This window comes from Lissotriton vulgaris, chromosome 4_1 (assembly GCF_964263255.1).
Source record: "Lissotriton vulgaris chromosome 4_1, aLisVul1.2, whole genome shotgun sequence".
In the NCBI taxonomy this organism is placed as follows: domain Eukaryota; kingdom Metazoa; phylum Chordata; class Amphibia; order Caudata; family Salamandridae; genus Lissotriton; species Lissotriton vulgaris.
Window position 1 is genome coordinate 544,985,097 of NC_141691.1, and position 72,089 is coordinate 545,057,185.

Consider the following 72,089-nt stretch of genomic DNA (forward strand, 5'->3'; position numbering starts at 1 on the left):
CGCACCCACTCTGAAACCCACTTAGACATTCACACACCCACCCAGAGACCTATTCAGACACATACTTACCCACTCAGAGTTATGCACCCACTCACAGACCCACTCAGACCACTCTAACACTTACTCACAGACCCACTAAGAGACTCATGTCCCGACTCATAGACCCATGCAGCCACTCACAGACCTACTCAGACATTCATTTACCCAGTGACAGGCCTACACAGACATGTATGCACCCACTTACAGACCTACTCAGACATTCACATACCCACTCAGAGACCCACTCAAGCACTCATACATCAACTAAAGACCCACTCAGAGACTCTTAAACCCACTCACAGATCCACTCATACATTCATGAACCCACTCACAGACCCACTCAAAAATTCATGCATCCACTCACTGACCCACTTAGACACTCATACACCCACTCACAGACCAACCTAAAGACTCATGCACCCACTCACATAGTCATTCAGACACTAATGCACCCAGTCAGATATACAGAATCACTCAGAGAGTTACACACCTACTCACAAACCCCACTCAGACACTCATGCACCCATTCACAGACTCATGCACCCACACACAGACTGATTCAGACTCTAATGCACCGAGGCCGGATGTATAGTATCACCTATAAAGTTTTGAATTTGACATGTGCTGGTGTCTATTAAATGTCTGATTTTATTTTATGTATTCATGATGTATTCGCAAACCTAAAAAACTCAAAAAATAATATATAAAGGAACTTTACTAGTGTTTGGGAAATAGGGGGGCTCTGAGAAGAGCCTTTGTGTTTATTGTGTGCAGAAGATCAGTACCCATAAAATAGGATGCGTTGTTTCAAATTGTTGAGGAACATGTTACCTTTCTCTGTGAAGTGAACTCAATCACTTATGGATAAACCCTCCATGTCAAGGCTCAAGTTGGTGTTCATTCCGCAGCACACATAGAAAGAGCAAATCACCATTACCTAATGATTGTTTTTGTACAGGAAGGTTTCCCTTCCTGCACAAAATCAAACATTAAATATTGGTTGTTGGACCCGGCCCTTTTTGGCAGGTTCACCCCGAAACGTTTTGCTTTTTCCTAGCCTATTTCTGTAACCTGGTGTTGGTGATTTTAGGCCTCTGCGCACTTTTTCACTGTGGTACAGTGTAAAGTGCGTGAGCTCTCTGTGTATGTGTGGTGAGTGACCTGCCCTCCCATAGGAATGCATGGGGAATATGTGTGACCATGGTAGTTCCTGATGTGTGGGGAGTGCAGGGTTGAGTTTGGTATGTGCAAACTCGTGAGAGTGAATGCTGCGCAATGATGTATGCAGCATGATTGTGTCAAGTGTGGAGGTGCCACTTCTAGACATGGGTGTGCGTGTGTAGTGAGTGTGCTGGCACGTGATTGGCTGGAACTGGCTGGTGAGCCTGGCTCCAAGAGTCTGGATGGGTCTGCCCGGTGGTGAGTGGAGAGATTAGCATGCTGATGTGAGGGGAGGGGTGCACCTGGGACCTGAATAGGGCTGGGCTTTCCCCACACAATACTGGCTCCGCCCCCTGTGGTGCGACTGATGGCCCTAGCCTGACTAGTGAATGGGAGGGGTGGCTGAGCTCATCAAGAGTGCTCCCAAACTAGCTGCGCCTGTTTTTGCCCCCACCCTGCACCTTTAGACAAAGGTTTGGACTGTATAAAAAGGGGATGTGTCCCCTTACACAATGTTCTTGTTTTTCCTAACTAGAATCTACCAGGGGCATGCTGCTGCTGGGGCCCAGGGGAAGGCTTGCCTCCCTGGGCCCTGCCCAGCCCCTGGATGGACTTGGATACTGGAGGACTTTCCTTTTTCTTTGGGAGCTGTTTGCTCCATATTTTTGGTGTCCAGGACTGCTGGGATCCTTTCCTTTCTAGAAGATTCCTTCTTTGGGGGTTTGTGAATACCATGCCCCAGTGCCTGGTGGCCACTTAACTTTTCAGATATGGGCAGAGCGCTGTCGTGTTCCCTGGGGGGGGGGAAGCGCTTCTGCCCTTTTGTGGCCCTCATTGCTGCATTTGCTTGCAGCAGCGCGAGTGCCCCCCTCGCCATTGTGGATGATTTCCAGGCAGGAGCCCTCCCTGCCTTATGCCCATATTTGTATTTAAATTATCCCGGCTGTTGCCCAGCTCATTTTTATATTTATAGTTCGGGGGGCCACCCCGAGTATGGCCGCTACTTCATTTACTTTTGATATCGAGGGAGCCCACCCCTCATTGCCGAAGGAATCGCCGCCCGGGAGGAACACCGGAAGCTGGAATCCGGTCCGCCGCCTGGTTGTGGTCGGGGCCAGTGTCGTCATTTCCGCTTCCTGAGCTGTGCGGGCAGAACTCCCATGGGGGGAGCGAAGGAGCCTGGCGGGGCCGGTGTCAGCAGGGCTCCCGTGTCTGGAGAGAGCCCTGCTGGTGCCCAAGAGAAGTGAAGCCCCGCGATATCCCTGGGAGGCCGCCAATGAGGAGATGCGGCCCCGGAAGTGGAAAAGCCGAGTGTGAGTAGGGCTCCCATGGTCGGGAGGGAGCCCCGCTAGAGGCCAAGTCCATGAGCAGCAGGAGCTCCTCAGATGCCGCCACCGCCCGCGCAGGAAAGAAGAGCGCTGGAGCTTTCAGGCTCCACAGCGAAGTCCCGGTCCCAGGGGAGGGACCCAGTGGACAGAGGAGAAGTGCCTCCCACGAGCCGGTGAGTAGAAGCTGGCTGGGAGGGAGGGACGTCGAGGCACCCTACCGGTGCCCCGACCCAGAGCAGCCCCGCTTCCACAGAGGGCTGCTCCAACATTTGGACCAAGTGTTCCCTTGGGCCCAGGGGGGCCCATACTTTGTTGTTTAGGGGGTGTGGTGTCGGGGCACGTTGTCGGTGCCCACCCCCCCATGCGCCCATGACAGTGCAGGGCGGTACAAAAGGGGGTGGTGATGGACGGAGCATCTGAATCAATCAAACACTCACACCCAGTCAAAAGATCTGGGTTTAATCCATCACTGTTCTTTAGCCCACTCTGCCACCCCAGTTCGGACATGGCTATATGCAAATAAATTTGACCCTGTGCCTCATGGGAACAGTCCAGCCCGAACTGCCAAGCCATGTCTTCCCTGGACCGGAAACAAGCTTCCGAGGACCAGTTTCTGGCATTCCAGCCGACTTCAGCCCGGCTTGCTTGAATCCAGTGGCAAAGTGAGCAAGGGACTCACGTCTGAGCATACACTGCCACACTTATGGCGGCCAAAAGCGGTACAAAAGGGGGTGGTGATGGACGGAGCATCTGACGCCCTGCTGGAGGCCAAGTCCATGAGGAGCAGGCGCTCCTCAGATGCCGCCACCGCCCGCACAGGAAAGAGGAGCGCTGGAGCCTCCAGGCTCCACGGCGAAGTCCCGGTCCCAGGGGAGGGACCGGGCGAAGAGAGGAGAAGTGCCTCCCACGAGCCGGTGAGTAGAAGCTGGCTGGGAGGGAGAAACGTCGAGGCACCCTACCGGTGCCCCGACCCAGATCAGCCCCGCTTCCACAGAGGGCTGCTCCAACATTTGGACCAAGTGTTCCCTCGGGCCCAGAGGGGCCCACACTTTGTTGTTTAGGGGGGGTGGTGTCGGGGCACGTTTTCGGTGCCCGCCCCCCCCCCATGCGCCCATGACTGTGCAGGGCCATTTCTTTTAGAGCAGCCCCGATGGCAGCCGGCCGCTCCAACGTCAGGACACATTTGTGTTTGAGAGCCCCAGTGGGGATTCCCACGGCCGGTGGTGCCGATGCCTGGTTGATTAGGGGCATATTTCATTTGTGGTGCATTTAGGGCGGCCCCGGATGGCAGTGGGTCGCCCCCCCAATGTTGTATAGAGCCTGTCGAGGCTCCCACGACCACGAGGGCATTATTGTTTAAAGAGCCTGTGTGGCTACAGCCTGCGCATATTTGTTCCAGAGCCTGTGTGGCTCCAACCCCTGCGGCACAGTTTGTCTAGGGCCAGTGAGAACCCATGCTGCAGTTTTCCTTCCCAGCTGCCCAGCAAATAGTGGGCAGCTGCACCGTTTAGGCGCCAATGGGGAGTGAGTCCTTGAGAGGGACAGAGGTGGCAGGCCTTCTACAGCTGTGCAGCCCTTAGTGCCAGCTGCAACGTTTAGGCCCTGTTGTTGCTCCCAGCTGCCCAGCAAGTAGTGGGCAGCTGCAATGTTTAGGCTTGCGCCGGTGGCGCAACCCTGACTGGCGCTGCATTGGCAGCACGCCCTGACATTCTGGACACAGGGCATTTGAGCCCCTTCTTGAGATGGCCAGTTGGCCAGAGGGCTGGTATGTGGGTAGGGCGCAAGGCCCTATTGTGATTTCTGCGCAATGTGATTTTACTATGTTTAGAATGGTAATTGCCTAATGTCATTTTTGCGCAATGTGATGTTACTATGATTATGAGGTTATTTTGACCTATGTGGGTTTCTGTCAGTGAGAGTTTACTTCACTGTGAGGTACGCCCCTAAATGTGATTTATTCTTAGGAGGCAGAGTCTAATATGTTTAGACTAATGAGGAGATTGCCTACTGTATTTTTACGGGTTAGGCCTAAATGTGCTTGCTGCGTAATGTGCTTTGCGTTTATGCTTGTGTTATACTTCTAAAGGTGTTCATGCTTAGAAGTTTGCTTTGCCTAGTATGTTATACTAGTGAGTTTGGGTCCATGCGTGATCTATGCCTATGGTTAGTAGTATTGCGTAGTGTGTACCTACCTGTTATCAGTAGTTACTGGTGGTGTTCTACAATTGACAGTTTGTGTTACAGTTATTCTAAGTGCTATTTCTGCCAAGTGTTGATTATGACAGTGGCCCATGTGGCCCTGTCCTGGTGTAAATAATCCCTTGTTAATATTGCCCGTGCCAGTTGGCACAATGTATATTGTGTGATTACTATCTGATGTGTTTTGACAAAACAAAAGTTATTTTTACATAACCTTGTGTGGAGATCCTTTTGTGGTGTGCCTTGGATGTTGTTGCTGTTGTGTGCATGCGCAAATGCTTTACACATTGCCTCCAGGATAGGCCTGTCTGCTCGTGCCAAGCTACCAAGGGGGTGAGCAGGGGTTATCTTGGTGTGTGACCCCCTTGCCATGACTAGAATGGGGGTTTCTGCCTGGCCTTGGCGTAAGCCTTAGCCAACCAGAAATCCCAGTTCTAACATTGGTGATTTGGTACATCTACGTGTGTTGTAGAATTCAGCACACATAGAAGTAGCATATTGCATTGATGCAATGTTTATATGAAGGAAGGGAAACCTTCCTGCACATAAACAATCATTACTCCAAAGCAGGCACCCTTACGCTATAGCTAACAAAGCCAGTTGCTCACACAGTTATATACCACAAAGCTCAGTAACACAGCCAATGAACAATCCATACAACCAATTACACGTACAGATAGAGACCCAAAGAGACGCTAAGACAACTAGTCATATTGTGACATAGTCACTTACACATCTAGTGACAGTCCCAGAGTGGGACTGATAACATCATTTAGATAAGTACTGCAGTTGTAATACTCCTAATCACCCATGCAGGCACATAGCCCCACAAATATGTGATGGGCCTTCTTCCGAGGAGCCACTGTGTGCAGTTTTCCGACTGGCTGAGTTGGCAGTTAAAACTACTTGCCAAACTTTAAACTTCTCTTGTACTAAATATAAGCCGTCCCTAAGGCAGGCTGTACATAGGGCATAGGGCATGGTGCTATGTACTTAAAAGGTAAAACAACGTTCATGGTGTGCAAGTACAAACCTGAGAACAGAAAAATGGGAAAATTAAATGTTTTACTATAATGTGATGTACTATTACAGCATAAACAATGTGTACTGTTTCTGGAATTTTGTAAATATAAAACTAGTATTTTCTTTTTCTTTTTCAACAGTGCTTGGAGTTGTCATCTATAGATGCTCCTCCATACTCGTTGCTCAACATGAATATTTCTAAGACGTACCTCTGGAGAGGGTTTTGTCGCATACAAAGCCCTTCACATGCCTTGCCACATCTTTCTTTTGCTTGAAGGAGATGGTGAAAAACTCCCATTCAATTGACTGCCACATTGTCACCCGATGCCATTTGATTAACAAATGACGGAAAGGCAACAAAAATGTATTTGGAAAAGAAAGAGAGCGGGTGCTCAAAAGAGAAAAGTTTGTTTTCTTCAATTTTTATTATTGTTTTTCCCAATTGTTCAAGGATGAAAGTTTATACACTACATTGATTATGATGTAGAAGTGCAAAAGCTGAGAAAGGGAAAAAATACTCTACTATAATGTATAATACTATTGCAGCATAAGAAATGTCAACTGTTTGGTTTATAGTATGAACCTATGCAATGCATAAACTAAACATTTATCATATAATTCTGCAAAAGTAATACACATTTTTATGTATGTTCTTTTCCTATCCTTAGGCAATAGAATCCGCCATTTGCAACATCCTACGAAGAAAGATACTCAAAGTGGGGGGCAATAGCGAACATTGCAGCACTCACCAAGCCGCAGCACCAGCCTTGAGGGTAACGGCTCCTGTGCCTCGCGTCCTCTTGTCCTCCCGAAGCCGTGAGGGCAACGGCTGAGGACTTCAACATCCAGGTGCCCCGGGGGTCAGGGCGCACCAGTGACACCAGCACAAGCGACCGGAGGCGTTTGAAAATAACCGAGCGCCGAGAGCATCTGGGGGCAATAGGGGACATTGCAGCACTCACCACGCCGCAGCACCAGCCGTGAGGGTAACGGCTCCTGTGCCTCGCGTCCTCTTGTCTTCCCGAAGCCGTGAGGGCAACGGCTGAGGACTTCAACATCCAGGTGCCCCGGGGGTCAGAGCGCACCAGTGACGCCAGCACAAGCGCCCAGAGGTGTTTGAAAAGAACGGAACACCTCTCGCCCCGCAAGTCGCGCACGGGAGCTGCCCGGGAGAAGCCCGGGACAAGGGCGGGGCAGTCTTGGCAGTCCGGGGCAGAACGAGGCCGGGCTGGGCTACAGACCTTGGTCTATAGACACTGACGTGGCCCCCTACCCCACACACAGTGAGACTTTGCAATATATTTGGTTTGTGTATAACCACTGTGCCTCTTTTAAAGATTTGTGCCACTAGGTGGCGGTTTAGTTTATATTGTGCAATTCATGAGAGCTATATATGGTCTTTTACATTCTTATTTGATTAGTCTTTAAACATGCCTAAACAAAATGCTCCACCTGCACCTGGCACCTTGGACAACTACTTAGTTAAGGTTGTCAACAAAATTAACAGTGAAAGGCGACAGTCGTTAGGATTGAGTAGTGATCCTTTACCCCCCGTTACGCATACTTCCCCTGTTTCACTGGCACTGGATGATAGTAGCAATCTCAATAACCTCGACCTATCTGTCAGGGAAATGCCTGAGCAGTCTACTTCTACCCAAGTTGAGTTGGATGATTCCATAGACACTATAGTACAGCATCCTCCGACCCCTGTGACCAGAGTGGTTAGAGCATGCAGGAAAGTCCAGACCAAACGCGGGGGTACCTGTGCCACTAGGAAAAAAGTATCTACCCCCTTAAAAATTTAGATAAGGAAGATGATGCCACAGTGGAAGATGGCACTGTAAAATTGGATGATGAACAACTTAATCACCTAGTTAGCATTATTGACTTAAAGATAAAGGGTATTATCAAACCTCTAGTGGCTAAACTTGATCGGATGTCTGCGGAGGTTAATAGATTAGGAGGACTTCTGAACAAGTATATGGATGAAGTAGGTAGCTTAACTGCTCCAACAAAGAATAGCAGTGATAACCATGATTCCCCTCCTGGGAGGGGTGCATGTGTTAGAGAGAATGTTGTACCGAATTCCCACCCTCCAGTCTACCAAGATAAACAGGTTGTAACAACAGCAGAAAGGAAAGAGGGATGGACTGAAGCAAGGCGAAGGCGCTCTACAACCTCCCCCCTGATTGTGCACCATATGTGGTAGTTTTAACTAATGTACCTCCTATTGAGAACGAGAGTCACCAGGAAACACATGAATCTTTAAAAAATAAAACAGTATCCTGGTTGCATAGACGATGTGGTTTCCCGACTGCATTCTCTGATCAAGTTTTAACTGCCAGAAGGGTTAACTGGATAGGGAACTCCAGGAAGAGGTGTAGAGGAGACTGTGTCATAGTAAATTTTAAATACCCACAACATGCTGCCACCGTACTTCTTAGAGCTGCCTCCTTACCGATCACTGACAATAACGTGTGTGCCCGCTCACTTGGTTTTTTCTATAGTCACCTTAACACTACCCCTCATGATAGTAAAAGAAGTAGACCCTATCCTTTCATTCATGGGCCATTTCCTGATATTACTACGTAAAATCGATTTCAAGCCTTAAATTCCTTGGATGTGAACGACTGACTTACACAGGTCGCCCAGCCCCAACCCCAGGAGACCATTAGTTCCCATGTGGATGTTATTGAAGATAATATTATGGCTCCTGAGCTATATATCACACTTGAGTCAAAACTGGTGGCGGATCCAAGTGTGTCTATAGAATGTGGGGACACAAGGAATAGAAACCTGAATGAAGGTGTGGGTCAAAATGACTGTCTGATGCTTGATAGTGTTGGTACTAGAGGTAAAGGTATTACGATTGTCAGTTGGAATGTGGCAGGAATAAAATCCAAGGGGAGGGACTTGGGGTGGTTACATTTCAATAATACTCACAACATTTTATGTTTCCAGGAAACATGGTGTAGGGATGAGGTCAGTTACGAGGGATTTGCTTCCTATAACTTACCGGCACTGGGTGAGGGACCAGGTAGAGTCAAAGGTGGCCTTCTAACATGTGTATCAATTCTTTGCCCAATTGTGGTAAAAAAGTATATACCTGTGGGCGACCTTGTGCAGATTCTTTGGCTTATTGAGGACAAAGACCATAACATCCTACTGATCAATTATTATAATAACATCTTTGATGGCACAAGTAGTAGTAGACTGAGCTGGTGCCATTGAAAATTTATGTTGGGAAGCGAATGTTGTATTTGATTTCACATGGGTAGGGGATTTTAATGTCACTTTATGCGAATGGTCATCTCTAAAGGCTTGTGGGATTACTAATAATGCCGGATGGGATGTCTTGCACTTCGGGCACAACAGCTATGGAGAGCATTGCATAAGCTCATGGGCTGTTATGACCTGGAAATATTGGAGTATAGCAAAGATGTAAATGGTCTAACCATCCCCACCTTTAAAAATTGGCATACTAGCTCGGTAATTGACCATCTGATTGTCTCCTCTAATATTATCTCTTGATGTGCTCCCCCTAGAATTGATGTAACACCATTAAGTGACCATAATTGCATCATTTTGGACACCACTTTTTGGGCAGGTAGCTCAGTCAAAGTAGGTACTACAATCACTAATGTAGAACCACACAGGACCAATGGTGTAAGGTTAAGATGGGTAGGAGAGAGGGCCCATGAATTAATCAGTTCCATTATTAAGGAGAGCCTGTTGGACATTGTTTTTATTTTGGAAAATAGATCTGATCAGGAGAAGGTTTTATCTTCTTTTAACGAAACTAACAAAGCTATTGATGCCAAGTTCACTGGACGTAGTAGCGAGCAGCGTAGGAATGGACCAGGTTGGTTCGATCATCACTGTACCGCCGCATTAACTGATCTTAAGCTGGCACTAGTAAAAAAGCCCAGGGACAATAATCCAATTATTAAACTGAGACTGGCATATAAATGTGTGCTCAAACAGAGGAAGAGCGAGCTGCAGGAACAGGCCTGGAATTCGCTCAATCAAGCAGCAGAGCAATCAAATAGTACCTTGTTTTGGGCCACGGTTAACTCTTCTTTCCTTAAGGACGAAAAGACACCTGAGCTAACCTCTAATGTCTCGAGTGATGGATGGATAGTCCACTTTTCTAATATTTTTTATAAAATAGAACTGTAGACAGTGAACCCAATAGGTGGGCTGTCTTGCCGCTGGATATTTCAGTTAGTGAGTTTTTAATGCAGCCTTGTGTACTGAGGCCCCTGCAACCTGGGGAGAATCGATTATAGTGCCAATTTATAAAAAGGGAAGTAGTTCTGATGTAAAAAATTATCGCCCCATTTCTCTTCTTGACTCTTCAGTCAAGATTATGAGCAGAGTCATGCTTGTTAGATTAGAGGAATGGGTTGAGCAGGATGGCATTCTGGCTGACAGCCAGTACGGATTTAGGAGGGGTCGGGGTACACTCGACCAGTGCATCAATCTTGAATTTCTGATCGGGAAATATACTGAAGCGAAACCTGGCTCCCTGTACCTCTGCTTTGCAGACCTAAGTAGTGCATTTGATATGGTAGACCATTCTATTTTATGGCCAACCTTGTTGAAGTTAGGAGCACCTGATGGCATAATTTTCTTTCTCGCAAGGCTGTACGAGAAATTGCATACTAGCGTGCGCTTTGGAACCCGAGGAGAATGCACCCCAAAATTCAGTGTTAAAAGAGGAATTAGGCAGGGCTGTGTTCTGGCCCCCCTCCTTTTTATATTATTTATTAATGGAATTTATGCTATTTTAAAAAAAGTTAATGCACACATTAAAGGTGCCCCGGTGCCGGTGTTATTATACGCCTATGACGCTGTTTTACTTTCTAGAACCCCTGTGAGATTACAGCGATTAATGGACAGTTTCTCTTCCTTTATCGAAGATAGAAAATTAGTAAATAATAAAGGGAAAACATACACAATGACCTGTGGGGCCAAAAGCTACATTTTAAATGCTTTTTTTATTGACAGTGAAAAGGTGCAACAGGTTGACAAATTCTGTTACCTAGATATTACCTTCTCTAAAGATAGGAAATGGACTAACAAATTTAATAATATTCGGAACAAAATGGCAAAGAATGCCCATGGTATCTATACATTTGCTGCGAAGGTTGGGGATCGCCGTACCAGGGATATGCTCAAGATTTATCAGGCTAGATGTGTCACCGTAGCATTGCATGGGGCGGGAGTATGGGGCCATAGTTGCGCCTATAATCTGCAGCTGGAGGAAAATTCATTCCTAAAAAAGCTCCTATTTTTGCCAACCTCCACTCCAATCGAATTGATCCATCAAGAATTAGCCACCAATTATTAAATTGATCTGTTATCCCTCAGGCCACTGATGATCTGGCGGTCTATTTGGCTCAAGGATGAGAAGTCTTTTAACAGATCCATTATCGAGGATTGCTTATTATTGGATAAATATCTTGAGATACCCTGGGTTAAATATGTTGTTGCCTGCTCCTCCGACATATTTAACTTGAACATTTTACTTGACCCCGGTGCAGCATCGAGGATACCTAAATCTGAAATGATAAGTATATTTTTGTTATATGCGGAAAGGAAGCGGGCATTTGCCACTGGATTAATGTCCACTGTCATGTTTTATAATCGATATAGTTCTGGGGAAGGTTTCCCTTTTTATTTACCCATGATGACTAGGCATTCACATAAATTTGTGCTAACCAGGCTCAGATTTGGTATGGCACATTATCTAGTGGCCCATCCAAATATTAAAAAACACCCGACTGGGCCATGTATGTGTTATGGCGTGTCTACTCAGAGCACTTTGCACTTTCTGCTGTTTTGTAAACTGTACACGAACTTTCGTATTACCTTCTTGAAAACTATGTTTGTTAAATATGGTGTATGAACAGTTAAACATGCTATGACCTTAATTTTTAACCTGCAATCTGCAGACGTCTGTTTTTATACTGCAATGTTTTTAAACATCAACTCAAGGAAAAGTATGTGTTTTTAATGAATTTCTGACTGTTAATTGTAAAATTATTTTTGGACCATTAATACTAATTGTACAACTTTTCTATGAACTACTGAATTTTTTTTTGTTGTGCTTTTATGGTCATCTACATGTACCGAATAAAGCTTCATGAATTGAATTGAATTGATACTCAAAGTGCTCTATACTAAAACAGAAAACAATCAAATCGAACAAGCTACTCAATAATGTCCTCTAATTTTTAATATTAAGAAATGTACCACACTTGGTGGGACCCATTACAAGCCCAAGCTAAAGGTAGCGAGTGCGGTTACCGTCATCTGAGCTATGAAAACATCAACCTCCTCAGAGTTGCTGATATTGTGCATCTTATTTCTGCACATGATTTTCAACATGGCTGGAAACGTCATCTGGACCTGGACACATTTACCTCACAGGTCATTTATCCTGATAGCCAACTCCCATTGCCTCTGAGCAGTTCTCTTTCCAATGTCCGACTTCACGACGTAGTTAAACTTCAGGGATCTCTCCTTCAAAGCGTGTCCCAGCACTAGCTCTTTAACAGCATAGGTGAGAACATTTTTAGAATTTTTCAAGGAGTCTTCCTATTGGGATTTAGATTAAAAGGGTAACTGTGGACTCTCTGAATTCCATTCTCAAGATCCAGGTCCGGCCTATGTTGCAATATCCCCTCTCTCAAAAGTTTGCAAAGAAAGCCTTTTAAATTAGCCTTTTTCTGTGCCTTCGGGAATACTCAGAACTCTCAAGTTATTGTGCCTAGATTGGATCTCAATTCATTCCAGGTCATCTTGAAAGGCTTTATTCTGGGATTTCAGAAACTCGATATCCTGAGAATTCTGAATCATCCCTGCTGATAAAACCCTGGCATCTCCTTTGAGGGTAGCCGTGCCTGGTGCTCTACTGTCCAGCGTTTCCTCTAGCACCAGACATTTTTCTTGGATACCCTTTTGATTGGTCTCTGATATTCTAAATTTCTTGAGAATGTTCTGCCTCACTTTCAGTAAAATATTTTCCACCTGGTTATCCACTCCCCCCCAACTTGGGGACTAGCTTTGCCCTGGCATATGGTTCCCTCTCTAGGATTCCATATGACATCTTGGGCCAGTCTTAGGAAACCCCTCTTGCCGTCAATGAAGCGCCTCCATGTAACGACATTGTCAAAAAATGGAGCCGCCTCATTGAAGACATTTTCCTCTCCCACTCACCCATATAAATATTAGCGACACTAGGAGCACAGGAAGCTCCCATGCTTGTTTATTTTATTTATTTGTATGCTTGTATAGCACCGGACTCGACCCCCTAAGGGGTAACTCCACGCTTGTGTTCATCTAGGGTGCCCAAAACATAGCCAGACGGTTCACAAAATTAGGATGTCAGGAACAAGCGTGTTTTAAGAGATTTCCTAAAGGCCTGAAGGTTGGTGTTTTGCCTCAGTCTGAGGGGGAGCATGTTCCAAAGGGCAGGACCCTTATATGACAGTGCTCGGCCTCCCTGTCTTGCCGTCCTAACATGAGGGATCTGAAGCTACAGTTGGTTACTAGAACGCAGAAGACGTCCAGGCTTGTAGAGGTTGAATTTTTCAGCCAGGTATTTAGGGCTTTTGTGTATTATACAACAGATTTTAAATTTGACCCGTTGCCGAATGGGCAGCCAGTGAAGTTTCTCAAGGAGGGGGCGTGAGGGTGACCTAGCAGGGGCATTAAGGACCAGTCTTGCCGCATTATTTTGAGCCACTTGTAGTCTGCTAAGCTGTTCCTCATTGGCAGATATAAAGAGGCCGTTACAATAGTCCAGCCTGCTGACCACTACGGTCTGGACAAGGGTTTTTCTGTAACTATCAGGCAAAAACAGGAACACCCGCCTCAAGAGTCCGATGACCCGAAAGCAGGACCCGGTTACCTGGTTTGCGTGCTCTTTCAACAACAGTGCCTGATCTAACCGCACCCCTAGATTCTTCACCACCTGCTTAGGACATGGGACCGGTCCTAAGTCCAGTGGCCACCATTCTGGTGACCACAGAAGGGGGGCCTCCCCAAAGAGCATGACCTCAGTTCTGCCTACATTACATTGAAGGCAATTAGAGGCCATCCAATCAGACACCGCTCTCATACCTTCGGCAAAGGATTGTTTAATTGCAGGTGTGAGGGTCTGGAATGGAAACAAAAGCTGAGTGTCGTCAGCATACGACACTGGGGTGAACCCATACGCTCTCACAATGTCTGCCAAGGAGGCCACATGCACAATAAAGAGTGTCGGGCTTAGACATGAGCCTTGTGGGACCCCCTTAGTGAGCTCCCTAGAGATGGAATAATGGGAGCCCAATCTGACACCTTGTGAGCGGCCCGAGAGAAAACTCAAGCCAGGACAGAGCCAAACCTCCTATCCCCACCTTCCTCAGACGACCAAGAAGAATATCATGTGATACCGTGTCAAAGGCAGCAGACAAGTTTAACAGTACCAGAATCATAGAGCCCCCTCTATCCTGTGCCATCCTGATGTTATCGGTCACGGAGAGGAGGGCTGATTCAGTGCTGTAGTTAGGTCTAAACCCTGATTGAGTATAGTCAAGACCTCCCGCTGCCTCGATGAAATTAGACAGATGGGTATTCACATGTTACTCGGTCATCTTGCTTAGATATGGCAAAAGAGAGATGGGGCGAAGGTTAGAAAGGTCTGTCCATGGCAAAGCTGCGTTCTTCCGGATGGGATTCACCACGGCTTTCTTCCATTCTCGGGGTACTTGTCCCTCCATGAGGGAGAGATTTATTACTGACTGAATCTCGGACCAGAGCCAATTACCTAGAGAGGCAACCATTTTAGCAGGTAGGACCCTGTTTTGATTTGACTAATCAGGGAAGGACATCAGAATGACTGACCTCCGGAAACACAATTAGCGCGCCACTATTAAATGTTAATGACAATGGGGGAGCAGTAGTAACATTACTCCTGATTATAGAGGCCTTTGTGATTTTCTCATAAATCAACTCTATTTTATTCTCAAAAAACAGAGAGATATCATCACAGAGAGATTGAGAAAAATCATCAGGGCTCTCACAGGCTACTGCTTTCACAAAGGTTTGTAGAATCTTATAGAGTTCTTTAGAGGAGTTGCCCGCTTCTGCCAACTGTGAGGTGAGACAGTTCTTCCTGGCCAACCCGATACTTCGATGATAGGTAGACAGAGCATCGGAGTATACTTTCTTGCTTTCCTCAGTATGGGTTTTCCCCATATTTTCTCAAGTTTCCTGCACCAATGTTTCTCCAATCTAAGTTGTTCAGTGTACCACTCCTCTTGTTTGGATGTGGGGTAATGTTTGTGTACTTTCAGAGGAGCCAATAATTCGACCACCTCTGAAAGAGCTTTGTTAAACTTAGATAAAGCAGACTCCACATTGTCTGCCCCTGAAATAATGGGTTTCTTCTATATCCTCTGTACTTCCTCCGCTGTCACTTTGTGCCATTGCCTGAGCCAAACGGCAGTAAGAGAGGACTTTTGGTTCGGCTTATCCAGGCCTAGAAGATAGAATTTGACCATAAAGTGGTCTGACCAGCTCACTTGGGTCGTGGGACGGCACCGAATTTTGAGGCAGTTGGAGAAGACTAAATCCAGGGTGTGTCCCCCAATATGCGTAGGGACATTATTCTGTATTTCAAGCCCTAATAAAGAAAGATCGGAAAACAAAGCCAATGTGTCAGGGTGAGTGGGGGTATCTACATGGATGTTGAAATCTCCCAAAAGAATAAAGTCTTCTTTAGCCTTAAAATGCAGAGCTAATAGTTCCGTAGGGAGAGTGTAAAGCCCGTACTGGGCCCAGAAGGGCGATAAACCAATGCTCCCTTCCAGTGAGCTTTCGACGCTGAACTGATCTTAAAGATCATAATTTCCATCAAGGAACAACTTCAAAGAAATCTTCAAACCCTCTTTATACACTATGGCAATGACGCCCCCAGTTTTAATCGGACAATCAAGTTTTAAGATCTTATACCCCACAGGGATCCCCAACGTGATGGCAGGAACCGTGTGCGGTTTGAGCCAGGTTTCCGTTAAAAAACAGATATCTGATATTGACAAGATCCCAGAATTCGAGATGATGTTTGGGCAGGGAGCGGATATTCAGGAGAAAGCTTTTTAGGCCATTAGGTACTAAAGTTTCCCCTGTGTTACTGCCAATAGAAGTGGTAGTATGGGAAGCCTGAAAGTGACAGTAGATACACGCAAAAGGGCCTTCAGGACATGGCCAAGAACCCCGAGCACAGCCTGCTAAAGGCACTGGCTGCAGGTCTTTTAGTGCTTGCGCTGTATACCTGATACCATGTTACTCACTGAAGTCCTTGCCCGTTAGAGTAGGGTCCATGGTCCCTGGTCCCGTCCTCTCGCTCTTCGGCATGTCTTCAGCTTACCTGTGCGCGAACGCTGCGCTTGAGAGGGGGCGAGGGCTAAATAGCCCTGGGAAATACAACCACTAGAGCGCCAACCGCTCCAGTGGTGGAGAGGAAGTGCTTGGCTCTCCCTGACTCGCCCTCCACGCAACGGTACTAGCTACCGCGTCAGACCAGGGCGGACAGAAGTGGTGATCGAGCCCAGGCTTCCCAGCTGCCTAGTGGATACCGTCCCCCCCCCCTTTCAGGTCAGGTAAAAGAAGAGAGTATTGCCCACAACACAAACACGGCTGAAATGCTTTCTATTGAGCAGATTGCAAAATGACTTTTAGATTGCCAGAATTAATTTTTTAAAATGCATCAATACATTGTTAACAAGTTTTTAAAATTATAGTTGAGCACAGCTTTTAAAACAAATCAGGCACCTTCGAAGAGCAAGCGGGTCAGGGAGACTCTGCCACAGTCACCCTACCGCCTTTGCTGGTACAATGATCCATTAAACTCAAAAAAGTTGTTAAATAAAACTATCCCCAGGCACTCCAGTGCAAATCCATCCGGTCTGTCTCCTGGGGTCCTAGAGAGAAGGTCAGCCACAGATTGCAACGCTTGACATCGAGGAATGTTGGTATAAAGTGCCTCAATGTCAAGCGTTACCAAGATCTCAGTCTGGGCATTAAACGGTATACCTTCCAATTTAGAGATAATGTCACCTGTGTCGCGGATGAAAGAAACATACGTCCGGGTGAGCGGGCACAGAAATTAATCCACATACTTCGATAAAGGCTCCGTGCTGGAGCCAATCGTCGATATGATAGGACGCATAGATGGATCAGTCACACACTTGTGTGTTTTCGGGAGCCCATATAGAGTAGGAGTAACCGGGCAGGATCTATTTAAAAAATTTAATTCCTGCTGACAGATATCACCTCTTTCTAAGGCTCTACCTGTAATATTTTCAATGGTTTGTTTAAGCTTCACGAGATCCCTCGGATATGCATTTTTATAGTGATACGTCACCGCCAACATCTTGTTCATTTTATCATCATACTCAGATTTATTCAAAACAGCAATTCTTCCGCCTTTGTCACAAGGTTTTACAATCACCTCTTTATTAGATCTAATACTTTGTAAGCATTCATTTTCTATAGTTGTCAGATTGCTCTGGATTTGTGGAGAGTTTTTTACCAGCCTAGTCACTTCCTTTAAAACAGTCTGCTCAAAGATGTGAACCTCAGGACCCACCATTTCTAATGTAGGGGTGAATTGCGACGGAGGTTTGCAGCTAGAACGATTCACTTCAACAGTGTCAGCGGGACTTTCCTGAAAAAACTTTTTTAGACGAACCTTTCTAAAAAAGGCGAATAAGTCCTGATAAAGTTTGAATACATTAGGGAGGGTGCTCGGGACACAGGACAAACCTCTGCTAAGCAGTGTACGTTCTTCCTTGTTCAACTGCGTGGATGACAGATTGGAAATTGGTAGGTCATCCTCCCTCTCTACCACACTCATGTCATCAATATTCAGTGCCAGTATTGGTTGTGTCTCGTTTTTACATAGGGCTGCTGATGTTGAGGGGCCACCTGCTGTGGCTCCCTCCTGTCTGGTTCCCAGCGTTTGTTCCTCTCACGAAACTGGCCTCTCGCTAAAAAAGGAGACGATTGCCCTCGATATGATTGATGTCCCATTGGTCTACCCCAAAAGGGCCGCCCATCGTACTGTAGATCATCATTATCCTGATCATCTCATTATCAGAGTTAGAGGAAAATGTGTCTGAAAAGTTAAACCCCCGTCTACGAAATCTATTGGAGTTAGCCTGTTGTCCTTGGTTATAGTTGGTATCTTGATAGAAGGTGGTCTGTAAATAAGGATATGCCTTTTCATGGGTGTACCACCTGATATCCTTTTTCAACTTATCTGTTTTCTTGTTGGTCAAGTACACCTCAAAATCCTTCATATCAGTATTAATACGCTCCAACCTAGCCTTAGCTTCATCAAGTGCTGTGGAGGTATTAAGTTTTTCTTCTAAGGACAAGATTTCCTTATTTAAAGCCTCCATCGTGTCCCTGGCTGTTTCAATAATTAACATCATTCAGTCCCTGGAGCAGCGGTTAGCAATAAGTTACCACCGCTCCAGGAACTTTCTGACCTCAATGAATAATGCCGGGACATTTCTAACTCGTAGGCCAGATGGAATAACCCCAGATCTTAGATATTGAAGCATGTAGTGTGCATGTGCCTCCCTACGCTTCATTTCTTTCTCATATTCAATTGATTGTTCCATTCCACATTATCACTCTGCTGCAATGGAACCACACTGTCACTAGTAAGGGCTCTACCCACCAATGCTGTGAAGTCTTCATCTGAGAACCCGAAGGTTTTTATTCCTTCCATGTTAATAAGTGCGACCCAAAAGAAGAAATACAGATAGTTAGACAGGAAAACCTGCAGTGAGAAAAGAAAATTATTCTTTTACAATTTATAAACAAAAAACACCAAGTGTTCTAACAAAACATACAAGTGTACCCCACAACCTCAACATACATGCGGTCCAACACAGTTGTCTCAAAGTGGTGTGCAATAGCTCAAACAGAATCCCACAGTTAGAAAAACCGCTATACAAATTGGATAGGAGTAGGGACCCCCTCTCAAATTTACCTTCAGGTCAAGGAGTAGAGGGGAAGAAACAGGAAGAAACAAAAAGAAACTGCCTCATGACCTATAAACACTTTGCTATTGGGTATAACCTCTAATATCACAGGCATACACGAACCACATTTCCATTTTTTTATTATTTATTTATTTATTGTATTTTGAAGTCTTTTTCTCATTTCTTAAATAATATTTTCTTTTTTAGATGTAAAAAAAGATTCAATATACATCACATACATTTCTTTAAATACATATGCAAACAATTCAGTTGTAAGTGCATCAAATACAAAAAACATATATCTTTAAAAAGCGAGACAATTCAAATGACCCAGGTAGAGAACCACGTACATACACACTCACTCACTCATCCTAAACATACATAACTCAAATACAACCAAAAAACATCCTGTTGTTTTGCATCTGTTGTCCAAAAAAATCAACCAAAGGTTGAATCTAAATAAAAGAATGGCCGACGCGTTTCCGTGGAAAAACAGCAATGGGGACCACCTTCATCAGGACCAGCCAGAGGCAATTCACCAGAGGATCTCAAAACCTGGAATTTGTGTCTGTAAAAATATATACAAAGAAGAATTTACAAGTATGCCCATGTTACTTTACAGTACCATTTGAAACAGCAACCGTGTGGACCAACCATTGAGGAAATCCATTTTATACACACTGTGCCACCTTATAACCCAAGAAAGCTTGTGTGTATACATAAAAAAATACTCAAAATCGAGAGCGGTAGAAAAAGAAAAAGAGGAATGGAGGGGTAGAGAAAGGGTCTATGGAAGACTTAAATGAGACCAGTTCTATCAATATCTACCTCTTATCTAACATGTAACATGTCAGACCACTAGTACAATCATTCTTCGTCGGTTTGCAACTCAGCTTAAAACTGGGGACAGTAGCCTCTCCAGTCTTTGCTTTGATGGTCAGAGACAACTATTCGAAACCGTCCTGCAATAATAAGGGTTCGTATTGCTAAACATGTATGGTAGCTATTAGAGATAACTTGGACATAAACAAAATCACAATCCAAATTACCTCAACAGTCTCCATCCCAGAAGAATAACAGTCATAAAATGTTCACAACTCCTATTGTTGTCACCTTGGGAAGATTCGACAGAGTAAACTGAAAAGAATGTAATGACAATACTGTTGTTTATGTCCTACCGATATTATACACTCTATATTGCAGTACTCAATGAAAAGACTCCTCCTTAATTACCTTGCTTATTCATGCAGAATGACCTTCATGTGTGCTATTCTCGCGTCACTTTGGGCAAAACCTGGTTTCCTTTTTTCCAAATAACGAATCTGTAGATGGGCAGAAAGATACAATTCTAGTCCTCCCTAAGTTGATTTCATAGTAAGGAGCCTAAATGCACGCCAGAAAGAAATCACTTACTTTATACTCTTTTTCATGAATCATATTGTTCTTGTGTTATGGCTCTTCAATTGCAACAACTCTGGTATAATTCAGTGCGCTGTCACCTGATAAAGTGCCTGTTAAGTAAGAAACATATCCTACATATTATAAACCATACCTTTTTTTAACCGTTTTATTAATATACCACTTGTTGTATCAAGTGCCAAATCCAAGGCACTTCGAATATATTTCTCATAGCCTGTCATTCCTTTAAATGACATTTGGTGGGGGCGTGGCCAAGATGGCGGGCTGAGAGAACGCACTTGCCGTGAGCTCCCGAGCCCCTGGAAACCCTGCACCGCTCTACACCGCTGATCTCCCCCAGATCGAGCGGAAAACGCACCCGGTGCTCCCCGTGGTGGTGTGGAGCAACCTGCGAGCCTTGGTTGGTCTGTCGCGGCGACGGTACAGCTGGAGAACCGGCCGAGGTAGTGGCCGCCGAGGGACTTGCCGAGAGGCCCGGGAGCCACAGAACTTGAGGACTTGGTGTTCCGACGTGGTGCTCCTGCAGCAAGGGCGGGCCGCCGGTCTGCACGCGATTCGGCGCCCGGGTGGGTGCCGGGATGGCTTTCATTGGCGGAGCGGAGCGGTGTTGATGGTGGAAGCGGAAGCGGAGTCGGCCTGCAGCAACTACGCAAGGTCGGGGATCGGGAGGGCCTGCACCACGTGGCCGCCCCGGGGCCCCTCCTCTGGCCGCTACGGAGCGCGGCCGGGCCTCCGGCGCACTTGACCGCCTTGGCGGCATCTGGGCCCGGCTGACACACGCCCTGCGAACGTACCCCCAGCTGTGCACCCTCGTGCCGACCCACCGGGGGAAATTATCACGATCCCCGGCCGTTGGCTCCCTGGCCCAGCACGGGCGGCCATTTTGAGAGGGTGCGGATCGGCCGCCCGGCCTCACACGAAGGCTTCTCGCTAGGAGTGCCCCCACGCCATCGGCTGTGTGACCGGCCGACCACTGCTGGTCCGTGGCCTCGGCCTGTGACACCTATTCACTGCGGCTGCGGACTCCAGTGATTCCCGCCTTTCCACGATGTCGAATGCCAGGGGGGAGAGGAGGGGCGATCGGACTTTGCCGGACATGCTGGGACGCGGCGCCCCGAGGCAGGACAGGACCCAGCCCGCCCGAGCCCCCCGACCAGCTCACGAGGCGCTGAAGGTGGCGAGCCCCCGGTGACTCGATCGTTCCTGGAGTCCCTGTTCAGCTCCTTAAGGGAGGACTTTCAGGCCTTGAAGCAAGAGGTGGCCAGGGAAGTCCGGGAAGTCCGGAGAGAGGTGGACTCCCTGGGAGAGCGAGTTAACACAGTAGAAGCGGCTGGCCATTCCAGGGATGAGGAGATCACCCATTTGCAACAGGAGGTCCTGCGGCTGCGGGACCAACAGATTGAACTACAGGCCCACGCCGAGGACCTTGAAAACCGGTCCAGGCGGAATAACATCAGGGTCCGGGGTGTTCCGTCCAACGAAGAAGGAGAAGACGCGGCCGCCTACTTGGGAGCCTTGTTCCGCGAGATCCTGGGAGAGTCTGAAGACTTCCAGATTCGGATCGACAGGGCGCACAGAGTTGGCCGACTCCGCAGAGCTTCGGCGCCTCCCCCGGACATTTTGGCCTTCTTACCGGACTTCCCCTTGAAGGAGCGGATTCTCCGTGAGGCGCGGCGGCAGCAGCCTTTCCGCTTCAGAGACCACCCGGTGGCTCTCTATCAGGATTTGTCCACGATCACGTTGCAGAAGCGGAAGACCTTTAAGATCGCCACGGACTTCCTAAGGGAGCATGACACGCAGTTCTCATGGGGGCACCCCTTCCGCCTGATTTTTCGGTGGAATGGAACACTGCACCAGCTCCGGTCCCTCCAGGATGTCTGCGGGGTACTAGGGATCACTGCATTGGACGCGGACACCCCGGCGCCTTGCTGCAGGCGGAGCAATCGAGACGGCTGGCAGCTGGTCGGGGAGAGGCGCTCCCCGCCGCCCGCGAGGCCTGACTCGCCCACGATTCAAGCAGAAATGTCTAACGCCATCCAGGAGGCCTCCAGGACTACGGCGAGTGGCGATGTGGCCTTGACGGCCTGAACTTGCTCCGGGGGGAGTCTGCAATAGCCTGTCTTCATCGCAGGTGCGGGGGTTCTGGGGGTGGGGGGTGGTGGGGGTGCTGGTGGTGGTGGCTGGACGTCCACTAGAACGATTTTCCACGGCCTTGTCCACTAAGGACCGGACTGGGACAATGACGCTTTTTGAACGGTTTGGGGAGAGGGGGGTGGGGAAGGGAGTTGGACGGGGAAGTTCGGGGTCTGGGGGTTCATTGGGGGGGAGGGGTTGGGGGGATTTGGAGGTTGGGGTGTGGGGTTCCGGGGGAGGGGGGTCCACACAGTTGGGGTGTTTTGGGGTTGGGGACTGTACTGTGCTGTGGGGTGGTTTGCTTTCTCTGTGCGATGGAGCCGCCTGCTGTGGCCTTTGAGATATAGCCGGTGGGCCTCGCCCGCCTTAATGTGCGTCTCTGGTATTACCCTCACTGATGGCGCTTAAAATTGTTACTTTGAATGTGAATGGGCTGAATAATCCGGTCAAGCGGCGGGCTGTACTGTCCCTACTAGAAGACTTACAGGCCGACATTTGCCTTCTGCAGGAGACCCACTTGCTGGCCAAGGATTGCCCCAGGCTACGGACCCCTAAGTTCCCCACGCAGCTCTTTTCTTCCTGTGCCTCCAAGACGGCGGGGGTGGCACTCTTGATATCACGGAGGTTCAAGGGGGAGGTTTTGCAAAAGGTAGCGGAACAGAAAGGGAGGCTCTTGGCGTACAGGATCAAGGCGGGGGGTTTAGTGTTTACTGTAGGCTCCATATATAGCCCCAATGACCATCAGGACCAGTTTCTACACAGGGCACTAGAAGATGTGGCGTCTACTCCTGACAGGCACATTGTCCTTGGGGGTAAGCATGGGCGGAAAATCCGTTTCGCTCGCGGATTTTGCGGATTTTCGGTAAATTCGCAATCCGCGAGATCCGCGAATCTCCCGCAAAATCCGCAAATCCGCGAGCAGCGGATTTTATGGCTTGCTCGCACTGTTCGCGTGAGTTCGCGGCTTGCCAGTACAACTTCGCACCCCGCGAGTAAGTGCTAAATTGCAGAAATACGATCCTAGCAAAACTGAAACTACTTACCAGGTTCAAAAGTTCAGGCTCATCATTAGTAGCCATTTCCTGTAGTGCTTCCTGAGGGGCCCCTCCAGAGTTCAGTTGCCAGTTGCAACTATTATGTGACCCTACTCTGAACCTCAGAATAGTTACACATATGCCACAAAGGTCCTGAATTACAGCTAAGGGAGACAAGCAGGAGCCAGGCTGGAAGTTAAAATCCATTAATCAGCCCCTAATTCATTATTGTCAGTTGGGGCAGGGCAGGTGTTGTAACTAATTTTGCAACAATGAAAGCACTTAGCAAGTGCAAAAGATCACTAATCAGGAAGCACTAAGGAAGCAGGTGCCAGCTAAAAAAATATTCTGTGACACATTAATCAGCCCCAAATTAATTCAGGTCACTTGAGGCAGGGAAGGTGTGCTTTGCTTTGCCGAAAATAATGTACACTGGACAACCAGAGGGTGTGGTGATGAAACAGAGGGTGGCATGGGTGGGCCAGAGGGTGGCATGAGTAGTCAGAGAGTGGCAGTGGTGACAGAGAGTGGCAGTGATGAAGAAGAGTGTCCCAAACAGGCTGGACACGTAGAAACAACAAGTTCGCAAAACTTGCGACCCGACAGGTAAGTTCGCAAATTGGGAAATTGTAAAAACCCTCGCGAACTGGCAGAAACACGCGCGAACACAAAAAAAAAAATCTGCAAATTCGCGGGAATTCGCGGATTTTGCGGATTGCGAGTTCGCAAATCCGCAAAATTCGCCCATGCTTACTTGGGGGGGACTTGAATGTGGTCTTTGACGCTTCTCTGGACAGGTCAGTGCAGAGGCGCCAACAATCGGGGGAGCTCTCGGGCTCGGTTCGTACCCGTTTGGGGGAGCTTGATATGCACGGCCTGTGGCGCCGTCTCCACCCCGCAACCCGCACATACTCCTATTTCTCCCACGCCCATAAGTCATACGCAAGGCTGGATCATCTTTTAGTGACGGGCCCGATGTTTGAACTAGCCTCGAGCGCCGACATAGGGGTCCAATCTCTCTCGGACCATGCACCTGTGGAGGGCACCTTCCAACTGCCTCCGGTGGCCCGCTCGAGAGGGGTCTGGCGTCTCAGGGACACTCTGCTGCATAGACAATCGGCGGTGAAACAGATCCGTGCATCTATTGCGGATTTCCAGCGCGTTAACGACAACGACAACGACGACACCACCCGCGCGACGCAATGGAGGCTGTGCTCCGCGGTGAATTTATCGCCATCTCCTCGGCAGAGAACAAAGATCGCCAGATCAAGAGGGACGAGCTTACCCGCCAGGTGCGGGAGCTGGAGCAGGTGCATTGTCGGACAGGTGCCCCTCGGGTCTGGAGGCAATTAAAGGCTGCCAGGAAACTCCTGTCCGCGCTTGACATGGACAGAGCGGAGTACGCAGTGCTTCGCTTAAAGCATAAATACTACACCGGTGGGAACAGGTGCGGCCGGCTTCTGGCGCATAAACTCAGGGTGCAGCATCAACAGCACCGGGTGAAGGAGTTAGTTGCCCCCGCAGGAGGGTCGGTCACGGAGGACGGGCGGATCGCGGAAGTTTTCCGCGGCTACTACGCTGATCTCTATGCCGGCGTTCCCCCCTCCGCGCGAGCCGAAGCAGATTATCTAGAGTCGGTGTCCCTCCCCTCACTGACACCGGATCAGGCCCAATATCTGGAGCGAGAGATTCGGATTGAGGAGGTGGTCACGGCGATCTCCCGGCTCAAAAACGGGAAGGCCCCAGGACCTGACGGTTTTATCCCTCTCTTCTATCAGACCTTTTGCCAGGAACTCGCACCACTTTTGACGCGCCTCTTCAACACGTTCTCGGAGCCGGGCGCTATCCCCCCGGAATTCCTTTAGGCTACGGTGTCGGTGATTCCGAAACCGGGCAAGGACCGGACTGCTTGCGGGTCCTACCGACCGATCTCACTTTTAAACACTTTTAAACACAGACCTGAAGATTTTCACCAGTATTCTGGCAGCACGTCTGGCGCTCCACCTCCCGGGCATGGTTGACCCGGATCAGGCCGGGTTTGTACCGGGCCGGCAGACTGTGGACAATACAAAGAGGGTGACCCATATCCTGGAGAAGGCCTCGCGGATTCCCGGGGAATGCATGCTCCTCTCCATTGACGCGGAAAAGGCGTTTGACAGAGTGCACTGGCCTTATCTGGAGAAGGTCTTGGGCAAATTTGGCATCGGCGAGAAGTTCAGACACCTGGTGTTCAACTGCTATCGGTTTCCATCTGCGGTAGTGAGGGTGAACGGGTGCAGCTCTCAGCACTTCCCAATAGAGCGAGGTACCAGACAAGGGTGCCCATTATCCCCTTTGCTTTTCGCTCTTTATATGGAGCCGTTCGCACAGAGAGTTCGCCAGAATCCCGATGTCATAGGTGTCCGAATGGGAGAGTTCCATTATGCTCTCAGTCTCTACGCGGACGATGTCATCTTGACACTCGACGATCCGCGGAGGTCACTACCTGCGTGTATCGCAGAAATGGACCTCTTTGCGACAGTGGCGGGATTCAAGGTAAACCTTGGGAAATCTGCGGCCCTTGACATCTCGCTGTCTAGCACCACCAGGGCTGACTTGCAGAGGCTCTTCCCTCTGAGCTGGTCCAGGGATCGGATACCGTATTTGGGGATCTTTCTGGCACCCTCTCTTCCCGCTATGGTCACGGCCAATTACACGGCTTTAAGTGCGAAGATCAAAGAGGAAGTGGCCCGCTGGGATAGGGGCACGTTGTCGTTACTGGGCAGAGTGGCCGCGGTGAAGATGAACCTCCTGCCACAAGTCTTGTACCTGTTTCGGGCGCTCCCGCTACAACCCCCCAAGGGGTGGCTAGCGCAGACTCAGTCTGCTAGCTCACGTTTTGTATGGCAGGGCCGCAGGCCTAGGATCAAGAGAACCATTGCCACACTGGCGCCGGAGTCTGGTGGCCTTGGGATACCGGACCTGCAGAAGTACTTTCAGGCTGCTCAATTGCGCTACTTGGTGGAGTGGAGCCGGTGGGAATCGGACAAACACTGGTTGTTTCAGGACCAGGCGGTGGCAGGCAGGACGCTACAGGAGGTACCTTTCCTGAGGAGGGCCCACCGCCCTCCCAACCTCTATGCTTCCTTCGTGACGCGGGTCCCGCTCCGTGTGTGGGACTCTGTGTCTGTCAGGCACGACCTCACCACTTTTCCCTCTCCCTTCACACCAATAGTTGGTAACCCGGACTTTAGCCCAGGTATGGAGCCGGGAGCCTATGAACGTTGGCGAGCGGCCCGCTGCTTTGCTTTATTTCATCTATACGGCCCGGAGGGTGTGGTTTCCTTCCAGGACTTGCAACGGGATTACGGCCTCCCCGAGACGGAACGCATGCGGTATATGCAAGCGCGCCACTGGGCGCTACAGCCGCAGGTGCGAGAGACTGCGGATCGGACGATCACGGCCTATGAGCATTGGCTAGTGACTCACTCATCAGACGCCAAGCTTATTTCTGACTTATACAAGATGTTGCAGCCTCCCCCCTTTCACATTTACAACCCAGGGAGGGAGCGGTGGGAGCGAGAACTTGGTCGGGTGCTGAGCCACACTGAATGGGACCACATCTCCTACCGGGCGCGTCACTCTGCCTATCACACCGGACTCACAGAGACTTTCACCAAAATCACAACTTACTGGTATCGCACCCCCGAGAAATTACATGACATGGACCGCTCGATACCCGGGACATGCTGGCGCAACTGCGGCCAGACTGGCACGCTTACCCACATACTATGGGACTGTCCCCTGCTGGCCCCTTATTGGGAGGAGGTCCTGGATGAGATTGATAAGTGCTTTGGGATAGAATTACCCCGCCTCCCCGCCTATGTCCTACTGGGCTTACCGAATGGTTTAATGTACCCTCTAAGGTCTAAGAGAGGTAGACAGACAGCGATAGCTCTGGGGTCGGCAGTACAGAACATACTCATACACTGGCGCACTACCACGCTTCCTACTGTTGTTGGCTGGCTGCATCGATTGTGGCATGTCCTGGGCATGGAGAAGTTGTCCCTAGTGGTGGCAGGAGACGTGGACACTTTTGAGGAGCTGTGGGCACCATTCCATACTTTGTTAAGATCAGAATTTAAAGAAATCACTTGCCCTAGGTATCTTAGACTGCTACGGCTGACGCCGCCGCCAGACCCGCCAGATTAAACTGACCATGTAAGCTGCTGAGGGAAGGAGGGGACGCCAAGCTGCCACAGTGAAAGAGAGAGGGATTGACGGCACAGTACAGGGGGTGGGGGGGGGGTTCGGGGGGTTGGCGGGGCAGTTGGTTGGGAGGGGGGAGGGGGGGACTTGTTCCCTTTTTTTTTTCTTTTTCTATTCTTTTTCCTTTGTTCCCGCCCACAGGTGCGCTGGCTGTGAGACTTTGGCACGAATGTGCCCACCGCACTGAAAGAACTGCCTTTAAGCATCTATTGTGTTATGCACGTTGACTTCGGGGAGCACCTGTGGTTATTTGTCTGTAATGTTGTTCCTTTTTCTTTGTCTACTGCAATAAAATACTTTAAACATAAATGACATTTGGTATATAGTCGCCGGCGCACTGAGGGAATACTGCCCGCATTCTCTAGGGTACAACGACTATAAATATTCGAAACCGCTTAGAAAATAATTAGCTCTTATCGAGGTCATAGTTCATAGCACCTCTTCCTCATTTAAGTATGAGGCATTTTCATAATCAACGGCAAGATACAACCTACAGCGGTAAATAACCAATACCAGTCTATACACTGTTTGTTTGCATAGCCCTTTAAGAGAGATACTCACCCCGAAATGGCCATAACCCATTTAGCTAAAAAATACTAAACAGCTGTCACATAGAAAAAACATTTTTAAGTCTACTTCCCTACATAGTCGACAGAGATACTACACATGACCCCATTCAATATTGCACAAACCACCACTAAGTCATATCCCACACCCGCTCTATCAGTTTATCAATTTCTTCTCCTCCATAAAAAAGAGCTACGCCAGATGACTTACCAAATTTTGGTGATCAGTATACATCCCAGAGCTCCGCCGAGCATTCTGACCGTAGTATTCAACCGCAGTAAAATCCTGTGAGAGGAAGCCGTTTTTAAATGCGAGCTGAAAACTGCTGTAATACATATCACCTGTGCAGCGAGCCCAACTGGCCTTCTCTAGTTCTTCCGGTTAGTTTTAACACAAACATAAGCAACGGACTCTCTAACCTGCCGACATCTTGAAAGGGTACATTCATATCCCTAAGGCAGAACCAACAGTAATTTTCCTGGCTCGCCGCACATCCTACAAAAGCATCAAAAACAGACTACAGATGCTACCGCCATCTTACACGTGTATTTCGATATTCACTGGGAAAGATTCATAACAATGTGGCCATCCATTCCAATAATAATTTAGCTTTACAAAGTGATGGCATACAACAGATTAGTCAATACCTCCTAAAAAGAGCAATGAGGGGACCATTAAACCCACTATCACAAATGGGACTACCGTCCGGCTATTGCCCACCAAAACAAAAACACTTTCCACCGTACCTACCAGGGCCACTTGATCACTTCGTTTTCAGATGATAATTTACACTTTTACAGATCGATGGTATATAACAAGATAGTCAATACCACCTAGAAAATACGAAGAATAGCGGGGGGCCTTTTGACGGCTGACCTTTATATATTTTTGCAGTGTCTGAAGATTGTGCCCTATTGGACATCAGTATGTCACTCTTTAAAGGAAGTGACTGGTCAACAGATCAAGGTATGCCCTTGTCTCATATTTTTTGGGCTGTTTCAAAAGTTTCTGTAAGATCAAATCCAGTAACAACTAAATTTGTTTTTTATGTGATCTTGTTGGCAAGGCGGGAGATATGCAGACTTTAGAAATCTGAAAGCCCCCCACTTTTTGCTGACTATCTCAGAAGCAATAACTATATGAGCCAGATGGATATTACTTGTGATTTTAAAAGTCTGGAGAAATTTTGGGTAATGTTTGTAGAATGGAGGCAACAGTAAGTGAGTCCGATGATTATGCTACATATGCTGGTGGTCCCTGCCCCCCGCCTCCAGTTTCAAGTTTCAATGGGAGGGAGAGGAAAGTAGAAACAGCAGTGATATTTGCATGGTTGTGCTCGTCTTCCCCTTCTTTTTCCATCTGAGGGATGAGAGTAACACCAGCAAGAAAGCTGGCGGTATGAGGACAACAACAAAAAAAAGTAAAACAAAAGAAATGGTTGCCAAACATAAGACTAAAGTAGCCATTCAAGAGCAAGGAATCTGTCTTAGCTTGAAACAACTGGTTTCAGCACCTAGTTTAAAGGGATACGTGGTGGGCACAAATAGTAAATTGTTTAATTTAGTGATTCAGGCTTCTATTAGTAAAGTCAACTGTGAGAAATTCTAACAGGTTTAATAGCTCAATTTGCATATTGAATAAAGATCAACACACTTCACACATAAAGTGGAGTTTGGTATTAAATGAATTTGTGACGGGGGCCTTGGCCAAGGATATAAATATCAATGGTATATAAAAATAACATACAGAGCTAAAAACTTTCCGTGGTTAAATCTAATCCAGATATACAATTCTAATAACTGTAGCTTCATCTGAACACAATATTGTTCCTGTAGAAAATTAGAATATCCATATATTGAGTGTAGGAAAATGGGTTATTGATTGAGGGGGTGAAAACCCTACTCAAGGAACAACCCTAATCCTTGTCAGAATTAACCGCAAAAGGCACACAATTAGCCTATGCTTAACTGTCTGGCAGCTTGGCATAAAAGCAGGCAGACTTGATTTAGAAGAACTAAGTAAAGTTCTAATGCAGCACACACACAATAATGAAGTTTTAACACAAGACAAGAAGAATCCCAAACCAACTTAGACAAATAGAGTTCATTTGAATAAATAGAATGACACCAAAATGACAATTGTCCAATTAGTAGCATCAGAGCTATGCAATTTATGAGTTTTAGGTAGATATAAATAACACTAGGCCCAGGCAGAGCTTGTGGAGTTCCTCTCTGTGGTAGCCCACTGAGTTACTGAAAATCTCTGCCAAATTTTATGGAGTTCTGTGAGCGGGTGGAGTTTGGCTCAGCCACCCCCTAGTAATGAAGTCGTCTTGGATGATGAGGGTTGTTGTGCGCCTAGAACTTCTCCTGTTACCACCAGTAAGTCCACCACAGCAGGATTGCTGAGAGATTAAGGAGGCCACGTCCCCTCTCTTAAGCACTCTACAAATACACCTCGTGAAACACTACACAGTGGGGAATTTAGTCCCCTTGGGTGCTGAGGGTCATTGGGGGCAAAGAACCCCTCCTGTTATCACCAGTGAGTCCAACACAGAAGGTTTGCTGAGAGATTGTCAGATGCCCCACCCCCTTCCTCCACCACTCTGCACTACTGGTTGTAGGATGAACTCCCCTCGGCTACTGAAGGTCTTTTGGGGCCAATAACCCCTATTGTTACCACTAGTAAGTCCCCACAGCGGGATAGCTGAGAGCTTGTTGGAGGTCCATGCTATTTTCTCAAATACTCTGCAGATGCACCTCCTGGCGCACTACTCATGGGGAGATTAGGTCCCCTTGGCTTTTGAGGGTCTTGGGGGGCAAGAACCTTCCTGTTACCATCAGTAAGTGTCACACAGTGGGATTGCTGAGGGCATTTTGGAGGCCCTGCCCCCTTTCTCCACAACTCTGTAAACCTCCTGGTGTACTACTGGTTGTGGGATACAGTCTAGGGGTGAGCTATCTGGTAATCTCCACTTTGATGGTGGTTGGCAGGGTTTTGGATTGGAGCATGGATTGACAGAACTCTGTGAACACTCCTGGTGGAGCAGAGTTTCCTGCCTTTTATATGGCATATAGGTACCCCAATAAAGGCTCAGGTAACATCACCCATATTCCCCTACATTACGTACATAATGGTTTTTGGGGACTGACATTTTACCTAGATATGACACTGCACACAGAACGTGGGATTTCCCAAATAGCAGCCTCATACATTATGCACAAGGATTTTTGGAACCTCAGCAGGACTTCAATCTCCTGCATAATAAGTATGTACAAAGTTAATTCCCGACGTCATCCTAAGTCTGACAGTGGCACAGCAAGGAAGAACCCCTGGGGAGACCTTTGGGTATATAAACATCACATCTTGCTGAGACAAACAGAGGAGATTAGAGCTTCCATGCGACACACTGATGCGAGACGCTGAAGCCCCTGCATGCAGATACTCTAGCTCGCAGTGGTCTGAAATGCCTGCGGGGTGTCCAACCTGAGACCAGGATGGGGTCCCACAGGATCTCACTTCAGGTAATGGGGTTTGACTTTATCCTGAGCACCTAAATACACCTAAATACATGCTTGGTACACTTAGGTATATCTAGTTAGGATAGCATATTAGGAGTACGCATTTTATTGTCATGTATTTTATAATTGCCTGTATTCATGGTTATAGCAAAATGGTAGAAATCTATCATCCTTTCACTTTCTTAGTGCTTCTAATCATTTATATCTGTTCCTGTCTAGTGGATATTTCAGCACACCTATTTTACAATAGAATAATGACTGCTCAATAAATACTTATTGAAAAAGTCCCTGCTGTTTATTCTGTGTATCTCTCTGAAACAAAGGGAGCACGAGTGACTGAACGAAAAGTAGTACACTGTTCCCACGGTCCTGAGAGATCATGGTTGTCATGTTCCATAGTTGCCAATCAATCAATCAATCACAGGCATTTATATAGCGCACTACTTACCCGGAGGGTCTCAAGGCGCCAAGAACTATTCTCTCTCTGGTAAGAGGAGTTTCTAGTGGCACTGTGAGCTAGCTGGTACCCAGGCCAACATACCCAATGGCGGTGTTTAGAATCAGTCTGACATGCATTCTACAGTGTATGCTGTCTAAACACGCAGATCCTGCGTACGTTTTATAGGAGCTACACGACATGGCCATGTTGGGGACGTTTTCAATAAGTATTTATTGAGCAGTCATTATCTGTTTTAAGTGGCTTGAAGGTGTATAAATAAGACACAGATGTGATGTTAATTTTAAATGCTTTATTGATATGGTAATGCTGAAAGTGGTTTTTGATCAATGTTAAAATGCTTTATTGATATTCAATTAAATTCTTAGTTTTATTCGATTTTAGTTTAAAATCATGAAAGCGTACAGTTAAAAACAATCATAAAAGCTTACGTACAGAAACACAAAATATCTACGAAATAAAAAATAAAAAATAAAAACATTTGTCCAAACTGTGGGCGTAAGTTCCTTAGTTCCATATGGCAAATCATAGTATTCCATACTTTTGGCCAATGTGCATTGGTACGGGGTGATTGAAGGCGGAAAGGCCACTGCCACTCAACACGCAGATGCTTCTACCCCTCGAGTAAATTGTCTTTTCATTTGGCCTTAGCCGAGGGATGAATGCCATGCTTGGATAAAAGTCGTGTTGGTCCCAGATGGATATAGGGCCGTCACCTTCTCGGGGATGCAAGGTTTAGAGGTAGGGAACAATTAGTCTACTTTTAAATCTTATTAGAACCAGGTCGCCGTCAATGTCTTTTTGTAGGGGACCTAACCAGCCCACCCTTCTAACAGTCATGATTGTACCATCAAGGTCTAGAGGCAAGGGTCTATTTTTAGTTAGCCAGTACGTGACTTTATTTAGTAGGTCTTGTTCCCATTCGATTTTTCCGTGTTTGAGTGCTGGGACTCCCGCAAGGACACACACGAAAGGTGCAGCCTCCGGGTTTAGCTGTATATGAGTTGTTTTATAAGGCTCTACTCTAGTAGCAGTGTATTTTGATAGACCAGGTTTGGAGTGGACTTTAGGGGCAATAGGGGATGGTGAGTTAGAGACTAGTGGATGAGTTTGATCATTACTGTTTTTTGCAGGTGGCATTGGCACTTCGGTTGTACCAAATGGATGGGAACAGTTAGGTGTCACAATTTTTTCAATTTGAGGTAAGTTGGCCTTGATACTTTTCTCTATTCCTAGCAGCCTATCCTCTAGAATGGTAATTTTTTCAATCAGCGGAGAAATGATTGATCTAACCATTTGTTCGATCTGAGACAGAAAAATCAAGTTGAAAGGAGGTACTGGGTGGTCTAATTTTCCCCCGGATGCAGGGGGGAATTAATTACGGTTGATGGAGGGCTAGAGCACAGTTTTTGTATTTTGGGTTGGTTTCCTATGGGATTAACCCCATCCCACTTCCTTTTACTGGATGAGAGCTGGGGAAGTACTATATTTTGCGTATTTGCTTTTTTGGGTAGTGAAGGGTGTTACAATGGGCTGACGATTGGAGTTGATATACTGGTTCTTTTTGCAGGACAAGGAGGGGGACTTTGATTTCATTTCTATCTTCTACAGTGGCATACCTAGTTTTGCAAAGAGAATTTAACTCGTCCAGCAGCGAGAGGTTTTGCGCTGTACCATTCGTTAGTTCGGGAGATCGCTTGGTGGGTGTGCTATCTGTAATCTGGCAAGATTCATTCATGTTAGCGGTGGGCGGAGGTGACCTACCATGATCTTGTGACCCAGGACGTGAGCCTCTCTGGCTGATAGGTTTCTTAGTAGCCCCCTTGCAAGTCATGATGGGGTTTGCTAATTTTAGAATATTGCAGGACAACAATACAATCAGTGGATATTTGAGAGTTTTCGGCTAGTGTCCAATAGGGATATCCCTTAACAAGTGTGTAGGAAGGGGTCAAAGACTCATTACCGCAGTGATGTAGAAAGGTCAAGGGAGGTGGCCCGTCCCGTCCTCCTCCGGGCTATGAGGGCCGTAGAGGGCCCGCCCTTTGCCTGGGCTTAGCCCCGGGCGCTGACCCGCGCGCGATCCCGCGACGTGGGGGCTGGACTGCTTTTAATGCGCCTCCTGGCGCGAGATGTCAGTGGGCGGCGTGTCGCGCTGCTATGGCGCCTGGGTAGTGTAGTTCATGGAGTCTGTTAGGGCCGGTATGCCCCCCCTCGCTCGGCGGCCGCAGATGAGGCTTGCGGCGGCTAAGGGGGGGTATGGAAAGAGGATGCCCCCCGATGGGAACAGCAGCAACAGAAGTATGCCTGAGGAAATCAAAATCTGCTTCTCAGGGGTCTCACTGATACGTAGTCCTTTAAAAGCAGCAAGAAGTTGACACAGAAATCGGGAATACCAAAAGACATTTTATTAAACTCACATGAGTTGAGGCTGCGTCACACAGAAGCCGTGGCAATTGAATGAGGCAGTCTGCAGAATACAGAAACCTGCGGCTTTTTATATGTTTTAGAATGACATAGTAAGCATAAATGCAAGAGGTAGTCCTGGCTCGTGCAAGCACACAAAAAATACCTAATATGGACATACAAGTTCTCTTTGTTCAACCAAGTGGGAGGAGCTAACAGTTTTCAGAACGTAGTAAACACATTCCTTTCTGAAACTAATCAGTAACAGCTGCAGACCCTACCGGGCATTTCTGAGCATGCGTTAAAGTGGAGGAGGCTAAAAATATCCTGTTACCGGGCAGACTTCAGGCGCAGCTAACAGGAAAGTAGGACAAAGCACATGGTGAGCACATGGCAGCACATGGCAGATAAGATGGCTGCCAGAAAGACAAAATGGCTTCTGCTAACGCTAACCCATTGCTGCTAATTTACGACATGCCCCCAAAGGTTTGTGATGTCCCCCGCTCCACCAGGGCTGGACTGCTTTTAATGCGCCTCCTGGCACGAGATGTCAGTGGGCGGCGTGTCGCGCCGCTATGGCGCCTGGGTAGTGTAGTTCCGGGAGTCTGTTAGGGCCAGTATGCCCCCCCTCGCTCGGCGGCCGCGGATAAGGCTTGCGGCGGCTGAGGGGGGTATGGAAAGAGGATGCCCCCTGCCGGGAACAGCAGCAACAGAAGTATGCCCCCAAAGGTTTGTGATGTCCCCCGCTCCACCGGGGCTGGACTGCTTTTAATGCACCTCCTAGCGCGAGATCTCAGTGGGCGTGTCGCGCCGCTATGGCGCCTGGGTAGTGTAGTTCCTGGAGTCTGTTAGGGCCGGTATGCCCCCCCTCGCTCGGCGGCCACGGATGAGCGTGCAGAACAAAAAAACTAACAAAGTGAAAAAAGACATCAAATCCTTTCACATTGAGTCAGCGTATCCTTATCATCAGAAAGATTTCTACCTGGAACGCGCATACTCCAACCCCCGCAACTCAAGACCCTGGGGTAGATTTAACCAACGCCAAACATTGGTAGGGTTCTCCGATTCCTCCGCTGACCTATCTGACAACTCAGACTCCAGTGACAACCCTGGTCCCTCTAACCGAAACCCCCCCCAAAACAGGAATAATTTTTTAGACAGGGAGGAGGAGATATCGGACTTTTGCTCAACAAAGAGGAACTGAAAATTATTCTCCTTTTTGATAGTATCCACAATGGCCTGAACCGCACCGAGGATTGGACCTCACTCTTGTGATTAATCACTCATAGACATGTACACTGATACAATACTGGAGGCTCTGGTTCCCTGCCTCCAGAACGGTATAATTATTGTCTGGGTCGTTGATATTTACAGGGTCGTTTCCGTCATCCTTTTGTTATCATGTTTATGTGTACTTGACTGTGTAACGTAATGCGCATGTATGCTCAGGCACTTCACTGATGCATTAATTTAATTCACCTTTAATCACCTTTAATTCCTTTAAATCACAATCACATTAGGCTCCCTTATCTCACGTCTGGTTGCCAGTAGGAATTATGCCAAGGACGAGCGCCCCTTTACCCTTGAGCACATCTCGGGTAATTTTTACCCCTCCAAGATGGCGGATTGATTCAACTTAATCCCCCTCCAATATGGCCGATTCAACTATATCCGCTGTATCTGCCCACTTCCCTTCGTTCCACGGCGCGATTGTGCACCGGGACGCTTCCATGTCGTTCTACTACGGACGAAGGTAAGCTTTGCTCTGCCGCCCGCTCCCTCTCATCCTACCGAGAGGTAGCCCAAGGCCCGCTAAGCTTTTGATTAATTTCGTCCCTTCAGGTACCGACTCAGCGTAATCCTTTGCTGAAGTTACGGGTAAGACTTTCTCTTCCTCGCGCCGAACGGTAACTCCATGGCGGCGCCATTAATTGTTATTCCCTTCAACCCTAGGTCCATCACTTAATTGGATTCCTACTAACGACCTCACTTTACACTCCGCAAGCGCTACCCCTCAACTACTTAGAAGTGACCATGTATTATTCCTTCTAGCGCTGCCACTCCGGTAAGTGTGTACGGTTTAAAGTGCACATAATGTACCCTCCCGGGGCGCCGGCTCTTCTCACTCCTACCCTTAATCACGCTAGGTCACCACAATATCCATGCTGCAGACCAAATGACACCTAGCATTTCATGATCTGCGTACAGTTGCTCGATCCTGTGATGGTTTAGGTCAATTCAAGACCCACGCAGCAATCTTCGAGATATCCAGTCTCCGGTTGTAGCTATTCTATGTTCGATGCACAGCTGCCCTAATTATTGTCTCAGGTAAGCACTGCCCCGTACTCAGGGTTTGTGCCTCTACAACCCCAATGGAATTTCCCCAAGAGTTACAATTACGCTGCCAAGCATACAGCTCTTGAGTGTGTCCTCTGACATTGCCATCCCCTTTTAGGTACAAGCGCCCTGATGTACCTCGGTTAATTGGCTGTGACCAAGCCCGCCCGAGCACCTTGGAATTACCGCGTCAAATTCACCGTCTTGATGTAATTATACTTGACCCTTAATTCTTAGGCCACCTTCACTCAAATGCCAATCCAGTAATTCACACCAATGGCTTGTTTTTCTGCACAGTGAGTCACAATCAATACGTACACCTTGTTCATCTCGCATGGTTTTTAGCACATTGCGCCGTGTATGCTCAGCACAGAGTGCTTGACACCCTCAACACGAGTATGAATTAGCAACACCTTAAGAGCATGGTATGAGTTTTTTAACTCTAGAGGTATTTTATGTGATACACAGTAATTAATTCCTTGTTATATGTTCCCTTTGTTCACGTTCTTGCAGGCTTTTTTCAGGCAAACAATGGTAGTCCTGATGATGATCCATTATCCATGAAAGGATCGAAACGCCGTCAACATGATTTGTGGGCTTAACACTAGTTCACTATTATGTGCATAATATGTTTTGTTCCCCACATATGTGAAGCAAGTGGATTACAGAGTCCCCTTCTAGCTCCATTTTTCGTTTACATGCCTGATGTATTTGTATATGTTTGTATTGTCCCTTAGTCTGTGTAAGCTTTGAGGATACAGGACTGTGTCCCACTGTTTTATTGCTCTTTTTCAACTGTTTAATTGAATTATTGAATAAATTTTGCAAGTGGCCTATAATTATTATACCCTTCTATCTTTGTGTCAAGGGCCATTGTTTTTCGTAAAATTGATACCCCAGGTCCTTGCCTACCTAGCGGGTTCCCTTGTTTTTTATAGTAGTATGTTGCGCAATCGCTGGATTGCTGGATTGCAGACATGCCCTTAGGGCATGTCTGTGTGCCACATTGCACACATGCCCGTTTTGGGGGTGCTAGAGGATGTCAAAGTGACACCCCCTGCACCCTTGCCAAAGTCGGTATTTACCGATTCGGTAAATACCGATTCGGTATTTGACTTGAATCCTATGGGCTTCAAAGGCCCATAGGATTCAATAGCAAATACCGATTCGGTATTTATCGAATCGGTAAATACCGAATTTGTAAGGAATCAGTAACGATTCCAGATGTTGGGACCTACATCCCATTTACCGATTTTGAAATACCGAATCGGTAGCATTCTGTATTTCAAAATCGGTAAATGGGATTTACCTACATCAGGCCCTATGTACCTTACTAATTGAGATCGAAGACATTGAGAAAAAAATAAAGGACGATACCTTAGTCCCTGATTCTAAGAAACTTTTGGATCAGATCCAGAAAACTGTTGATGAATTTTATAGGATCGAGCAGAACAAAAAAACTAACAAAGTGAAAAAAGACATCAAATCTTTTCACATTGAGTCAGCGTATCCTTATCTTCAGAAAGATTTCTACCTGGAACGCGCATACTCCAACCCCCGCAACTCAAGACCCTGGGGTAGATTTAACCAACGCCAAACATTGGTAGGGTTCTCCGATTCCTCCGCTGACCTATCTGACAACTCAGACTCCAGTGACAACCCTGGTCCCTCTAACCGAAACCCCCCCAAAACAGGAATAATTTTTTAGACAGGGGCCAATCCAACACCCCTGCCAGGGGACGAGGCAAACGGGTTCCTCGCTGGCACAACCCCCCGGGCGAACGTCAGACGAGACAAAAATTCTACAAATGGTAGAGTCTACAATGTCTGACTCACAAGCCATCCCCATATTCAATTTGTCTAAGCATAACCTTTCTTGTATTGAAACCTCATTGCTTAGCAAAGGCCTTTCCTTTGTACCTACCATCCGCACCAACTTCTTAGAGCTCCAAACGGAACTTTTAAGATTTTACCGCAAGGTACGCTTGGATGCATTTTTCCAACTCAATCCATCTCCCTTGGCTATATCCAATACCCCATTCAGGCCTCCTTCCACCTTTCTGCCTACAGCATCTATGGTGCCCCCAGAGGTAGTTACCTTTGAGAAACTAGTCAATAATGACCTTAACACCTTGAAAACTAAAAAAGATTTATTCCCTATAATTTACCTTTGGCAGAAAAGAAAGCCATCAACTCACTAAAAAACCTAGAAAACCTTGTCATCAAGAGTGCAGATAAGGGTGGAGGGATTGTCCTACAAAATAGGGATGAGTACACTCATGAAATCCTAAGACAATTGGCCAATACTGATCATTATATGAAACTCCCATCTAACCCCACGAAGGAGCTTCAAACTATCATTCTAAAAGTGACCACCGAAGCACTAGATCTTGGAATTATCAATCAGAAAGAGCACCAATTCCTCAACATCAAATCTCCACGTATGCCAGTTTTGTACACTTTACCCAAAATACATAAAAACACCACAGCGCCACCGGGTCGGCTAATTGTGTCCGGCTGCGGTTCAATTCTTGAACCTTTGGGCAAGTTTGTTAACTATTTCATCCAAGACTTTGTACCAAACACCCAATGTTATGTCAAAGATAGCATGGCCATGGTCAACTTTATAGAAGAATTACCCTTCAGCGCTGGCAACCAGCTACTGTGTACAATGGACGTAGAGTCCTTGTACACAAATATTCCCCAGACTGCTGCCCTTTTGGTCATCCGGGACATCTTAGATACCAGACCAAGACCACATCGTATGCCCACAGTATTTATACTCCAATTATTGGAAATTTGTTTAACTAAAAATTTCTTTTCCTTTGATCAACAATACTTCCAACAGGTCAAGGGGACTTCCATGGGGGCTGTTTTTGCCCCCAACCTGGCCATACTATTCATGGATCAAATAGAGTCCAATTCCATCTTAACAACTTCTAACCCCTTTTCATCAGACATTGTTATTTGGAAGTGTTATATTGACGACATCTTTTTAATTTGGAACAGTGATGTGGCCAACTTAAATCAGTTTATCCATTGGTTAAACAAAAATTGCTGTGGGCTCACATTTACCAGTACCATTGAACCAGAATCCATCCCCTTTCTGGACCTCAATATATACCACCTGGATGGCCATCTGTATACCAAATTACACCGTAAACCCACAGAGAGGAAGACACTTCTAGCTTACAACAGTAATCACCCTAGAGCCCTGAGAGATTCTCTACCTTACTCCCAGTTCCTCCGCATTAGAAGGAACTGCTATGCGAAGGAGGACGATTTTAGAGAAGCTGCTATTCTGTCTACCAAACTCAAACAAAGAGGGTACCCAAATAGACTGGTAAGAACATCCGTCAAACGTGCCTGGTACTGCCCCAGGGAAGCACTTCTATCTCCTAAAAATAAGGAATCCACCACAAGACTGACTTGTGTCACTACTTTTTCTCCTTCATCCAACGAGCTCAAAAAAAGCATACTGAAGCATTGGCCCACTCTTAATGCAGGCATCCTGCAATTTGATCGGCCATTATTTGCATATAAAAAGAGCTCTAACTTAAAAGATCATCTGGTTCGTGCAGCCCTTCCTAGCCCTCCAAATTTGAGCACAATTGATGCCTTATGGACTCAAACTCCGCTGGTAGGACATGCAAAATGTGGCTCATGCAATGTCTGCGAACTCACTATTGAGGGTAAATCCTTTGTGTTTAATACAGTCACTATTGAATGCAGAAATGTCACGAATTGTAACAGTACTGATGTTATTTATCTAATCCAATGTCCCTGCAAACTTGTATATATTGGCCAAACAAGGCAGAAAGTCAAGACAAGAATTGGTCAACATCGCAGCAGAATTCGATGTAAAACTCCTAACGCCCCCTTGGTGGACCATTTTTGTATAAAAGGACATTCAGACAATGAACTAAAATGGACTGTCCTGAAGAGTGTGAAACTGCCATCACGTGGAGGAGATATCGGACTTTTGCTCAACAAAGAGGAACTGAAAATAATTCTCCTTTTTGATAGTATCCACAATGGCCTGAACCGCACCGAGGATTGGACCTCACTCTTGTGATTAATCACTCATAGACATGTACACTGATACAATACTGGAGGCTCTGGTTCCCTGCCTCCAGAACGGTATAATTATTGTCTGGGTCGTTGATATTTACAGGGTTGTTTCCGTCATCCTTTTGTTATCATGTTTATGTGTACTTGACTGTGTAACGTAATGCGCATGTATGCTCAGGCACTTCACTGATGCATTAATTTAATTCACCTTTAATCACTTTAAATCACAATCACATTAGGCTCCCTTATCTCACATCTGGTTGCCAGTAGGAATTATGCCAAGGACGAGCGCCCCTTTACCCTTGAGCACATCTCGGGTAATTTTTACCCCTCCAAGATGGCGGATTGATTCGACTTAATCCCCCTCCAATATGGCCGATTCAACTATATCCGCTGTATCTGCCCACTTCCCTTCGTTCCACGGCGCGATTGTGCACCGGGACGCTTCCATGTCGTTCTACTACGGACGAAGGTAAGCTTTGCTCTGCCGCCCACTCCCTTTCATCCTACCGAGAGGTAGCCCAAGGCCCGCTAAGCTTTTGATTAATTTCGTCCCTTCAGGTACCGACTCAGCGTAATCCTTTGCTGAAGTTACGGGTAAGACTTTCTCTTCCTCGCGCCGAACGGTAACTCCATGGCGGTGCCAATAATTGTTATTCCCTTCAACCCTAGGTCCATCACTTAATTGGATTCCTACTAACGACCTCACTTTAAACTCCACAAGCGCTACCCCTCAACTACTTAGAAGTGACCATGTATTATTCCTTCTAGCGCTGCCACTCCGGTAAGTGTGTACGGTTTAAAGTGCACATAATGTACCCTCCCGGGGCGCCGGCTCTTCTCACTCCTACCCTTAATCACGCTAGGTCACCACAATATCCATGCTGCAGACCACAGGACGCCTAGCATTTCATGATCTGCGTACAGTTGCTCGATCCCGTGATGGTTTAGGTCAATTCAAGACCCACGCAGCAATCTTCGAGATATCCAGTCTCCGGTTGTAGCTATTCTATGTTCGATGCACAGCTGCCCTAATTATTGTCTCAGGTAAGCGCTGCCCCGTACTCAGGGTTTGTGCCTCTACAACCCCAATGGAATTTCCCCAAGAGTTACAATTACGCTGCCGAGCATACAGCTCTTGAGTGTGTCCTCTGACATTGCCATCCCCTTTTAGGTACAAGCGCCCTGACGTACCTCGGTTAATTGGCTGTGACCAAGCCCGCCCGAGCACCTTGGAATTACCGCGTCAAATTCACCTTCTTGATGTAATTATACTTGACCCTTAATTCTTAGGCCACCTTCACTCAAATGCCAATCCAGTAATTCACACCAATGGCATGTTTTTCTGCACAGTGAGTCACAATCAATACGTACACCTTGTTCATCTCGCATGGTTTTTAGCACATTGCGCCGTGTATGCTCAGCACAGAGTGCTTGACACCCTCAACACGATTATGAATTAGCAACACCTTAAGAGCATGGTATGAGTTTTTTAACTCTAGAGGTATTTTATGTGATACACAGTAATTAATTCCTTGTTATATGTTCCCTTTGTTCACGTTCTTGCAGGCTTTTTTCAGGCAAACAATGGTAGTCCTGATGATGATCCATTATGCATGAAAGGATCGAAACGCCATCGACATGATATGTGGGCTTAACACTAGTTCACTATTATGTGCATAATATGTTTTGTTCCCCACATATGTGAAGCAAGTGTATTACAGAGTCCCCTTCTTGCTCCATTTTTCGTTTACATGCCTGATGTATTTGTATATGTTTGTATTGTCCCTTAGTCTGTGTAAGCTTTGAGGATACAGGACTGTGTCCCACTGTTTTATTGCTCTTTTTCAACTGTTTAATTGAATTATTGAATAAATTTTGCAAGTCCGGCTGGACTTTTTTTGCTATTATAGCGCACATTGTGGCCTATAATTATTATACCCTTCTATCGTTGTGTCAAGGGCCATTATTCGTAAAACGGATGAGGCTTGCGGCAGCTGAGGGGGGGTATGGAAAGAGGATGCCCCCGCAGGGAACAGCAGCAAAAGAAGTGTGCCCCCAAAGGTTTTTGATTTCCCCCTTTATTGATTTTAATAAGTGCATTCACCTAGGCTATTGGTTACAATAAAATGATGGTAGCTTTAACATGTTGATTTTTTTTATGTGGTGCACCTGTGACAAGGCAAATAGGTGGGCCCTATATTACTGCTCTGATGTTTTCCTACAAAGCCTACTGGCTTGCCAGTATGGGTTGTCGTGCAGACCCTCAGCAAACCCAATAGAATTGTTTTATTTAAAATGACACTCCTGATATTGTTATGTTCTATCCAGTAATGGTTGGGGGATACAGTAATTTTGGTGATCATGAGGCTTTAGGGGTCAAATTCGATTTCAGAGTGTCACCAAGGTATTTGTAGTCTGCTTGAGATACACATTTGTAAATTAATGAGCAGTATTTAGCATTGTGTGTGTAATAAATCTACATTTCCATTTTTAGAGAAAAAGTACTGAATTCACAATCATTTATTGGGTGTTATTATTGCCTGCCAGTAAATGGTGATTACAAGCCTATACCACCTCCCATGAGAAGCCCTGAACTGCCCTGCTTTGCTATCCGGAGAGAACAAGGGCTACAATGGGTTGAATGGTTCTCGGTAAGGGGGAAACTGTAGCCCTATTACTTGCAAATCAGATCCTGCACAACTAATAACCCAATTTCTTACAGGTTGTCGTTAAGGATTTGTAATCAATTCTTAACTTGCATTTAGTTTTGAGTAATAAGAATTTCCTTACAGCACCTTTTAAATATCATAGTTTAATTACCCAGTGTTTGTTATTCTACCCTCTAAAAAACATCTTTGATATAGTGGTCTTGGACCCATGACAGTTCAAACAAATTGGCTACACAATCATTGTTAGACTGTTCAGCAAATAAGATCACTAGGGACTCGCACAAGCGTGCAATTAAAAATGGCCACCGCAATGTAAGCTCCTTCGTTTTTTCTCCCGTTTTTTGTTAAAAACGACAATTTGCCATCCAGAAATCGGCGCAAATGTGGTTGCTGTGCTAGTTATGCTGCCACTTACATGTTGAGGAGGTTTTGTGCCTTTTTGGTCAACGGAGGTGGTGTTTTCAGCTTCATGGTTCCTGCTCCCTGCTCTCCACAGAGGTACTGCCTGGATTGTCTGTCGGGGGGCGGAGTATACTTCAGGAAAGGGCCTGCCTTCGGCCTAGCCACACCCACATGTGTGGGGAGAGGGGACATCCCTGTCTAGTGCCCCTTTCAATATGAAAGGCTCTGACGTAAAGCCACCCACTCGCAACCTTGCCGACGCATCTGTATATAAAACCTGTATCCACCTCTTTAATACCGGAGGGAATCCCATTCTATGCAGTATATGTAACATGTATCTCCATTCTATAGAGTCGAACACTTTGGCCGCTTCGAGAAGAACCGCAGCTGCCGATAACTCCGGATTAAGGACATTAAACATAGAAAAAATAGTACCAAATGATGGGAGGTAGACCGCTCAGGGATAAACCCGGATTGATCTGGGAGCACAAGGAGGGGCATCAGCAGTTGAAGTTTTGGAGCTAGTATCTTTGCAAATATTTTAGCATCCAGATTGATTAATGATAGGGGACGATAAATACTACACCGGCGGGGACAGGTGCGGCTGGCTTCTGGCGCATAAACTCAGGGTGCAGCATCAACAGCACCGGGTGAAGGAGTTAGTTGTCCCCGCAGGAGGGTCGGTCACGGAGGACGGGCGGATCGCGGAAGTTTTCTGCGGCTACTACGCTGATCTCTATGCCGGAGTTCCCCCCTCCGCGCGAGCCGAAGCAGATTATCTAGAGTCGGTGTCACTCCCGTCACTGACACCGGATCAGGCCCAATATCTGGAGCGAGAGATTCGGATCGAGGAGGTGGTCACGGCGATCTCCCGGCTCAAAAACGGGAAGGCCCCAGGACCTGACGGTTTTATCCCTCTCTTCTATAAGACCTTTTGCCAGGAACTCGCACCACTTTTGATGCACCTCTTCAACACGTTCTCGGAGCCGGGCGCTATCCCCCCGGAATTCCTTCAGGCTACGGTGTCGGTGATTCCGAAACCGGGCAAGGATCGGACTGCTTGCGGGTCCTACCGACCGATCTCACTTTTAAACAGTATTCTGGCGGCACGTCTGGCGCTCCACCTCCCGGGCATGGTTGACCCGGATCAGGCCGGGTTTGTACCGGGCCGGCAGACTGTCGACAATACAAAGAGGGTGACCCATATCCTGGAGAAGGCCTCGCGGATTCCCGGGGAACGCTTGCTCCTCTCCATTGACGCGGAAAAGGCGTTTGACAGAGTGCACTGGCCTTATCTGGAGAAGGTCTTGGGCAAATTTGGCATCGGCGAGAAGTTCAGACACCTGGTGTTCAACTGCTATCGGTTTCCATCTGCGGTAGTGAGGGTAAACGAGTGCAGCTCTCAGCACTTCCCAATAGAGCGAGGTACCAGACAAGGGTGCCCATTATCCCCTTTGCTTTTTGCTCTTTATATGGAGCCGTTCGCACAGAGAGTTCACCAGAATCCCGATGTCATAGGTGTCCGAATGAGAGAGTTCCATCATGCTCTCAGTCTCTACGCGGACGATGTCATCTTGACACTCGACGATCCGCGGAGGTCACTACCTGTGTGCATCGCAGAACTGGACCTCTTTGCGACAGTGGCGGGATTCAAGGTAAACCTTGGGAAATCTGCGGCCCTTGACATCTCGCTATCTAGCACCACCGGGGCTGACTTGCAGAGGCTCTTCCCTCTGAGCTGGTCCAGGGATTGGATACCGTATTTGGGGATCTTTCTGGCACCCTCTCTTCCCGCTATGGTCACGGCCAATTACACAGCTTTAAGTGCGAAGATCAAAGAGGAACTGGCCCGCTGGGATAGGGGCACGTTGTCGTTACTGGGCAGAGTGGCCGCGGTGAAGATGACCCTCCTGCCACAAGTCTTGTACCTGTTTCGGGCGCTCCCGCAACAACCCCCCAAGGGGTGGCTAGCGCAGACTCAGTCTGCTATCTCACGTTTTGTATGGCAGGGCCACAGGCCTAGGATCAAGAGAACCATTGCCACACTGGCGCCGGAGTCTGGTGGCCTTGGGATACCGGACCTGCAGAAGTACTTTCAGGCTGCTCAATTGCGCTACTTGGTGGAGTGGAGCCGGTGGGAATCGGACAAACACTGGTTGTTTCAGGACCAGGCTGTGGCAGGCAGGACGCTACAGGAGGTACCCTTCCTGAGGAGGGCCCACCGCCCTCCCAACCTCTATGCTTCCTTCGTGACGCGGGTCCCGCTCCGTGTGTGGGACTCTGTGTCTGTCAGGCACGACCTCACCACTTTTCCCTCTCCCTTCACACCAATAGTTGGTAACCCGGACTTTAGCCCAGGTATAGAGCCGGGAGCCTATGAACGTTGGCGAGCGGCCCGCTGCATTGCTTTATTTCATCTATACAGCCCGGAGGGTGTGGTTTCCTTCCAGGACTTGCAACGGGATTACGGCCTCCCCGAGACGGAACGCATGCGGTATATGCAAGCGCGCCACTGGGCGCTACAGCCGCAGGTGCGAGAGACTGCGGATCGGACGATCACGGCCTATGAGCGTTGGCTAGTGACTCACTCATCAGACGCCAAGCTTATTTCTGACTTATACAAGATGTTGCAGCCTCCCCCCTTTCACATTTACAACCCAGGGAGGGAGCGGTGGGAGCGAGAACTTGGTCGGGTGCTGAGCCACACTGAATGGGACCACATCTCCTACCGGGCGCGTCACTCTGCCTATCACACCGGACTCACAGAGACTTTCACCAAAATCACAACTTACTGGTATTGCACCCCCGAGAAATTACATGACATGGACCGCTCGATACCCGGGACATGCTGGCGCAACTGCGGCCAGACTGGCACGCTTACCCACATACTATGGGACTGTCCCCTGCTGGCCCCTTATTGGGAGGAGGTCCTGGATGAGATTGATAAGTGCTTTGGGATAGAATTACCCCGCCTCCCCGCCTATGTCCTACTGGGCTTACCGAATGGTTTAATGTACCCTCTAAGGTCTAAGAGAGGTAGACAGACAGCGATAGCTCTGGGGTCGGCAGTACAGAACATACTCATACACTGGCGCACTACCACGCTTCCTACTGTTGTTGGCTGGCTGCATCGATTGTGGCATGTCCTGGGCATGGAGAAGTTGTCCCTAGTGGTGGCAGGAGACGTGGACACTTTTGAGGAGCTGTGGGCACCATTCCATACTTTGTTAAGATCAGAATTTAAAGAAATCACTTGCCCTAGGTATCTTAGACTGCTACGGCTGACGCCGCCGCCAGACCCGCCAGATTAAACTGACCATGTAAGCTGCTGAGGGAAGGAGGGGACGCCAAGCTGCCACAGTGAAAGAGCGAGGGATTGACGGAACAGTACAGGGGGTGGGGGGGGGTTCGGGGGGTTGGGGGGGCAGTTGGTTGGGAGGGGGGAGGGGGGAGTTGTTCCCTTTTTTTTTCTTTTTCTATTCTTTTTCCTTTGTTCCCGCCCACAGGTGCGCTGGCTGTGAGACTTTGGCACGAATGTGCCCACCGCACTGAAAGAACTGCCTTTAAGCATCTATTGTGTTATGCACGTTGACTTCGGGGAGCACCTGTGGTTATTTGTCTGTAATGTTGTTCCTTTTTCTTTTTCTACTGCAATAAAATACTTTAAACATAAATGACATTTGGTATATAGTCGCCGGCGCACTGAGGGAATACTGCCCGCATTCTCTAGGGTACAACGACTATAAATATTCGAAACCGCTTAGAAAATAATTAGCTCTTATCGAGGTCATAGTTCATAGCACCTCTTCCTCATTTAAGTATGAGGCATTTTCATAATCAACGGCAAGATACAACCTACAGCGGTAAATAACCAATACCAATCTACACACTGTTTGTTTGCATAGCCCTTTAAGAGAGATACTCACCCCGAAATGGCCATAACCCATTTAGCTAAAAAAAAGTAAACAGCTGTCACATACAAAAAACATTTTTAAGTCTACTTCCCTACATAGTCGACAGAGATACTACACATGACCCCATTCAATATTGCACAAACCACCACTAAGTCATATCCCACACCCGCTCTATCAGTTTATCAATTTCTTCTCCTCCATAAAAAAGAGCTACACCAGATGACTTACCAAATTTTGGTGATCAGTATACATCCCAGAGCTCCGCCGAGCATTCTGATCGTAGTATTCAACCGCAGTAAAATCCTGTGAGAGAAAGCCGTTTTTAAATGCGAGCTGAAAACCGCTGTAATACATATCACCTGTGCAGCAAACCCAACTGGCCTTCTCTAGTTCTTCCGGTTAGTTTTAACACAAACATAAGCAACGGACTCTCTAACCTGCCGACATCTTGAAAGGGTACATTCATATCCCTAAGGCAGAACCAACAGTAATTATCCTGGCTCGCCGCACATCCTACAAAAGCATCAAAAACAGACTACAGATGCTACCGCCATCTTACAAGTGTATTTCGATATTCACTGGGAAAGATTCATAACAATGTGGCCATCCATTCCAATAATAATTTAGCTTTACAAAGTGATGGTATACAACAGATTAGTCAATACCTCCTAAAAAGAGCAATGAGGGGACCATCAATCAATCATAGACATTTATAGAGCGCACTACTTACCCGTAGGGTCTCAAGGCGCTGGGGGGGAGGGGGGTGCCGCTGCTGCTCGAACAGCCAGGTCTTCAGCTTCTTCCTGAAGGAGAGGTGGTCTTGGGTCAGGCGCAGGTCGGGAGGGAGGGAGTTCCAGGTCTTGGCGGCCAGGTAGGAGAAGGACCTTCCTCCTGTAGTCGCTCTTCGGATGCGGGGGACGGCGGCGAGGGCGTGGTTGGCTGATCGGAGGTGGCGTTTGGGAGCGTAGAAGTTGATTCGGTTGTTGAGGTAGGTCGGGCCTTGGTCGTGTAGGGCTTTGTGTGCGTGGGTGAGGAGGCGGAAGGTGATTCTTTTGTTGACGGGGAGCCAATGTAGGTCTCTCAGATGTCCGGAGATGTGGCTGGTTCGTGGGATGTCGAGGATGAGTCTGGCTGAGGCGTTCTGGATCCGCTGGAGTCTCTTCTGGAGCTTGGCGGTGGTACCGGCGTAGAGGGCGTTGCCGAAGTCCAGTCGACTAGTGACGAGGGCCTGGGTGACGGTCTTCCTGGTCTCGGTGGGGATCCACCAGAAGATCTTCCGTAGCATGCGTAGGATGTTGAAGCACGCCGAGGAGACGTTGTTGACTTGCCTGGTCATGGAGAGGGAGGAGTCCAGGATGAAGCCCAGGTTGCGTGCGTGGTCTGTCGGTTTGGGTGCGGTGCCCAGGGCGGGAGGCCACCAGGAGTCGTCCCAGGCGGAGGGTGAAGAGCCCAGGATGAGGACCTCCGTCTTGTCTGAGTTCAGTTTCAGGCGGCTAGTCGTCATCCACTCGGCTACCTCTTTCATCCCTTCATGCAGGTTGGCTCTGGCGGCGGCGGGGTCGTTGGTCAGGGAGAGGATCAGCTGGGTGTCGTCGGCGTAGGAGATTATGCCCATTAAACCCACTATCACAAATGGGACTACCGTCCGGCTATTGCCCACCAAAACAAAAACACTTTCCACCGTACCTACCAGGGCCACTTGATCACTTCGTTTTCAGATGATAATTTACACTTTTACAGATCGATGGTATATAACAAGATAGTCAATACCACCTAGAAAATACGAAGAATAGCGGGGGGCCTTTTGACGGCTGACCTTTATATATTTTTGCAGTGTCTGAAGATTGTGCCCTATTGGACATCAGTATGTCACTCTTTAAAGGAAGTGACTGGTCAACAGATCAAGGTATGCCCTTGTCTCATATTTTTTGGGCTGTTTCAAAAGTTTCTGTAAGATCAAATCCAGTAACAACTAAATTTGTTTTTTATGTGATCTTGTTGGCAAGGCGGGAGATATGCAGACTTTAGAAATCTGAAAGCCCCCCACTTTTTGCTGACTATCTCAGAAGCAATAACTATATGAGCCAGATGGATATTACTTGTGATTTTAAAAGTCTGGAGAAATTTTGGGTAATGTTTGTAGAATGGAAGCAACAGTAAGTGAGTCCGATGATTATGCTACATATGCTGGTGGTCCCTGCCCCCGCCTCCAGTTTCAAGTTTCAATGGGAGGGAGAGGAAAGTAGAAACAGCAGTAATCTTTGCATGGTTGTGCTCGTCTTCCCCTTCTTTTTCCATCTGAGGGATGAGAGTAACACCAGCAAGAAAGCTGGCGGTATGAGGACAACAACAAAAAAAAGTAAAACAAAAGAAACGGTTGCCAAACATAAGACTAAAGTAGCCATTTAAGAGCAAGGAATCTGTCTTAGCTTCAAACAACTGGTTTCAGCACCTAGTTTAAAGGGATACGTGGTGGGCACAAATAGTAAATTGTTTAATTTAGTGATTCAGGCTTCTATTAGTAAAGTCAACTGTGAGAAATTCTAACAGGTTTAATAGCTCAATTTGCATATTGAATAAAGATCAACACACTTCACACATAAAGTGGAGTTTGGTATTAAATGAATTTGTGACGGGGGCCTTGGCCAAGGATATAAATATCAACGGTATATAAAAATAACATACAGAGCTAAAAACTTTCTGTGGTTAAATCTAATCCAGATATACAATTCTAATAACTGTAGCTTCATCTGAACACAATATTGTTCCTGTAGAAAATTAGAATATCCAGATATTGAGTGTAGGAAAATGGGTTATTGATTGAGGGGGTGAAAACCCTACTCAAGGAACAACCCTAATCCTTGTCAGAATTAACCGCAAAAGGCACACAATTAGCCTATGCTTAACTGTCTGGTAGCTTGGCAAAAAAGCAGGCAGACTTGATTTAGAAGAACTAAGTAAAGTTCTAATGCAGCACACACACAATAATGAAGTTTTAACACAAGACAAGAAGAATCCCAAACCAACTTAGACAAATAGAGTTCATTTGAATAAATAGAATGACACCAAAATGACAATTGTCCAATTAGTAGCATCAGAGCCATGCAATTTTTGAGTTTTAGGTAGATATAAATAACACTAGGCCCAGGCAGAGCTTGTGGAGTTCCTCTCTGTGGTAGCCCATTGAGTTACTGAAAATCTCTGCAAAATTTTATGGAGTTCTGTGAGCGGGTGGAGTTTGACTCAGCCACCCCCTAGTAATGAAGTCGTCTTGGATGATGAGGGTTGATGTGCGCCTAGAACTTCTCCTGTTACCACCAGTAAGTCCACCACAGCAGGATTGCTGAGAGCTTAAGGAGGCCACGTCCCCTCTCTTAAGCACTCTACAAATACACCTCGTGAAACACTACACAGTGGGGAATTTAGTCCCCTTGGATGCTGAGGGTCGTTGGGGGCAAAGAACCCCTCCTGTTATCACCAGTGAGTCCAACACAGAAGGTTTGCTGAGAGATTGTCAGACGCCCCACCCCCTTCCTCCACCACTCTGCACTACTGGTTGTAGGATGAACTCCCCTCGGCTACTGAAGGTCTTTTGGGGCCAATAACCCCTATTGTTACCACTAGTAAGTCCCCACAGTGGGATAGCTGAGAGCTTGTTGGAGGTCCATGCTATTTTCTCAAATACTCTGCAGATGCACCTCCTGGCACACTACTCATGGGGAGATTAGGTCCCCTTGGCTTTTGAGGGTCTTGGGGGGCAAGAACCCTCCTGTTACCATCAGTAAGTGCCACACAGTGGGATTGCTGAGGGCATTTTGGAGGCCCTGCCCCCTTTCTCCACAACTCTGTAAACCTCCTGGTGTACTACTGGTTGTGGGATACAGTCTAGGGGTGAGCTATCTGGTAATCTCCACTTTGATGGTGGTTGGCAGGGTTTTGGATTGGAGCATGGATTGACAGAACTCTGTGAACACTCCTGGTGGAGCAGAGTTTCCTGCCTTTTATATTGCATATAGGTGCCCCAATAAAGGCTCAGGTAACATCACCCATATTCCCCTACATTACGTACATAATGGTTTCTGGGGACTGACATTTTACCTAGATATGACACTGCACACAGAACGTGGGATTTCCCAAATAGCAACCTCATACATTATGCACAAGGATTTTTGGAACCTCAGCAGGACTTCAATCTCCTGCATAATAAGTATGTACAAAGTTAATTCCCGACGTCATCCTAAGTCCGACAGTGGCACAGCAAGGAAGAACCCCTGGGGAGACCTTTGGGTATATAAACATCACATCTTGCTGAGACAAACAGAGGAGATTAGAGCTTCCATGTGACACACTGATGCGAGACGCTGAAGCCCCTGCATGCAGATACTCTAGCTCGCAGTTGTCTGAAATTCCTGCGGGGTGTCCAACCTGAGACCAGGATGGGGTCCCACAGTATCTCACTTCAGGTAATGGGGTTTGACTTTATCCTAGAGGGATCCTTGGCTGAGCACCTAAATACATGCTTGGTACACTTAGGTATATCTAGTTAGGATAGCATAATAGGAGTACGCATTTTATTGTCATGTATTTTATAATTGTCTGTATTCATGGTTATAGCAAAATGGTAGAAATCTATCATCCTTTCACTTTCTTAGTGCTTCTAATCATTTATATCTGTTCCTGTCTAGTGGATATTTCAGCAAACCTATTTTACAATAGAATAGTGACTGCTCAATAAATACTTATTGAAAAAGTCCCTGCTGTTTATTCTGTGTATCTCTCTGAAACAAAGGGAGCACGAGTGACTGAACGAAAAGTAGTACACTGTTCCCACGGTCCTGAGAGATCATGGTTGTCATGTTCCATAGTTGCCAAGAACTATTCTCTCCTTGGTAAGAGGAGTTTCTAGTGGCACTGTGAGCTAGCTGGTACCCAGGCCAACATACCCAATGGCGGTGTTTAGAATCAGTCTGACATGCATTCTACAGTGTATGCTGTCTAAACACGCAGATCCTGCGTACGTTTTATAGGAACTACACGACATGGCCATGTTAGGGACGTTTTCAATAAGTATTTATTGAGCAGTCATTATCCGTTTTAAGTGGCTTGAAGGTGTATAAATAAGACACAGATGTGATGTTAATTTTAAATGCTTTATTGATATGGTAATGCTGAAAGTTGTTTTTGATCAATGTTAAAATGCTTTATTGATATTCAATTAAATTCTTAGCTTTATTCGATTTTAGTTTAAAGTCAAGAAAGCGTACAGTTAAAAACAATCATAAAAGCTTACGTACAGAAACACAAAATATTTACGAAATAAAAAATAAAAAATAAAAACATTTGTCCAAACTGTGGGCGTAAGTTCCTTAGTTCCATATGGCAAATCATAGTATTCCATACTTTTGGCCAATGTGCATTGGTACGGGGTGATTGAAGGCGGAAAGGCCACTGCCACTCAATATGCAGATGCTTCTACCCCTCGAGTAAATTGTCTTTTCCTTTGGTCTTAGCCGAGGGATGAATGCCATGCTTGGATAAAAGTCGTGTTGGTCCCAGATGGATATAGGGCCGTCACCTTCTTGGGGATGCAAGGTTTAGAGGTAGGGAACAATTAGTCTACTTTCAAATCTTATTAGAACCAGGTCGCCGTCAATGTCTTTTTGTAGGGGACCTAACCAGCCCACCCTTCTAACAGTCATGATTGTACCATCAAGGTCTAGAGGCAAGAGTCTATTTTTAGTTAGCCAGTACGTGACTTTATTTAGTAGGTCTTGTTCCCATTCGGTTTTTCCGTGTTTGCGTGCTGGGACTCACACGAAAGGTGCAGCCTCCGGGTTTAGCTGTATATGAGTTGTTTTATAAGGCTCTACTCTAGTAGCAGTGTATTTTGATAGACCAGGTTTGGAGTGGACTTTAGGGGCAATAGGGGATGGTGAGTTAGAGACTAGTGGATGAGTTTGATCAATACTGTTTTTTGCAGGTGGCATTGGCACTTCGATTGTACCAAATGGATGGGAACAGTTAGGTGTTACAATTTTTTCAATGGGAGGTAAGTTGGCCTTGATACTTTTCTCTATTCCTAGCAGCCTATCCTCTAGAATTGTAATTTTTTCAATCAGCGGAGAAATGATTGTCCTAACCATTTGTTCGATCTGAGACAGAAAAATCAAGTTGAAAGGAGGTACTGGGTGGTCTAATTTTCCCCCGGATGCAGGGGGGGATTAATTAAGGTCGATGGAGGGCTAGAGCACAGTTTTTGTAATTTGGGTTGGTTCCCTATGGGATTAACCCCATCCCACTTCCTTTTACTGGATGAGAGCTGGGGAAGTACTATATTTTGCGTATTTGCTTTTTTGGGTAGTGAAGGGTGTTACAGTGGGCTGACGATTGGAGTTGATATACTGGTTCTTTTTGCAGGACAAGGAGGGGGACTTTTGATTTCATTTCTATCTTCTACAGTGGCATACCTAGTTTTGCAAAGAGAATTTAACTCGTCCAGCAGCAAGAGGTTTTGCGCTGTACCATTCGTTAGTTCGGGAGATCGCTTGGTGGGTGTGCTATCTGTAATCTGGCAAGATTCATTCATGTTAGCGGTGGGCGGAGGTGACCTACCATGATCTTGTGACCCAGGACGTGAGCCTCTCTGGCTGATAGGTTTCTTAGTAGCCCCCTTGCGAGTCATGATGGGGTTTGCTAATTTTAGAATATTGCAGGACAACAAGACAATCAGTGGATATTTGAGAGTTTTCGACTAGTGTCCAATAGGGATATCCCTTAACAAGTGTGTAGGAAGGGGTCAAAGGTTCATTACCGCAGTGATGTAGAAAGGTCAAGGGAGGTGGCCCGCCCCGTCCTCCTCCGGCCAGTGAGGGCCGTAGAGGGCCCGCCCTTTGCCTGGGCTTAGCCCTGGGCACTGACCCGCGCGCGATCCCGCGACGTGGGGGCTGGACTGCTTTTAATGCGCCTCCTGGCGCGAGATGTCAGTGGGCGGCGTGTCGCGCCGCTATGGCGCCTGGGTAGTGTAGTTCCTGGAGTCTGTTAGGGCCGGTATGCCCCCCCTTGCTCGGCGGCCGCAGATGAGGCTTGCGGCGGCTGAGGGGGGGGTATGGAAAGAGGATGCCCCCCGATGGGAACAGCAGCAACAGAAGTATGCCTGAGGAAATCAAAATCTGCTTCTCAGGGGTCTCACTGATACGTAGTCCTTTAAAAGCAGCAAGAAGTTGACACAGAAATCTGGAATACCAAAAGACATTTTATTAAACTCACATGAGTTGAGGCTGCGTCACACAGAAGCTGTGGCAATTGAATGAGGCAGTCTGCAGAATACAGAAACCTGGGGCTTTTTATATGTTTTAGAATGACATAGTAAGCATAAATGCAAGGGGTAGTCCTGGCTCGTGCAAGCACACAAAAAATACCTAATATGGACATACAATCAACAATTCTAAAATCCTGGTCCTAGGTGACTTTAACTACTGGCCATCAGATGCAAATGAAAGCCCTCATTCCTTGGCTTTTACTGACCTGCTAAGTGGGCTTAATGGCTCTCAACATATTCATACAGCCACCCACTCTAAAGGCCACATCCTAGACCAGGTGTGGACCTATAATCTGGAAATCAATTCGCTCACGATATTACCTTGTCACTGGTCTGACCACTTTCTAATTTCTTTTTGTCTTCTGATTCCTCCACCACCCCCTCACAGCCGAGGCCCTAGCCTTCTGGCTCGCAACTGGAATAAAGCAGACCACAATTGCTTCCTCACCTCTCTAATTTCCTCGGCTCCGTCTTGCCTAGGCTCCATAGAATCTCAAGAAGCTGCATTAACCGAATGGTTAGAAATTGCCAGCGACAAGGTCGCTCCCCTCAAACTAGTCAGAGCCAAGCGTCCCCATGACGCACATCGGTGGTTCTCAGATAGCCTCAAATCCCTTAAACTGGGACTTCGCCAAGCCGAACGTCATTGGCGTAGAAACTACGATCCTTTAGAGAAACTTCATTTTCTAAAACTATCTGGAGAATATAAACAGGCTATTTCAGCAGCTAAAACCACCTACTTCTCCTCAAAAATTCTCAACTCTGTGCAAAAATCCAAAGAAATTTTTGCCATTGTGGAAGAGCTTTCACATCCGGATAGGGTGACTATCAAACCCCTTCCGTCCCAGGCCCTCTGCGACTTCCTCAACTGTTTCTTTATAGAAAAAATCAGTAAAATCAAAAACAGTATATCTTCCGGACCGCCGGCGACGGCCCTCTCTGAGGTCACCCCCACCTTTAACCCCCACTCCCTCACTCAGCTCCCCTCCATACCAGAGGAAGACTTTCTCTCCCTACTTAATAAAATTTCATCTGGTTCCCCCACAGATTGTTGCCCCCCTACGATTCTCCGGGCCGCCTTCTCGGCTTGCCCCGCCCCTCCGCTGGCCCTTCTGAACAACTCTCTACTGCTCGGTCAGGTTCCCAGCCAGTTTAAGAACGCTGAGGTGGTCCCTATATTAAAAAAACCCAGCGCTGATCCCGGGGTTCTGGGCAATTTCCGCCCCATTTCCCTGCTCCCTTACTTGAGTAAGGTACTTGAGTCTCACGTGACCAGCGTCCTCAGTTCCTTCATCGAAGACTCCAACTTCCTTGATTCCCAGCAAGCCGGGTTTAGACCTGCACACTCGACCGAGGCGGTTATCCTCTCTGTCATGGAGGAACTCCGTAGAGGCGCTGACTCCAACATCAGCCAAGCCTTGGTCCTTCTGGATCTGTCGGCTGCCTCTGACACGGTCGACCACACCATCTTGGTCGACCGTGTCAAAGAAGGGGGCATCGGTGGGACGGCCCTTAACTGGGTCCGTTCCTTTCTGACGGACCGCCACCAATCTGTCCGACTCTCCCAGTTTTCGGCTGACAGGAGGATGCTTACCTGCGGTGTTCCACAGGGTTCGTCCTTGTCACCACTTCTTTTTAACCTGTATCTCACCCCCCTGATCCGTTCCCTCCGGGGTTGGAATGTCTCTGCATTTAATTATGCAGACGACATTCAGCTTGTCTTCAACCTTGACTCCTCTGACGATGCGGCCCAAAATTTCCAATCCACCCTCTGCCATATTAGCAATTGGATGGGCGCCCACCATCTCAAACTTAATCCCGACAAGACGGAGCTTGTTCTTGTCGGAGGCCCATCCAACCCTTGGAACTCCACCTTCTGGCCCCTCTCACTTGGCCCCCCCCCCCACCCTGCTGACAAAGTGAAAAGCCTAGGGGTTTACATCTCCCACGATCTCTCTATGAAACATCAGGTCAATGCCACTGTGTCCTCTTGCTTTTTTCAGCTTAGGAAGATCCGAAAAATAGCCCACTTCCTGACCACCGAAGCCCTCACTCTGGCATTGCTGGCCCTAGTCATCTCTCGGATCGACTACGCTAACGCTCTGTATGTAGGAATCCCTCAATATCAGATCAAACGATTGCAGTTGATACAAAACCAGGCAGCTCGCCTAATTTATCATCAACCCAAACATCATCACGTCCACCCTCTGCTCAAAACCCTTCATTGGCTTCCTGTATCAGAGCGCTGCAAGTTCAAACTTGGCTGTCTGACTCATGAATCTTTGGCCGGCATCGGCCCTTCCTTCATCTCTTCCCTCCTACATCGCTATGTCCCCTCCAGGCACCTCCGATCCTCTGACCAAGCACTCCTCCAGGCACCCAGATACAGGCGCAAAAAACATGGAGGTCTCAGATTTTCTTTTCTGGCCCCCTCATTTTGGAACTCTCTCCCATTGGAACTTAGACTCTCTTGCTCCCATCTTCAATTTAGGTCTCTCCTTAAAACCCACCTCTTCCGCAGTGCCTATTCATAGGCTTTTCTCACCCCCCTCTGCCTCCCACCGAATATAGTGAACAGCGCCAAGAAACCGTCCGGTGTATGCTGCGCTTTATAAGTAATTTTTACATTACATTTTACATTTACATTTACAAGTTCTCTTTGTTCAACCAAGTGGGAGGAGCTAACAGTTTTCAGAACGTAGTAAACACATTCCTTTCTGAAACTAAAACTTCTGAAACTAATCAGTAACAGCTGCAGACCCTACCGGGCATTTCTGAGCATGCGTTAAAGTGGAGGAGCCTAAAAATATCCTGTTACTGGGCAGACTTCAGCCGCAGCTAACAGGAAAGTAGGACAAAGCACATGGTGAGCACATGGCAGCACATGGCAGATAAGATGGGTGCCAGAAAGACAAAATGGCTTCTGCTAACGCTAACCCATTCCTGCTAATTTACGACATGTCCCCAAAGGTTTGTGATGTCCCCCGCTCCACCAGGGCTGGACTGCTTTTAATGCGCCTCCTGGAGCGAGATGTCAGTGGGCAGCGTGTCGTGCCGCTATGGCGCCCGGGTAGTGTAGTTCCTGGAGTCTGTTAGGGCCGGTATGCCCCCCCTTGCTCGGCGGCCGCTGATGAGGCTTGCGGCGGCTCAGGGGGGTTTGGAAAGAGGATGCCCCCCGCCGGGAACAGCAGCAACAGAAGTATGCCCCCAAAGGTTTGTGATGTCCCCCGCTCCACCGGGGCTGGACTGCTTTTAATGCGCCTCCTGACACGAGATCTCAGTAGGCGGCGTGTCGCGCCGCTATGGCGCCTGGGTAGTGTAGTTCCTGGAGTCTGTTAGGGCCGGTATGCCCCCCCTCGCTCGGTGGCCACGGATGAGGCTTGCGGCAGCTGAGGGGGGTATGGAAAGAGGATGCCCCCCGCAAGGAACAGCAGCAAAAGAAGTGTGCCCCCAAAGGTTTTTGATTTCCCCCTTTATTGATTTTAATAAGTGCATTCACCCAGGCTATTGGTTACAATAAAATGATGGTAGCTTTAACATGTTGATTTTTTTTTATGTGGTGCACCTGTGACAAGGCAAATAGGTGGGCCCTATATTACTGCTCTGATGTTTTCCTACAAAGCCTACTGGCTTGCCAGTATGTGTTGTCGTGCAGACCCTTAGCAAACCCAATAGAATTGTTTTATTTAAAATGACACGCCTGATATTGTTATTTTCTATCCAGTAATGGTTGGGGGGATACAGTAATTTTGGTGATCATGAGGCTTTAGGGGTCAAATTTGATTTCAGAGTGTCACCAAGGTATTTGTAGTCTGCTTGAGATACACATTTGTAAATTAATGAGCAGTATTTAGCATTGTGTGTGTAATAAATCTACATTTCCATTTTTAGAGAAAAAGTACTGAATTCACAATCATTTATTGGGTGTTATTATTGCCTGCCAGTAATTGGTGATTACAAGCCTATACCACCTCCCATGAGAAGCCCTGAACTGCCCTGCTTTGCTATCCGGAGAGAACAAGGGCTACAATGGGTTGAATGGTTCTCGGTAAGGGGGAAACTGTAGCCCTATTACTTGCAAATCAGATCCTGCACAACTAATAACCCAATTTCTTACAGGTTGTCGTTAAGGATTTGTAATCAATTCTTAACTTGCATTTAGTTTTGAGTAATAAGAATTTCCTTACAGCACCTTTTAAATATCATAGTTAAATTAACCAGTGTTTGTTATTCTACCCTCTAAAAAACTTCTTTTATATAGTGGTCTTGGACCCATGACAGTTCAAACAAATTGGCTACACAATCATTGTTAGACTGTTCAGCAAATAGGATCACTAGGGACTCGCACGAGCGTGCAATTAAAAATGGCCACCGCAATGTAAGCTCCTTCGTTTTTTCACCCGTTTTTTGTTAAAAACGACAATTTGCTATCCAGAAATCGGCGCAAATGTGGTTGCTGTGCTAGTTATGCTGCCACTTACATGTTGAGGAGGTTTTGTGCCTTTTTGGTCAACGGAGGTGGTGTTTTCAGCTTCATGGTTCCTGCTCCCTGCTCTCCACAGAGGTACTGCCTGGATTGTCTGTCGGGGGGCGGAGTATACTTCAGGAAAGGGCCTGCCTTCGGCCTAGCCATACCCACATGTGTGGGGAGGGGGGACATCCCTGTCTAGTGCCCCTTTCAATATTGAAAGGCTCTGATGTAAAGCCACCCACTCGCAACCTTGCCGACGCATCTGTATATAAAACCTGTATCCACCTCTTTAAAACCGGAGGGAATCCCATTCTATGCAGTATATGTAACATGTATCTCCATTCTATAGAGTCGAACACTTTGGCCGCTTCGAGAAGAACCGCAGCTGCTGATAACTCCGGATTAAGGACATTAAACATAGAAAAAATAGTACCAAATGATGGGAGGTAGACCGCTCAGGGATAAACCCGGATTGATCTGGGAGCACAAGGAGGGGCATCAGCAGTTGAAGTTTCGGAGCTAGTATCTTTGCAAAAATTTTAGCATCCAGATTGATTAATGATAGGGGACGATAAATACTACACCGGCGGGGACAGGTGGGGCCGGCTTCTGGCGCATAAACTCAGGGTGCAGCATCAACAGCACCGGGTGAAGGAGTTTGTTGCCCCCGCAGGAGGGTCGGTCACGGAGGACGGGCGGATCGCGGAAGTTTTCCGCGGCTACTACGCTGATCTCTATGCCGGCGTTCCCCCCTCCGCGCGAGCCGAAGCAGATTATCTAGAGTCGGTGTCGCTCCCGTCACTGACACCGGATCAGGCCCAATATCTGGAGCGAGAGATTCGGATCGAGGAGGTGGTCACGGCGATCTCCCGGCTCAAAAACGGGAAGGCCCCAGGACCTGACGGTTTTATCCCTCTCTTCTATAAGACCTTTTGCCAGGAACTCGCACCACTTTTGACGCGCCTCTTCAACACGTTCTCGGGGCCGGGCGCTATCCCCCCGGAATTCCTTCAGGCTACGGTGTCGGTGATTCCGAAACCGGGCTAGGACCGGACTGCTTGCGGGTCCTACCGATGGATCTCACTTTTAAACACAGACCTGAAGATTTTCACCAGTATTCTGGCGGCACGTCTGGCGCTCCACCTCCCGGGCATGGTTGACCCGGATCAGGCCGGGTTTGTACCGGGCCGGCAGACTGTCGACAATACAAAGAGGGTGACCCATATCCTGGAGAAGGCCTCGCGGATTCCCGGGGAACGCATGCTCCTCTCCATTGACGCGGAAAAGGCGTTTGACAGAGTGCACTGGCCTTATCTGGAGAAGGTCTTGTGCAAATTTGGCATCGGCGAGAAGTTCAGACACCTCGTGTTCAACTGCTATCGGTTTCCATCTGCGGTAGTGAGGGTGAACGGGTGCAGCTCTCAGCACTTCCCAATAGAGTGAGGTACCAGACAAGGGTGCCCATTATCCCCTTTGCTTTTCGCTCTTTATATGGAGCCGTTCGCACAGAGAGTTCGCCAGAATCCCGATGTCATAGGTGTCCGAATGGGATAGTTCCATCATGCTCTCAGTCTCTACGCGGACGATGTCATCTTGACACTCGACGATCCGCGGAGGTCACTACCTGCGTGTATCGCAGAACTGGACCTCTTTGCGACAGTGGCGGGATTCAAGGTAAACCTTGGGAAATCTGCGGCCCTTGACATCTCGCTGTCTAGCACCACCAGGGCTGACTTGCAGAGGCTCTTCCCTCTGAGCTGGTCCAGGGATCGGATACCGTATTTGGGGATCTTTCTGGCACCCTCTCTTCCCGCTATGGTCACGGCCAATTACACGGCTTTAAGTGCGAAGATCAAAGAGGAACTGGCCCGCTGGTATAGGGGCATGTTGTCGTTACTGGGCAGAGTGGCCGTGGTGAAGATGACCCTCCTGCCACAAGTCTTGTACCTGTTTCGGGTGCTCCCGCTACAACCCCCCAAGGGGTGGCTAGCGCAGACTCAGTCTGCTATCTCACGTTTTGTATGGCAGGGCCGCAGGCCTAGGATCAAGAAAACCATTGCCACACTGGCGCCGGAGTCTGGTGGCCTTGGGATACCGGACCTGCAGAAGTACTTTCAGGCTGCTCAATTGCTCTACTTGGTGGAGTGGAGCCGGTGGGAATCGGACAAACACTGGTTGTTTCAGGACCAGGCGGTGGCAGGCAGGACGCTACAGGAGGTACCCTTCCTGAGGAGGGCCCACCGCCCTCCCAACCTCTATGCTTCCTTCGTGACGCGGGTCCCGCTCCGTGTGTGGGACTCTGTGTCTGTCAGGCACGACCTCACCACTTTTCCCTCTCCCTTCACACCAATAGTTGGTAACCCGGACTTTAGCCCTGGTATGGAGCCGGGAGCCTATGAACGTTGGCGAGCGGCCCGCTGCTTTGCTTTATTTCATCTATACGGCCCGGAGGGTGTGGTTTCCTTCCAGGACTTGCAACGGGATTACGGCCTCCCCGAGACGGAACGCATGCGGTATATGCAAGCGCGCCACTGGGCGCTACAGCCGCAGGTGCGAGAGACTGCGGATCGGATGATCACGGCCTATGAGCGTTGGCTAGTGACTCACTCATCAGACGCCAAGCTTATTTCTGACTTATACAAGATGTTGCAGCCTCCCCCCTTTCACATTTACAACCCAGGGAGGGAGCGGTGGGAGCGAGAACTTGGTCGGGTGCTGAGCCACACTGAATGGGACCACATCTCCTACCGGGCGCGTCACTCTGCCTATCACACCGGACTCACAGAGACTTTCACCAAAATCACAACTTACTGGTATCGCACCCCTGAGAAATTACATGACATGGACCGCTCGATACCCGGGACATGCTGGCACAACTGCGGCCAGACTGGCACGCTTACCCACATACTATGGGACTGTCCCCTGCTGGCCCCTTATCGGGAGGAGGTCCTGGAGGAGATTGATAAGTGCTTTGGGATAGAATTACCCCGCCTCCCCGCCTATGTCCTACTGGGCTTACCGAATGGTTTAATGTACCCTCTAAGGTCTAAGAGAGGTAGACAGACAGCGATAGCTCTGGGGTCGGCAGTACAGAACATACTCATACACTGGCGCACTACCAAGCTTCCTACTGTTGTTGGCTCTCTGCATCGATTGTGGCATGTCCTGGGCATGGAGAAGTTGTCCCTAGTGGTGGCAGGAGACGTGGACACTTTTGAGGAGCTGTGGGCACCATTCCATACTTTGTTAAGATCAGAATTTAAAGAAATCACTTGGCCTAGGTATCTTAGACTGCTACGGCTGACGACGCCGCCAGACCCGCCAGATTAAACTGACCATGTAAGCTGCTGAGGGAAGGAGGGGACGCCAAGCTGCCACAGTGAAAGAGCGAGGGATTGACGGCACAGTACAGGGGCTGGGGGGAGTTCGGGGGGTTGGGGGGGCAGTTGTTTGGGAGGGGGGAGGGGGGACTTGTTCCCTTTTTTTTTTTTTTTCTTTTTCTATTCTTTTTCCTTTGTTCCCGCCCACAGGTGAGCTGGCTGTGAGACTTTGGCACGAATGTGCCCACCGCACTGAAAGAACTGCCTTTAAGCATCTATTGTGTTATGCACGTTGACTTCGGGGAGCACCTGTGGTTATTTGTCTGTAATGTTGTTCCTTTTTCTTTTTCTACTGCAATAAAATACTTTAAACATAAATGACATTTGGTATATAGTCGCCGGCGCACTGAGGGAATACTGCCCGCATTCTCTATGGTACAACGACTATAAATATTCGAAACCGCTTAGAAAATAATTAGCTCTTATCGAGGTCATAGTTCATAGCACCTCTTCCTCATTTAAGTATGAGGCATTTTCATAATCAACGGCAAGATACAACCTACAGCGGTAAATAACCAATACCAATCTACACACTGTTTGTTTGCATAGCCCTTTAAGAGAGATACTCACCCCGAAATGGCCATAACCCATTTAGCTAAAAAATACTAAACAGCTGTCACATACAAAAAACATTTTTAAGTCTACTTCCCTACATAGTCGACAGAGATACTACACATGACCCCATTCAATATTGCACAAACCACCACTAAGTCATATCCCACACCCGCTCTATCACTTTATCAATTTCTTCTCCTCCATAAAAAAGAGCTACGCCAGATGACTTACCAAATTTTGGTGATCAGTATACATCCCAGAGCTCCGCCGAGCATTCTGACCGTAGTATTCAACCGCAGTAAAATCCTGTGAGAGGAAGCCGTTTTTAAATGCGAGCTGAAAACCGCTGTAATACATATCACCCGTGCAGCGAGCCCAACTGGCCTTCTCTAGTTCTTCCGGTTAGTTTTAACACAAACATAAGCAACGGACTCTCTAACCTGCCGACAGCTTGAAAGGGTACATTCATATCCCTAAGGCAGAACCAACAGTAATTATCCTGGCTCGCCGCACATCCTACATTAGCATCAAAAACAGACTACAGATGCTACCGCCATCTTACAAGTGTATTTCGATATTCACTGGGAAAGATTCATAACAATGTGGCCATCCATTCCAATAATAATTTAGCTTTACAAAGTGATGGTATACAACAGATTAGTCAATACCTCCTAAAAAGAGCAATGAGGGGACCATTAAACCCCCTATCACAAATGGGACTACCGTCCGGCTATTGCCCACCAAAACAAAAACACTTTCCACCGTCATGGAGAGGGAGGAGTCCAGGATAAAGCCCAGGTTGCGTGCGTGGTCTGTCGGTTTGGGTGCGGTGCCCAGGGCGGGAGGCCACCAGGAGTCGTCCCAGGCGGAGGGTGAAGAGCCCAGGATGAGGACCTCCGTCTTGTCTGAGTTCAGTTTCAGGCGGCTGGTCGTCATCCACTCGGCTACCTCTTTCATCCCTTCATGCAGGTTGGCTCTGGCGGCGGCGGGGTCGTTGGTCAGGGAGAGGATCAGCTGGGTGTCGTCGGCGTAGGAGATTATGCCCATTAAACCCACTATCACAAATGGGACTACCGTCCGGCTATTGCCCACCAAAACAAAAACACTTTCCACCGTACCTACCAGGGCCACTTGATCACTTCGTTTTCCGATGATAATTTACACTTTTACAGATCGATGGTATATAACAAGATAGTCAATACCACCTAGAAAATACGAAGAATAGCGGGGGGCCTTTTGACGGCTGACCTTTATATATTTTTGCAGTGTCTGAAGATTGTGCCCTATTGGACATCAGTATGTCACTCTTTAAAGGAAGTGACTGGTCAACAGATCAAGGTATGCCCTTGTCTCATATTTTTTGGGCTGTTTCAAAAGTTTCTGTAAGATCAAATCCAGGAACAACTAAATTTGTTTTTTATGTGATCTTGTTGGCAAGGCGGGAGATATGCAGACTTTAGAAATCTGAAAGCCCCCCACTTTTTGCTGACTATCTCAGAAGCAATAACTATATGAGCCAGATGGATATTACTTGTGATTTTAAAAGTCTGAAGAAATTTTGGGTAATGTTTGTAGAATGGAAGCAACAGTAAGTGAGTCCGATGATTATGCTACATATGCTGGTGGTCCCTGCCCCCGCCTCCAGTTTCAAGTTTCAATGGGAGGGAGAGGAAAGTAGAAACAGCAGTGATCTTTGCATTGTTGTGCTCGTCTTCCCCTTCTTTTTCCATCTGAGGGATGAGAGTAACACCAGCAAGAAAGCTGGCGGTATGAGGACAACAACAAAAAAAAGTAAAACAAAAGAAACGGTTGCCAAACATAAGACTAAAGTAGCCATTTAAGAGCAAGGAATCTGTCTTAGCTTCAAACAACTGGTTTCAGCACCTAGTTTAAAGGGATACGTGGTGGGCACAAATAGTAAATTGTTTAATTTAGTGATTCAGGCTTCTATTAGTAAAGTCAACTGTGAGAAATTCTAACAGGTTTAATAGCTCAATTTGCATATTGAATAAAGATCAACATACTTCACACATAAAGTGGAGTTTGGTATTAAATGAATTTGTGACGGGGGCCTTGGCCAAGGATATAAATATCAACGGTATATAAAAATAACATACAGAGCTAAAAACTTTCCGTGGTTAAATCTAATCCAGATATACAATTCTAATAACTGTAGCTTCATCTGAACACAATATTGTTCCTGTAGAAAATTAGAATATCCATATATTGAGTGTAGGAAAATGGGTTATTGATTGAGGGGGTGAAAACCCTACTCAAGGAACAACCCTAATCCTTGTCAGAATTAACCGCAAAAGGCACACAATTAGCCTATGCTTAACTGTCTGGTAGCTTGGCAAAAAAGCAGGCAGACTTGATTTAGAAGAACTAAGTAAAGTTCTAATGCAGCACACACACAATAATGAAGTTTTAACACAAGACAAGAAGAATCCCAAACCAACTTAGACAAATAGAGTTCATTTGAATAAATAGAATGACACCAAAATGACAATTGTCCAATTAGTAGCATCAGAGCTATGCAATTTATGAGTTTTAGGTAGATATAAATAACACTAGGCCCAGGCAGAGCTTGTGGAGTTCCTCTCTGTGGTAGCCCACTGAGTTACTGAAAATCTCTGCAAAATTTTATGGAGTTCTGTGAGCGGGTGGAGTTTGGCTCAGCCACCCCCTAGTAATGAAGTCGTCTTGGATGATGAGGGTTGTTGTGCGCCTAGAACTTCTCCTGTTACCACCAGTAAGTCCACCACAGCAGGATTGCTGAGAGATTAAGGAGATTCACAAACAAAATGGTTCTGTCGGGTAGAGGAAACAATTCCTTTGGAGGAAACTGAAAACAGCTCCTAAATGTATAACAAGCAAAAACACTCTCTGATATGCAAAGTTTTTATATGTATTAAAAACATGAAAAGAGAAACAGTATACAGGAATTACTTCATTCCACTATATTACTGGTAAACACTTTCAATTCGTGAATGGTGACAGAAGTGAATAGGGTGACAAGTGCAATATATAGTGACACTTATATACACAACGAATTATTTACAATAAAATCACAAGGGAAAAGACCGGGGGAGGGTGGGAAACGAGGTATTTTCCATCGTTTTTAAGGCCAGTCTTTTATAAGTTAATATTCCAAGGAAAACCAATTGGTTAGTGTCCAGGTTCCTGGAGTTTAGCTTGGCCAAAATAAGCGCGTCGACGTTTCGACCCTGGATGCGCCCCAGTTGGTGGTCGCGACGGGTCTTTATCAAGACAAAGGGGAAAGGAAAGGTCAGGAGGAGAGTTATTCCAGACGGTCGCCAGATGGTCGACAAAGGAAAGGTCAGGAGGAGAGTTATTCCAGACGGTCGCCAGATGGTCGACCCTTGAAATGGTGTCAGGCGCGGTAATAATCCGCGATATTATTCAGCACAACCAAGCCGTTCGTGGGAGAAATTCGAATTGAGAGATTAAGGAGGCCACGTCCCCTCTCTTAAGCACTCTACAAATACACCTCGTGAAACACTACACAGTGGGGAATTTAGTCCCCTTGGATGCTGAGGGTCATTGGGGGCAAAGAACCCCTCCTGTTATCACCAGTGAGTCCAACACAGAAGGTTTGCTGAGAGATTGTCAGACGCCCCACCCCCTTCCTCCACCACTCTGCACTACTGGTTGTAGGATGAACTCCCCTCGGCTACTGAAGGTCTTTTGGGGCCAATAACCCCTATTGTTACCACTAGTAAGTCCCCACAGCGGGATAGCTGAGAGCTTGTTGGAGGTCCATGCTATTTTCTCAAATACTCTGCAGATGCACCTCCTGGCGCACTACTCATGGGGAGATTAGGTCTCCTTGGCTTTTGAGGGTCTTGGGGGGCAAGAACCCTCCTGTTACCATCAGTAAGTGCCACACAGTGGGATTGCTGAGGGCATTTTGGAGGCCCTGCCCCCTTTCTCCACAACTCTGTAAACCTCCTGGTGTACTACTGGTTGTGGAATACAGTCTAGGGGTGAGCTATCTGGTAATCTCCACTTTGATGGTGGTTGGCAGGGTTTTGGATTGGAGCATGGATTGACAGAACTCTGTGAACACTCCTGGTGGAGCAGAGTTTCCTGCCTTTTATATGGCATATAGGTACCCCAATAAAGGCTCAGGTAACATCACCCATATTCCCCTACATTACGTACATAATGGTTTTTGGGGACTGACATTTTACCTAGATATGACACTGCACACACAACGTGGGATTTCCCAAATAGCAGCCTCATACATTATGCACAAGGATTTTTGGAACCTCAGCAGGACTTCAATCTCCTGCATAATAAGTATGTACAAAGTTAATTCCCGACGTCATCCTAAGTCCGACAGTGGCACAGCAAGGAAGAACCCCTGGGGAGACCTTTGGGTATATAAACATCACATCTTGCTGAGACAAACAGAGGAGATTAGAGCTTCCATGCGACACACTGATGTGAGACGCTGAAGCCCCTGCATGCAGATACTCTAGCTCGCATTTGTCTGAAATTCCTGCGGGGTGTCCAACCTGAGACCAGGATGGGGTCCCACAGTATCTCACTTCAGGTAATGGGGTTTGACTTTATCCTAGAGGGATCCTTGGCTGAGCACCTAAATACATGCTTGGTACACTTAGGTATATCTAGTTAGGATAGCATAATAGGAGTACGCATTTTATTGTCATGTATTTTATAATTGTCTGTATTCATGGTTATAGCAAAATGGTAGAAATCTATCATCCTTTCACTTTCTTAGTGCTTCTAATCATTTATATCTGTTCCTGTCTAGTGGATATTTCAGCAAACCTATTTTACAATAGAATAGTGACTGCTCAATAAATACTTATTGAAAAAGTCCCTGCTGTTTATTCTGTGTATCTCTCTGAAACAAAGGGAGCACGAGTGACTGAACGAAAAGTAGTACACTGTTCCCACGGTCCTGAGAGATCATGGTTGTCATGTTCCATAGTTGCCAAGAACTATTCTCTCCTTGGTAAGAGGAGTTTCTAGTGGCACTGTGAGCTAGCTGGTACCCAGGCCAACATACCCAATGGCGGTGTTTAGAATCAGTCTGACATCCATTCTACAGTGTATGCTGTCTAAACACGCAGATCCTGTGTACGTTTTATAGGAACTACACGACATGGCCATGTTAGGGACGTTTTCAATAAGTATTTATTGAGCAGTCATTATCCGTTTTAAGTGGCTTGAAGGTGTATGAATAAGACACAGATGTGATGTTAATTTTAAATGCTTTATTGATATGGTAATGCTGAAAGTTGTTTTTGATCAATGTTAAAATGCTTTATTGATATTCAATTAAATTCTTAGCTTTATTCGATTTTAGTTTAAAGCCAAGAAAGCGTACAGTTAAAAACAATCATAAAAGCTTACGTACAGAAACACAAAATATCTACGAAATGAAAAATAAAAAATAAAAACATTTGTCCAAACTGTGGGCGTAAGTTCCTTAGTTCCATATGGCAAATCATAGTATTCCATACTTTTGGCCAATGTGCATTGGTACGGGGTGATTGAAGGCGGAAAGGCCACTGCCACTCAATATGCAGATGCTTCTACCCCTCGAGTAAATTGTCTTTTCCTTTGGTCTTAGCCGAGGGATGAATGCCATGCTTGGATAAAAGTCGTGTTGGTCCCAGATGGATATAGGGCCGTCACCTTCTCGGGATGCAAGGTTTAGAGGTAGGGAACAATTAGTCTACTTTTAAATCTTATTAGAACCAGGTCGCCGTCAATGTCTTTTTGTAGGGAACCTAACCAGCCCACCCTTCTAACAGTCATGATTGTACCATCAAGGTCTAGAGGCAAGGGTCTATTTTTAGTTAGCCAGTACGTGACTTTATTTAGTAGGTCTTGTTCCCATTCGGTTTTTCCGTGTTTGCGTGCTGGGACTCACACGAAAGGTGCAGCCTCCGGGTTTAGCTGTATATGAGTTGTTTTATAAGGCTCTACTCTAGTAGCAGTGTATTTTGATAGACCAGGTTTGGAGTGGACTTTAGGGGCAATAGGGGATGGTGAGTTAGAGACTAGTGGATGAGTTTGATCATTACTGTTTTTTGCAGGTGGCATTGGCACTTCGATTGTACCAAATGGATGGGAACAGTTAGCTGTTACAATTTTTTCAATGGGAGGTAAGTTGGCCTTGATACTTTTCTCTATTCCTAGCAGCCTATCCTCTAGAATGGTAATTTTTTCAATCAGCGGAGAAATGATTGATCTAACCATTTGTTCGATCTGAGACAGAAAAATCAAGTTGAAAGGAGGTACTGGGTGGTCTAATTTTCCCCCGGATGCAGGGGGGGATTAATTAAGGTCGATGGAGGGCTAGAGCACAATTTTTGTAATTTGGGTTGGTTCCCTATGGGATTAACCCCATCCCACTTCCTTTTACTGGATGAGAGCTGGGGAAGTACTATATTTTGCGTATTTGCTTTTTTGGGTAGTGAAGGGTGTTACAGTGGGCTGACGATTGGAGTTGATATACTGGTTCTTTTTGCAGGACAAGGAGGGGGACTTTTGATTTCATTTCTATCTTCTACAGTGGCATACCTAGTTTTGCAAAAAGAATTTAACTCGTCCAGCAGCAAGAGGTTTTGCGCTGTACCATTCGTTAGTTCGGGAGATCGCTTGGTGGGTGTGCTATCTGTAATCTGGCAAGATTCATTCATGTTAGCGGTGGGCGGAGGTGACCTACCATGATCTTGTGACCCAGGACGTGTGCCTCTCTGGCTGATAGGTTTCTTAGTAGCCCCCTTGCGAGTCATGATGGGGTTTGCTAATTTTAGAATATTGCAGGACAACAAGACAATCAGTGGATATTTGAGAGTTTTCGACTAGTGTCCAATAGGGATATCCCTTAACAAGTGTGTAGGAAGGGGCCAAAGGTTCATTACCGCAGTGATGTAGAAAGGTCAAGGGAGGTGGCCCGCCCCGTCCTCCTCCAGCCAGTGAGGGCCGTAGAGGGCCCGCCCTTTGCCTGGGCTTAGCCCAGGGCGCTGACCCGCGCGCGATCCCGCGACGTGGGGGCTGGACTGCTTTTAATGGGCCTCCTGGCGCGAGATGTCAGTGGGCGGCGTGTCGCTCCGCTATGGTGCCTGGGTAGTGTAGTTCCTGGAGTCTGTTAGGGCCGGTATGCCCCCCCTTGCTCGGCGGCCGCAGATGAGGCTTGCGGCGGCTGAGGGGGGGGGGTATGGAAAGAGGATGCCCCCCGATGGGAACAGCAGCAACAGAAGTATGCCTGAGGAAATCAAAATCTGCTTCTCAGGGGTCTCACTGATACGTAGTCCTTTAAAAGCAGCAAGAAGTTGACACAGAAATCTGGAATACCAAAAGACATTTTATTAAACACACAGGAGTTGAGGCTGCGTCACACAGAAGCCGTCGCAATTGAATGAGGCAGTCTGCAGAATACAGAAACCTGGGGCTTTTTATATGTTTTAGAATGACATAGTAAGCATAAATGCAAGGGGTAGTCCTGGCTCGTGCAAGCACACAAAAAATACCTAATATGGACATACAAGTTCTCTTTGTTCAACCAAGTGGGAGGAGCTAACAGTTTTCAGAACGTAGTAAACACATTCCTTTCTGAAACTAAAACTTCTGAAACTAATCAGTAACAGCTACAGACCCTACCGGGCATTTCGTAACATGCGTTAAAGTGGAGGAGCCTAAAAATATCCTGTTACTGGGCAGACTTCAGCCGCAGCTAACAGGAAAGTAGGACAAAGCACATGGTGAGCACATGGCAGCACATGGCAGATAAGATGGGTGCCAGAAAGACAAAATGGCTTCTGCTAACGCTAACCCATTGCTGCTAATTTACGACATGTCCCCAAAGGTTTGTGATGTCCCCCGCTCCACCAGGGCTGGACTGCTTTTAATGCGCCTCCTGGAGCGAGATGTCAGTGGGCGGCGTGTCGCGCCGCTATGGCGCCTGGGTAGTGTAGTTCCTGGAGTACGTTAGGGCCAGTATGCCACCCCTCGCTCGGCGGCCGCGGATGAGGCTTGCGGCGGCTCAGGGGTGTTTGGAAAGAGGATGCCCCCGCCGGGAACAGCAGCAACAGAAGTATGCCCCCAAAGGTTTGTGATGTCCCCTGCTCCACCGGGGCTAGACTGCTTTTAATGCGACTCCTGGCGCAAGATCTCAGTGGGCGGCGTGTCGCGCCACTATGGCGCCTGGGTAGTGTAGTTCCTGGAGTCTGTTAGGGCCGGTATACCCCCCCCCCGCTCGGCGGCCAAGGATGAGGCTTGCGGCAGCTGAGGGGGGTATGGAAAGAGGATGCACCCCGCAGGGAACAGCAGCAATAGAAGTGTGCCCCCAAAGGTTTGTGATTTCCCCCTTTATTGATTTTAATAAGT